The sequence below is a fragment of the Chenopodium quinoa genome, unplaced genomic scaffold (genome assembly GCF_001683475.1).
Source record: "Chenopodium quinoa cultivar QQ74 unplaced genomic scaffold, ASM168347v1, whole genome shotgun sequence".
In the NCBI taxonomy this organism is placed as follows: Eukaryota; Viridiplantae; Streptophyta; class Magnoliopsida; order Caryophyllales; family Amaranthaceae; genus Chenopodium; species Chenopodium quinoa.
The window spans coordinates 771,797-843,885 of NW_018742953.1; the positions used below are offsets into that span (position 1 = coordinate 771,797).

A 72,089-nucleotide genomic window follows, 5' to 3' on the forward strand; every position below is an offset into this window, starting at 1 on the left:
ATAAAATGACATTTCTCCCAATTTAAAACCAAACTCGTCTCTTGACACCTTTTCAAAACTTTTTCAAGATTTAAAGACTAGTGTCAAAAGACGAGCTACCAACACTAAAATCATCCATGAAAACTTCAATCTCATTTTCAAGCATCTCGGAAAAAATGGAAGTCATGCATCGTTGGAATGTTGAAGGAGCATTGCATAATCCGAATGGAATTCTTTGGTATGCAAATGTTTCATATGGACATGTGAAAGTAGTTTTCTCTTGGTCATTTGGGTGGATAGGGATTTGGAAAAATCCGGAATACCCATCCAAAAAACAAAAGAAAGCATGGTGAGAAAATATATCTAACATTTGGTCCATGTAGGGGAGAGGAAAATGGTCTTTCATTGTATTTTTGTTCAACCTTCTATAGTCAATACACATTCTCCACCCGGTCACCGTTTGGGTGGAGATTTCCTCTCCTCCTTCTCCCTTAACGATGGTCATTCCACCTTTCTTTTAAACCACGTGAACCGGGCTAACCCACTTGCTATCGGAGATAGCATAAATTATGTCCGCTTCAAGCAATTTCAAAATTTCTTTCTTGACAACCTCTTGGAGGTTGGGGTTCAACCTCTTTTGAGGTTCAATTGAGGTGGATTGATCATCCTCAAGATGAATACGATGCGTGCACAAAGAGGGGCTAATACCCTTGATATCGTCAATGCTATACCCTATCACATATCTATAATTTCTTAACACAAGAAGCAATTTTTCCAAATCAAGACCATCAAGGGTAGCATTGACAATAATAGGGTATTCCCCTTCATTTCCAAGATAAGCATATTTCAAAGAGGGGGGAAGGGGTTTGAGTTCTACCTTGGGAGGAGTCTTGGAACTCTCCTCCAATTTCTCCTCCTTTAGTTCAAGCTCTTATTCTTGTTGTTCACCCTCTTCTTCCTTTTGAGCTTCTTCCATGGCCATGACAAATTCTTTTGCCTCTTGAGAGTGGTACTTTTCCTTGCATGTAAGAGCTTCAACCATTGGATCTTGAGGCTTCATCATGACCCTTCCCAAGCGATCTAACTCCTCATCCATAACATCAACTCTATAGCATTTTTCAACCATGGGGGTCTTGAGTAACTTAGAGAACTCAAAAACAATCTTTTCATCGACTACCTCACATGTAATGGTGTTGTTCTTGCAATTAATCACCGCCCCCAAAGTCTTAAGAGCTCCACGACCAAAAATCAAAGGTGTATCGACATCTTCTTCCATATCCATCACTACAAAATCACAAGGCACGTAAATATGCCCAACTTGAATAGGAACATATTCAAGCTCACCACAAGGTAACTTCACCAAACGGTCGGTCAATTGGATAGTCTTCCTTGTAGAGATCATTTCAAAGTTAAGCTTTTGAGCAATGGATAGAGGAATCAAACTAACACTTGCTCCAAGATCGGCTAAGGCGCCTCTAGATTCCATATTCCTAATCTTTACCGACAAAGTGAAACTTCCCGGATCTTTTTGCTTCTTGGGCATCTTATGTTGGACAAGTGCACTCACTTGATGGGGAAGAGTGATGAGCTCATCATTGAGCTTCCTCTTGTTGTGAGAATATCTTTGAGGAACTTGGAGTATGAAGGCATTTGTGTGACAACTTCAATGAAAGGGAGGTTGATGTGCAAATTCTTCATCACACTAAGGAACTTTGCAAACTTATCATTCAATTTCCTCTCCACAAGTCGAGCGAAAAATGGAACCGGCCCATCAAGATTCCTAGCCTCACTAGGAGTTGAAGTTGTATTCTCATCTTTAAGCTTCTTTTTCTCCACACTTCCTTCTTTCTCAACAACCTTCTCTTCCTCAACTTTCTTGTCTTCACCCACACTCTCTCCTCCTTCCTTCTTTTCCTCACTAACCCCCTCCTTAGGACCTTCATAGAATGTACCTGATCTCAATGTGATTGTTTTATGTTGTTGGATGGGTTAGTTTGTGATTGTCCGGGTAGAGTAGAAGGTGAATTGAAAGGGACTCTCTCGGCCAATTGAGCTAATTATGAATCAACCATATTGTTATGAGCCTTTAACTCTTGCATTTGTTGATTCATGGCTTGAAGTTATTGAAGAATTTGGGTTTGTGTAGAATCGGGTTGAGATGCTTGCTCTTGGCTCCTTTGAGACACTTGATTTTGATTGTTGTATTGGTTTTGGTTATTGTATTGGTTGTTTCTTGGGTAGTTTCCTCTTGGGTTTTGGTTTTGAAATGGAGGTGGGTTTTGGTATTGAGGGTTGGAGTTATATGATTGTTGAGCTTATTGACTCCATTGTTGAGGTTGATGCGCAAATCCAGATGGTGGATGCCTCCAAGCTACTCCACCGCCACTTCCCCTATATCCATCTTGCCTTGTGTTGTACGCTGCCACATGCTCGGGGCTCAAATTAAACCTCCACAATAAGATGTATCGTGGTTTGTACCACCACAATTTCGGCAAGAGAAAGAATTGACTTGAGAGGAGCTTGCCCCACTATTAACGCTCGTATTCAACTTTGCAAGCCCTTTTGTCAAAAGCTCAATTTGATGTTGCAATTGATCAACCTTTTCCAATTCATGCATCCCACCTTTCTTTGGTGCATTCCTCCTTCTACCACCCCAAGAGTAGTTCTTCTCTACCTCTTCAATTGTTGCTTCAACTTGAATTTGGGGAATCTTAATCAATTGTCCACCCGCCCCTGCATCCATGTTAGCTCTAGACATAGGTTCCAATCCATCATAGAAGAATCGCATGAGCAAGCTTTGGTTGTATTCATGGTGAGGACATGCATGTACCAACTCTTTGAACCTTTCCCAAGCTTCACTAAGACTCTCATCCGCTTCTTGTTCGAATGATGCAATCTTCCTTCTCATTACGACGGTCTTTTCTTCTAAAATTAACCTTTTCAAGAATGCCTTGGCTATCTCTCTCCATGTTGTGAGAGAATTTGGCTTAACTTGTTTGAGCCACTTCTTTGCTCTACCTAAAAGAGATTGTCGAAATAAGTGCATACGGATGTATTCTTGTGAAACTTGATTGGTTTGAATCATGGCACAAAGCTCAAGGAATCTATCATGGTGCTTAATAGGATCTTCACTTGGAGAACCCGAAAAATGTTCCGCTTGTACCATTCTAGTGTATTGAGGATGAATGGTAAAATTGGTTTCCGTGACGGGTAGTAAAATCCCTCCTGTGAGCTCATAATCCTCCGGATTTCCAAACTCACGAAATAAAACATCATCTTCTTGTCCCGCCATTACCTCACTTTGAGAAATCGAAGACCAAGAATCACTCCCACTCTCAACAATAGCACCAAGACCTCGCCCCTCTTCTTGATAAAGCCTACGGACTTGTCTCAAAGTGCGGTCGATCTCGTGGTCAATGTAATGTGTAGGTGGTCCTTGAGATCTCCTTAACATCCACCAAAACTAAGCAAAAAATTAGCAATGACTATCAAGAGAGTAAAGGAACAAAATGTAAAGCAACAAATCCAATAACAACACAATAAGAGTGCAAAACCAGCCGTTTCCCCGGCAACAGCGCCAAAATTTTGATCGGCGGATAATAGGTCGTGTCTACTATCCTAAATCAAATCAACAATTTATATTCCTAACCCAACTCTATCAAGTTTACACTAGATAGCGGCAAGCTAGGGTCAAACCCACAAGGAAATGGGGTATTGCACAATCAAAGTGGAATTAAGAATCTATTGCAAGTAACAATGGGTATTCTGGTTTGTTTTTGTGAATTTCTAAGATTAAATTATCTACCAAAAAGACTAAAACAAGCACAACAAAGAAGTTCAAACTAGAAACAATAAAATAAAGAGGGAAAACAAGATTTTAAGGGGAATATGATCAAAAACACTAGGGAGAGGGGGTTCCAATCATGATCAACTAAGAAAACTATGATAATCGTCATGGATTCATGCCAAGGAGTACAAACTCTACTCAAAATAATTCATTCTCATGCTATCACTCAAGCAAGTTGATGAAATAGATCAAACCTAAACTAAATCATTCTCATGCATCTAATTTAGAACTCAAATATTGGAACTAAAGGTGCACAACAATAGCTCCAAGCATTCTAAGCACAAAATCATCAACTCAAGGAAAAACCCAATCAATCATCAATATAAACTAAACCAATCATGATTTTCACCCCCTTCCCTAGCTAGAAATCTAAGCTAGAGAAGAGATGGTAGTCATAATAACTACACTAAACATGGATTCAATCCTAACAAAACTAAATATGATTCAAAACCAAAGAAAATGCAATGAAACAAGTAAAAGCAAAGAATTTGATGGAAATAAACACTATCAAGAGCAATAAAGCAAACAAATGATAAGGGTAAAGAGATTATTACTATTAAGCTTGATGGATTAAGCAAACATGAACAAGTTGCATTGAAAAGATGAAAATTTGAAGAAAGCTTGAAAAGATCTTGATTACAATAATGAAAGCTTGAGGATTAATCTACTTTCTCTCTCTAAAATGCTGATGTTTCTCTCACTACAAATGTTCTAGATGATATTGGAATAGAGAATGTCATGAAATTTCAATCCAATGACTATTTATAGTCATTGAATAAAACAAGGGGGGGAGCCCTCTCCGGGAGCTGCCGCGCCCTCTCCGCCGTGGGTACGATCTTGGGAAGACCCAGCTCGCTGCGCCCTCTCCATCAACTACTGCGCCCGCGGCCATTAGCTGTCGTGCCGCGGCTACCTGGGAGAGGCATCTCCCAGCCTTCTCCCAGCCATCTCCAGAAACTGAGAAGTTCAGCTCAAAACTCGACCCGCGTCCGCGGCCTTGGTTCCCGCGCCCGCGACCTTGCTGTGTGCTACGCGCCCTCTCTCATGAGCATCTTCTCCTCTTTTTTAGCCTCAATAGCTCCTTTAGCTTCATCCTAAGGTTGCCAAAAACCTTCAAAATCAACAAAGAAAAGATATAAAACAAAAGAAAAGATAAAAGAAGAGGAAAAACACAAGAAAGAACAAAAGTAACCAAAACAATGGTAAAAACCGCTAGAGAAGGCACAAATAAGTGACAAATAAGGGAAAATCATTAGTGAAAAAGGGTGAAATAGTGGCATAAATGCCACTCATCATTAACCCACTCTAGGATGCTAATTATTTTGAGATTAAACTCTTAGCCTACTCCTAGACACTAAATATTTAGTGTTCTAATCTTCAACCAACTCCTTGAGTAGAAAACTCGCAAAAAACGTTTAAGCAAAAGCTATATAATGAACTTTTATTAAGCTGAATTTTTGTGTATTTGTTATTTATATTACAAAGCCAAGAAATTCCCCTATTCATGGACAAAAACTCACTAATTCTAAGCCTAATAGGATTAGGACAAGCCCCTAGCCTTTAGCTCCAAATAACCTAAATAGAATAGGAAAACTACTTCTACTTAGATTAAGAAACTAGTAGTAAGCGTAGTTTGACTTAGTTTATAATTCCTAAAAAAATCCTAATAAACTAAGAAAACTTATTAAACTAAAATAACATAAAATAAAAGTAATCCTAAGTGCTTAAACCAAGAAAAACCCTTTCAAGTGGAAGGTAAAAAACTTGCAAGCAAAAACTCTAGAAGAAACTCAGTAAAACAAGATATGATCCTTTTCTTATCGCCACCGTCAAATGACCTCACGCGCCACCCCATAGGACACAGTACACGCATAATCGGCGTGTTGCTGGGCTCGTGCCGAAGTCGGTGAACCGGCGCGTGGCACCCAGTTCGGCGCGTCGCCACCGCTATCTTCGTTGGAGGAAATTGCTCCAATTCTTCGTCCTTGGTAAACAAGCATGTAACCTATCCTTGATTCCTCCCTCCAAGTTTGAACCCTATTAGACTCAAAATAAACGTAATTGGCTCTTCAAAAGAATTTCCCTCTTGATTCACATCAGTGTCTTTTTAGTGGTTGCTTATCACTTTTTTGTAGTAGTGTTATCCTCTAAGACAAATGGTATATAGATTGCTTAATCTTTTCATTAATCAAACGTTTGTTTCAAGGGATGCGAAATTTTATGAGCATATTTATCCATAAATTCTTACAAGAAATGATCAAATTTCAAAACTTATTACTATTAATAAATCCATAATGCTATGAGTTGCGATTCAAATGAAATCAGAGTAGATCCTCTTATTTATGCATAATATGATGAAGTGAATGATCAGATCAAGTTGATGAAAGGGGCATTAATGATGAAACTGATTAAGTTCATCATACAGAATAACCTGGTCCAAGAAAGACATCTAGAACTACAAAGAAACAAGCATGGATGATCAACTATGAGACTACTTGAGTAGTTACGTAATTACTCCCATAACTAAGGTGATTCATAATCCTTCAACCACGGTGTTCTCTTTCTTCATTGCCAAGGTTGGAAAACATAATGATCCATCCGAGTTTATAGTAAGCTGTTTATAGTGGCCAGATAGCATCAGATAGATGCTATGACTCAAGAACTGTAAGCCTTAGAAGAAAATAAGGATTGGGTTGTAAATAACTTACCTCCTGGAAAAAGCGCAATGTGCAGAAAGTTGATACATAGAAGCAAGTTTCATGCAGATGGTTGACTTAAAACAAGATTGGTGTTTTTTAGGAATCTGCAGATATATGGTCTTGATTATGAGCAAACCTTTGCTCCTATTGCCAAGTAGACAACAGTAAGAGCTCTTCTTGATGTTGTAGCTATGTAATGACGGGTAACACGTCAAACGGATGTCAAATTTTTGCATGGAAAATTAACTGAAATAAATAAAATTTCCTCAAGGATATATAGCTGAAGGAAAAGGTCTTGATCCAAATGAGGGGGAAAAAGCTTCGCATGGTTCAAACAAGGTGCTTAAATTGGTGAAGTCCTTGTATGGCCTAAAAGAGCTGTACAAACGGTCCAAAATCGGACCGATATCGAAATCACTTAGATCGGACCTGAATCGTCCTTCCAGTCCAGTCCGATTTTGGACCTGATTTGTTGTTTTTTATAAAAAAATAAATAAATAAATAAAATTCCAGCTAGATGATATGAAAAAAAAAAAATCTGGAAATTATATAAAATATATGAATTTAGATATTTTACCTTCTAGCGTTCTACATAAACAATATGAAAATTATGTAGTCACAAATATACTAAAACACAAATGAAATTCGCAAAAAAAAAAAAAAAAAAAAAAAAAAAAAAAAAAATTACAAAAACTTCACATAAGAAATTGGAAATATCATATGAATCTAAAACAATAAAATACAAAGAAACACAATCCCAAATTGGTAATACTACGTAAAAAGGCAAACTTTACGAGGAAAAAAAAGGATGGATCTTCTTATACTTCCTCCGGTTTTTTATTAGCCTTATTATTATTGCACCATATAAGCTGGACACAATAATTTTCGTAGTGGGAAAAAGGAAGAGAAAGAAAGGTAAATGCAAAAGTGTCCATGCAATGTAAACATAGACTAAATAATAAGGGTGAAAAAGTAAGGGTATGTTAGGTATTTGCAGTGTGAACATAGATATTTTTTGTCTAAAAATGAAAATGGTGCAATATTTGTGAAACTTCCATAAAAGGCAAGTGGTGCAATATCAAAAGAATGGAGGAAGTATTAAAATGTTTGAAGCCCATTAGAGTTCTGTTAAAAAAGAAGTATACTCTTGATTTGTTTAAAGAATACTATGTTACTTATGCTAGACCATAAAAGTTCATTAAAGTTACCTATAGATCCTAATGTGAACGGTGATTTGCTTCCAAATCCTGCTACTTATCAAAGGTTGGTGGGTAAACTAATCTATTTAACTCTCACCAGGCCATATAACGCCTATATTGTGCAAACCCTTGGTTTATGCATTCAGAAACCAATGTTCATTTCCAAGCTGCAAAGAAGGTCCTTAGATATCTGCTACTTTCTCCTAATCAAGGTCTATTGCTAGCTTCTCACAACACTGTTGTTCTTAATGCTTACTGTGACAATGATTGGGTAGGCTACCCTTTCACTAGAAGATCCATTACTGGTTTCTATGTTCTTCTTGGAAAGTCTCCCATTTCATAAAATTCCAAGGTGCAAAATGTAGTGGCTAGGTCCTCAGCTAAAGATGAATACGGGTTTATGCCCTTAACTATTTGTGAAGTTTTGTGGATCACTCAACTACTTAAAGAATTGGGACTTAAGTCAATTTCCTCAATTGTGATAACTAAGTAGCTTTTGCAATTACTGCAAATCATATTTTTCATGAAAGAACAAAGCATGTTGAAATTGATTATCACTTCATTAGAAAACAAACAGACTAAAGGGAAAATCAAACTCACATTCACAAGATCAACTTGCTAATGTTCTGACTAAGTCTACCCATTCATCAGCAAAATGCTTTTCTTCACAAAATTAAAGTTCACTCTAATCTTCCACGCCAAATTTGAGGGGGAGTGTTGAAGAATATTGCTCGCTCTCAAGCACTGTTAAGGAGCTTATTAAGTTTTATTTCTCGTGTTTTAACTTTTGCTTTTCCATTTATGTTGTTTTGGCAGTTGGCTTTTATTCTCTTTTTTATTTGTTTTTGTTAGCTGTCCTAGGGTGTGGTCACTTGTGCTCATCACAGGAGAATAAGGGTTAGGTCCTTGCATTTTAGAGCTGGGTATCGTGCCGCGCTGGGCTGCCACGTGTCGTGCCTCGCCGTGCCTGGTGGTGGGTCGTGCCATGCCGTGCCGTGTCGGGCCACCTATTGGCACACCCTAGCCATGGCACGACACGGCCCACGTGTCTGGCGTGCCGTGCTGTGTCGGGCACCGGGCATCCCAATTTTTTTTTTTAAATCAATATATTATTTAAATTTTTTTTATTAATTTATGTTTATCTTTTTTTATTATTAAATTATTATAGTTCTTTTTATTATTCTTATTTTTATTATTGTAGTTCTTTATTATTATTTATGTTATTTTTATTATTCTTATTTTTATTATTGTAGTTCTTTATTATTATTTATGTTATTTTTATTATTATAATTAATTTTATTTTTTATTATTATTTAGCAAAAAGTAACAATGCATATAATAAGGGAATAAGAGAATAGATGAGTTGATGAATGAATAATGGAAAAAATTAGATGATGAAGTGATGTATTTATAGGGAATTAGATTAAGTAGCCGTTAGGAATAGAAACTAGCTGGTAGAAATGAAAAAACTAGCCGTTTTATAGTTGTTGGCGCATAATAACGTAGGAAAGTAGCCATTTTAACCGTGCCATGTCGTGCCTGCAGGCCGTACTGGTGGGTTGTGCCACGGGCCGAATTGGCGTGCCGCTCGCGGGCTTGTGCCATGCTCGTTCACGGCACGGCCCGCAGCCCACTCTTTTGTCATCGTGCCGTGTCGTGCCGCTGGCGGACTCATGCAGGGTTGGGCCAATGTCATGTTGTGCCTGTGCCGTCCGCGGGCCAGCACGGTCCATGCCAGCTCTATTGCATTTAGTGCAGCCGTCTTATAAAAGGAGCTTTTGTATTGCTTGTAATTTTTAGATTGAATGAAATCAATGAAACAGTAACAAGCATTATCTGTGCCTCGATCTAATTTCTCGTTCTCATTTACTTCGATTAAGTTTTCATTAAATTTACTTAATATGCAGTTCATATGAATTGTTATCCCCACATGCACTTCGCAAAGGTATTTTAGTTCAATTAACTATTAAAACCATACTATTAATAGTATTTATCAAGTATTAAGTCATTTTTATTTTCAAAAAGCTTAGTGTGTTTATTGAAATGAAGTATAAATGCTAAGGACACTAGTTTGACAGCGGATCATTGGTACTATAAGTGGTTTTGGAGTTTCTTGTCCCGTTGCTCCTAACATTGTGGAAGCAAATAGACTACAATTCAATAGCATACTACTACATGTTTTAGAAAATGACCACATTAATGTTATATAAACCATTACAAAAATGTAGCGCTATATTGGACATTCACATAACAATCTAATTAATCAAATTAAATGGGCACTGAAATTTACATACACATCTCCCTACTCAATTCCTAGATTTATAAAATATATATAAGTTACAACAGACATTTATGGTACACGTTCTAGAGTGATTAAAACCCCAGAGGAGTCATTGTTCACTCAAGAATAATTGAAGAACCAACCTCTTCACTTAACTGAATAAAAATACTGCATAAGCTTACAAATCTCACAAAAGCTCAGTTTCTTCCTGGTCCCCTTCAACATCATCAACCTCATTGTCTTCATCTTCCTCAGGTGCATCCGGATCAACTCCCTACGATATTATAGGATCACCATGTTAAATTTTAGTTAATCTACCAACAAGATTGAGAAAATGATGAAGCATGGAAAACTCCTAAACGAATTGAATGATTGGCAAACCTTCATCAGCTTCTCCAAACGGTCCAACCCTTTTTTCGCAGCTTCACTTTGGGAGTTTATTCTGATATTTGTAATGAATTAATTTAAGAACCATATAAGTCGCCAACTAATTGTCAAAGAATAAATGATTTCACACTACCATTTGATCATTCAGAATACAACAGTTAGATAAGCAACAAGAACTGTCCTCTAAAACAAAGAATTAAAAAAAAGTTGGCAGACATTTTTACCTCAATGCAGCTTGATAATGAGACAGTGCCTCTTGCAACATGTTCGTGGCAGCAAATACTTGTGCAAGCTTCACATGGAGAGAGTCATCCGCCCAATCTTTAAGATACCTTTCAAGAAGAGACACAGCCTCGCCATTTCGGCCCTCAACAACATGAAGTTCAGCGAGTGCTAATGCAGCCCCAAGATAACCAGGTTCCAATCTTAGAGCAGACTCATAAAACTTTTTTGCCTAGAAAGTATGGCAATGCAAAAGGTAAAGCACAGCAAAACAGGATATAGATATTTGATGTAGCCATTAATTTCCTCAAAAGCACTTAAGTAGCCTGCTTAGCCTTGATATGATTTACAGTCAAATCAGTAGAAACTGTAACTGTGTTTATGTGAATAAAACAACGTGAAGAGTAAACCTTAAATGATAGCTTCGTCCTAATAACTAGTCACCAAATTGAAACTAAAAAGCTAGATTAAAGGAACTCTAAAGACTAAGGCATCAGGTCAATTTATCAGTTACAACAAGCCAAAAATGTTAGATTCAAAGATGAATCCTAGGAGCCTTTTGTGCACAAAAAAAATGTGATTTATTAGAGGGGAATAACAAAATTCCATAATTAACTATCAACAGCATTTCAAGGATAGAGGAATGAATATGGAAGGTAGTTAATAATATTTATATGGAAGTTCGGATATGGATAGCGGAATGAATATGTAAGTTTGAGAAAGACTTAATTGTATATGGAAGGCAGAAGGAATATTAATACTCCGTAATATAGTAAATAATATTTCCATTTCAGGAAGTATAGCAATTTTAAAAAAAAGGTCATTTATAGGAAGTGTTGCAATATATTAAAAAAAAATAAAAAATGGAGGGAGTATTTATTTTCCTAATACGGAAGAAATAATAATAATAATAATAATAATAATAATAATAATAATAATAATAATAATAATAATAAAAAAAAAAAAAAAAAAAAAAAAAAAAAAAAAAAAAAAAAAAAAAAAAAAAAAAAAAAAAAAAAAAAAAAAATAATAATAATAATAATAATAATAATAATAAATAATAATAATAATAATAATAATAATAATAATAATAATAATAATAATAATAATAATAATAATAATAATAATAATAATAATAATAATAATAATAATAATAATAATAATAATAATAATAATAATAATAATAATAATAATAAATAATAATAATAATAATAATAATAATAATAATAAAAAAAAAAAAAATAATAATAATAATAATAATAATAATAATAATAATAATAATAATAATAATAATAATAATAATAATAGTCAAATGGGATCGGGTTTGATTCAACTCAATTTTTACTTTATTGTAATCTAGTTTTTATAATTTTTTTACCAAAACGCCGAAGATATTAGTAGTTTAAAATCTTAAATTGTGCATTGGCAAGCATGAAACTCTTAGTCAAAAAAGAATATATGAGAGCAAATTCAGAGTGATTAACCCATAAAGATCAAAGTCAAAATCAATAGAAACAATAATCACACCTTCTCCCTCCCACTAGAACTTTTAGCATGCACATCTCCAACTAATTTTAAGGCTTTTGCAGATTGAGGCATTGTCTTCATTGCCTCTCTTGCTATATACAAAGCCTCTTTAACCTTAGATATGGCCAAATAAGAATGCACCAACCCTAAAAAAAAAAAAACATTCGTTAGTTTAGAAGAGCACATTGTAACCACTCAAAATGTGTCCAATTTAAGACTTCGGTAATAGCTTTCTTCTTTTTTTTTTTTTTCCTCTCCTAATATGTATATAAACCTTGATATGACCGCAAATCGGGTTTTAGCTCCTGCGCATTTCTGAATGCAACAGCTGCTGCATCAGGTCGATTCAATGACAAAAGCAAGTTCCCCTGCATTAATACTTAGCCAAATATTACCAGCCAATACAATAGCAGAACGGTAGTGTATAGATGCATTATGGGTGATATGTTCAAACAAACCAGAATCCAATCAGAATTCTTAAAGTATGTCATGTGATTTTGGGGCATACCTTCATGATATATCCTGATACATGCCTTTCATCAATTTGAATACTCTTGTTGCCAAAATGAGGTACATAGTTAGCGAATGCATAAAACAGCTTCAGTAGGTTTCATAAACCAGGAAAAAGGAAGAGCAACAACAATTATAAACCAGAAAATCAAATTACCTTCTCTGCATAAGACAGTGCTCCCCTCTCATCTTTCCTTTCCCAGAACACTGACAAAGCAACAAACACTTCTGGTTTGGTAGCATCAATGTTCAACAAATCATGCACTAACTTGTTTAGCTTTGGATATTCAGACTTCTTCTTAAGAAGCATTGCATACTCATCCATGTAAGTAACTACATAGGGATCCAGAGAACGAGCCTGTCAAGATCATCAGAATATCAAAAGGTGGATAAGATTATTTGTAACTTCACATCCATTACAGGTCTGCAACCACCTTTTCAAAATTCATTAAGGCTTCGTCATTCTTCCCAACTATGGCTTCAACCTTCACCCAGAGTACGAAAAAAAAAAAAATGTAAGTTAGATGCTGATACCAAGGCTAAAGTGGCAGCTTTTAGTTGTCAATCAAACTCAATTAAGATAGACTCAAAAAGATTTTTTTTTTTTTTTTTTTTTTTGGGTTAGAGTTGAGGGAGGGATGCTGATATATGTCAAATTGTCAATTGAATCAACATTGCAAATGGTATCATCAAATATTTTTTATTAGCTAGAATTGTGAGGACAAATTTGTGACGCATGGTCAAGTGCTTCTCACCCAAGGAAACAAAGGTTTTATTTTAGCATCTTCATTAATTTGCCCTCACAAAGCTAAAATTAAACAGTCAATAGACGAAATTCAAATAAGGTGCTCCCAACCATCTCCTCCCCCCTCCCCCCCCCCCCCCCCCCCCCAACCAAAAAAATTAAAAAAAAAGGAAAGATTCCTCATCATACAAGAACCTTGACAATTGACTCAGGCACTGCATCATAGGTAAGTCAGCAAACCTACCGTGTCATCATATTATTATCATGTGCATTGAGTGATAACATAAGGTACAATTTGACAGCATGAAAATCAATTAACTGATACCATAACAAGGAAAAAAACCAGCCTCAGCATTATGAACACGGATAAGGGTACCGGTATGAGCTACACCTCAGCAAGTCTTAGAATGTTAGAATATATAACTTGACGAAACAAAATTACATAAGATGCTATCTCACAAAAAGTGTCAAAAGGTGTTATCTTACAAAAAAAATTCTTAATCCAAATTATCACATGTGCTATTTTCACTTTCTCCTCTCCATTTTACTTGCAACACTAATAGTTTCATGCTTGTCAATGCACAATTTAAACCATTAATATCTTTTGTTGCATTTTGGTAAAAAATATAAAATTAGATTTTAAAATCCTACAAAATGAGACAAATCCAACAAGACCCCATGACTTATTTTTTCTACTGTATAAATTACAATATGAAAAAAAGGAGAGAATGTGAAAATTGCCAAAATCCTAATGTTGCAACTAAAATGGAGTAGAGGAAGTACATTACAAAGTTATGCATAAACATTTGAAGTTAAATTGTTTCAAGTTCTTGTTAAAATTACGTTGTTTTTTTAGCGTATACTTCCCTCAATCTTTTTTTAGTTGTTACTTTTATTGTATCACGTTTGCCAACACACATATTCAATGATTAATATCACTAGCTATAAATAATTAAAAATTACAAAAGTTGATTTTATTTTTGAAAAATACAATGACACGATTCTAACAAGATCCCACATGATTGTTTTATGATAACTATATGTCACAAAAGCTAGTCAAATTGGACTTTGTGATAAGTGTCAAAAGTCAAAACTTGTCAACTAAAAAAAATTGTTTTCTTTTTCTCTCATTTTGATTCCCTTGCTATTACTTTTCTCCATATATAGGCATCAAAATATTTAGTGATGGGACGAAAATTGAACTAGGAGGTAAGAATTTCATTCTTATGTCCAAGTGTCAGGTATCCAAGAAGGGTATGTTAAATAACATGAAGAGTTGGAGTAACATAGGTTTTAAGGATTCACGAAGTGGATTAAAATGAAACCTATCATTTTACATTCCCTGCTCTCCCTTATATTAATGAAAGCTGGGGTAGGGGTTTAACATATTGTTCAAGATGCCGCAAATTTGTATTAACCACCATCAAATAACACAACCATGAATTTACTACAAGGGAACAAAAGAAGACTCACACAAGTATGACATCTACACAAGTGTTGTGAAGAGGGAAAAGAAAGCAGAGGCCTGCTGTATGACTGTAAGCATAGAAGTAATTGCACATTAAGGATGCAATTACAGGAATCACTACCGAAGTGATAGGGATAAACACGAACATAATAGAAATACTCATATGTTTGGTTCATTTGTTAATGAGCCGTGCTCGAACTTATATCATTAGTTCAAATATTAAAATAAATAAACTCAAACTCCATGGTATTTGGCTCATAAGCTTGTGAGCTCATTAATTAAGGAAAAAAGAAATACATATATGTTTCCGATATAGATTCTTTTATTTGAAGAGAGAAAGTTTTGACCATAAGTATTCATCAGTTTATCTTAGAAAAAATATACTCATGTAAAATCTTTCGCTAGTTTTATCTTGATGTGTAGTTTCAATGTATAAACTTTTTAGAATTTTTTTATAATACGAATTAAAGGTATTTGGGTTCAAACGTGTGCTTTGAAAACTGTGTAAAAAGGCAAACGCACAAAAAATATTAAATGGAGGGAGTATACGTATATCTTTTATCCCAAAACCTAAATTATCAATTACTACCCCCGTTTTCTTAAGTCTTACTCACTTCATGTGTTCATCCGTTTTTCGAAGTTTTACTCACTTTTACTATATTTCTTTTACAACAACTTTTTATTCATTTTTTATCATCCATAACCCCACTTTGTGCAGCCCAATTTTACTTAATAGATCTCTTACTCTCTATCTCTCTCCTCTTTAATATAAAAGTACCCACATGTATGGTTCATATCTTTACTTTTCCTTGGTTTGCGTTGCTACGGTAACTAAAGACTAAGAAAAACGGAGGTAGTAAATCAGAAAGATGAATTGTTTTTTTAGCACGAAATACCCATAAGGTCATGACAAATAATATTATGGAGGCGAAAAAACAATTTTAGTTTTTATTTAGATATATTTTTTGAACAAGGTTGTTCAAGCTAAAATCAGAATCAGTCTGAATCAAACTCAAATTAATTTTATCAAGCCAAGCTCCAACATGATTCTTAAGTTCGAAGCGACTTATTTAATCAAACCAAGCAAAACAATGTAGCCCTAGCAAGAGATTGACATAAACTAAAATATTAATTAATTAATGACCAGAAGATTGCAGCTTTACTAACCTTTGCAACTTCAAGTAGTATATGCACATTATTTTGGAATCGTTGCAGAATATCTGAAAATATTTCCAAGCCACCTGCAGATCAATAAAGACTTTAAAGCTTATTACAAAAAAAAAAAAAAAAAAAAAAAAAAAAAAAAAAAAAAAAAGTGGGGACAAGGGGGTAGAAGGATAGGGACCACAACAAAATTCGGTGGAAGAAAGATAAACAAACTTTCAATTGCTTATTCAGGACAGTTTCATCAAGTACTTTAAGGATAATATTAATTATTCTCATTATCTTACTAATTCAAACACAATCTTCTCTAAGAATGCCTTTTGAATGCTATGTTACTCAGTTGTGCAAATCGGACACGATTATAAATTTTTACCCCAAACGAAGTATTTGACAAGCTATTTTGTACAAAAATCCTTCATCAAATATCATCTAAGTGTCCATACCCATATCAAGTGTCAAAGATTTGACATGGACACTTGATGTGAAATGAAGAGTCCTAGTAACATAGCTGCCCCTTAATATAATGTGCATTTTAATTGTTTTTATAGTTTTTTTATAAAGCGACGACAGTTGAAAACGGGGTTCAAACTAACAATATAAAGTAGGTTGGAATTAGGAAAATATGAAATAGATAGTGATGTACTCCATCCTACAAAATAAAATATTCATTATTGAACTCCTAATTATAATTATAATGTTATCCTACCTTCCTAAAAAACTTACTTTGTGCCACTTAATTATTGTACTAATTACTTATAATTGAAATTGTACTTATAATCTAGGTTGCACGGAAATGGATACGGGTACAAAAACGGGTACGGGTACGGGTACGGCAAAAAAAAAAATAGCAAAAGATAAATCCATAAAATGTTTCAAAAAAAAATCCATATAACACAAATTAAAAGAAAAACTACTTAATTTAATGTCTTAAACAACACAAATAAGAGAGGTCGATTCAGTCTTTAACGATCAAATTTCTTATCAAATCCGCTTAGGTCGCAAACTCCAAATAAATAAGAGCAAGAAATCAAGATATAAAAGAAAAAATAAAAAACCAAAACCACCTACTAACCTTTGGATACCCCGAATCGAAATAAAAAGAAAAACCATTAACTTAACAGGAAAAAAAAAAAAAAAAAAAACTTAAATCAGAATAAAATCGAAGAAAAGAAAAAAAAGAAGAGATAGAGAGAGGCTGAGAAGAGTGAGAACAAAACTTCGTTGCTGGTCTCCGGTTGCTAGTGTCAGCTGAGGTGGTCGCGGTCGCTGGTGGTCATGCCTCCAATGAATCGTAAACAGCCTTCTTCAATTTTAGGGTTCTACTTCCAGACTAATCAAATAAGGTAAGTAAAAGAGGATTTTTGTTAAATGGGTTGGGCTTGATTTTTGGGTTGGGGACGTCAAAACCTTGGCAAAACGTCCCCGAAACGTCCCAGCTGCTCCAACCCGTTCCAAATAGCATTCCCGTACCCAAAATCAAGGGGACACCATGGGGACGTATTCGGGCCGTGCCCGTATCGTACACGTCCCCGGTACGGGAGATGGCTACGTACTCGTGCATCACTGCTTAAAATTCAAATTAATTGGGCAATTTGGATAAATGATAACTTTTAAAATAAATATAATAACAATTATAAGCACGATAAAAAGTGAAAGTAGATATCATTTGTGGAAAAGAAGAAAGAGTTTAATGTTAATCCTTAGAATCATACCTTTATAATCATTTGAAGCAATGCAACACTGGGCCTCAACATAGCGCTGCTTAAAGTTGACAAATAAGGAGTTAATATTTTTGGAGCGAAGGAAGTAGTTTAAAATGTACAACATTCATTTATAATATATCAAAATCGATTGAAATAAAATACTTCACAATCTAATATGATTTTATTATTGTATGTAGACATGTCAATCAGGTCGGGTGACGGACTCATAGGTGGAATTGACATGCAATGTAAACTAGCTACGTTGACATTACTTACACATAGGGCTGAGCAAAACTATCTGATAATCCGAAAACCGAAATTCCGATCCGCATCTGATCCGAAAATTTAGGATAACCGATCCGAAAATTTCGGATATCAGATATCGAAAATTTCGATTTCGGATATCCGAAATCCGAAAAAAAAAACACTTTTTTTACAAAAAAAAAAAAAAAAAAAAAAAAAAAAAAAAAAAAAAAATTAATTTACAAAATTTCAGATAACATAACCCTAACTTATCTTTCTCCTCTGCCTCTTTCTCTCTTTCTCCTCTGCCTCTTTCTCTTTCTCCTCTATTTTCTCCCTCCTCTCTCATCTCAAATCTCCCTCCTCCCACAAATCCCACCATCCATGGCATCCAACCCCATCGAACTCCCTCTCAGTTACCCAATTCGAAAGAGAAAAGGAGGGGTAAGGGTGAGAAAGATGATTTCAGTGGCTGGCTGGTGCAGTGTTTCGTGAAATTGGGGCAGTGAAATTGTGAAATCATTGTGGTTCATGGTTGCTGGGTACGTGGGTGTGTCGGGCTGGGCGCGCGGTGACGTTTTGTGGTTGTTGATTGGGTGGGTGTGTTGGGCTGGTGGCTCTGTTTTGCGGCTGCCACGATGTGAGTTGAGGGTGTTGCAGTGCTTGGGTTTGTGAGGTGGTGCGTTGTTGAATGGCAGCGAGTGAGTGGTGGAGGTTTGTGGTGGCAAAATGGTGGCAAGGTGAGGTGGGATTGTGTGGTTGTGTGGGCTGGTGTATGAGAGTGGGGTCGCCGGCAGGTGGTGGGAGGCAGGTGTGGGTTGGGTTCGTTGTCGTTAAAGGGGCTGTGCTAGCTGGGAAGGAGAAGGGGAAGAGGAAACTGGAAAGGGTGGTTTCATTTATTTATTTTTTAATTTTTGGATAAAAACCCATATTTATTAGATGGGTCGGATATTGGATATCCGAACTATCCGATCCGAAAATTTCAGATATCCGAATATCCGAAAATTTCAGATCGGATACGGATATCCGATCCGAAATCCAATTTCGGATCGGAAATCCGATCCGTGCTCACCCCTACTTACACATATAGTGGTAATTTTAGCTTGCTCCCAAAAAATATAAAATTAAGTTACATTAAGTCATCGGTACTAACAATTAGACATTAAGTTTAAAAAAATTAAATTAAATTAAATTAAATTAAATTAAATTAAAAAAAAAAACCTATATAGGCAACTGGAGTCTTAACGATGCCTACTTTGTAGTTCAAAGATAATCTCAAATAGCCTTAATGCAGTAAATTTAATTACTTGTGACCAAAATTTTTTGTATACATCCTATTACAGTAATATTATTGTACATCGAGGTAACTTTTATTGAATTTAAGGTGACTTTTTTGGGAAACTTTTGTCAATAAAGCATAAATAACTTTTATTTATATCAGGGGTTTCATTCATTACAGGGTAACTTTTGATCATTTTAAGGTAACTTTATAGCGGATGTACACTATTTATTGTACATCCGATTTTTTTAAATGTTACTTGTGACGTACCTGTACATCAAAAACTACAGATTGGAACAAAATGTCATACTAAAAAAAAAGTTGTTGGCCCTCTCTCTCCCCCTCCCCTCCCCCCCCCCCCCCCCCCCCTCTCTCTCTCTCTCTGTCTCTCTCTCTTACACTTACATATACTCTTTATAGCCCAATAACAACGTCAGCCTACCAAAGTTTCATAATACAAGGGAATGCATGTAAGAATTCTTAATTAGTTAACCAAGCACAAGTTCTGCTTTTGTCAAATGCGGCTGTAAATTATAAATTCATTAAGTTACCCAAATCTCAACATTGGGTATGTCTCATCATCAGTCATATCATCTTCCATCTTGAACTGATAAGCGGGCATGAAGAAGATACCTTTAGTTTAAGGAGAAATCATATATTGTTTTTTAAAAGTTTTACCGATCGTTGAAACAAGCAAGGCTGAACATAACAAGGGTGGGAGAAACTATTCTAATATTGTCTGCCAATCAGAACAAAAAGTTCTTGAAAATTAATGAAGCGCTAGAATTGAACTCATGAGCACCAGATGACACAAGATAAAGACTAGCACGTGACAATCAGCACCACATTCAAGCCAACACAAGAAGAGCTAACAATAAATAGGTTCTCAAGCATAAGAACATCCGTTTTGGAAAAAGTCTACTTAGTGCAGCGAAACATTTGTTTTCAGTCTAAGAATTCATGTCCTTTTGTCATGACACAATTCCCTATGAATAAGACCCCTTTACACTTATAAATATCACTCCGTAAATGCCCAACAAATCTCTCAATTCTTTTTCATCCTTTTCCATACCTAATGCTATACAAAACAAATACAAACTCAAGCTCTGTTCTAATTATTGTATATGTAATGTTGCATTCCCTTTTCATTTTTTCTTCCCTTTACTTAGTTCTATAAAACAATTTAATTATAAAGGATTAAAAGGTTATAAAACTACGGTCAAACTGAACATGAATCATTCAATCAATATTTTAAAGGTATGGCCTACTTAGTACTTCTTCCGTTCCCCTAATATTGCAACATGGGAAGGGGACATGGATTTTAAGAAGAGGAGAGAGATAGAGAGGAATAATGATAGAGATTCATGTGATGAGGAGAGAGAAAGAGAGAAAACTTGTGTAAATAGGGAAATGTTGCAATATTTGTGAAACTTCCTAAAATGGTAATTGTTGCAATATTTGTGGAACGGAGGAAGTAACATATATGATCAGTAAAATATGACCCTAACCCAAAAAAAATTTACAGTGTTAACAAGATTATTTTATGGTTTATTTATACTATATTAATAAGTGAAACTATTAAGGGTTGTATTCCAACAATTTTGACAACGGTGCAGAATCATGCTTTTACACCTCTCCCTTTCATGGTTTATGTAATTATCTAAAACTCATTGATGACTCCTACTAGAATTGACCCTTTCAAGTCTATTCTCACCCTAAGAATTAATTCCTCCCTTCAATCCTAAGTTGGTGGGGATAAAACCAAGAGGAGATATTGCCCTTAAAATAAAAAGAATTCTTTATATTTCAATTAAGCTAGCAGACATACACATGAACCACATAGACATCATAGACCAAAACTCAAAACATGCTTATAGGTTGTAAGTTTTCTCTTGTATCATTACCGAACCACATGTAGAATACTCAAATTTAGCAAGTCCATAATTAATAAAACATAAATTATAAAAATCAAATCATAAAACATAATTCATGATCAATTTTTGGCATTTGTGTTGAAGATTTCACCCGCTCTATTAATTATGTTTCTTTTTAAGACATTTTATTCATAAGACAATGAATTGGAAAGAGCTGAATGTTCATTAAAATAGCATGCAACCAATAAATCTCATGGACATTAAGACGAAATATAGCATCATAGGGACCAGAAACTCATGATGTAACTTTACAGGACAACAGCCTCTGTCCTATCCAGATTAATCAGCCAGCCTACTAGTGCTTAGCATCTACATTTGACATGTAAAGCACCAACTAAGGCAATCTAGGATTGCTCAAAAGGTAAATTTGAGACACTTCTATATAACAAAAACAGATAAAAGTAACCTAGGTTTGTTGCCTACCTGCAGCCAGCGTCCAGATTCAAGATGATCAGAGAGAGCTCTCCCGCTTCTACTTGGTGTCTGAAATGATAGCAATAATAACGTAAAAAAATTGGGGACCACCTTTTAGATCAATCCAGGACATCAGTCAAAGATATAACACATGTATCTAGGTCAATCTACACATACAAGTCCATTGTGAAGCACATGATTGAATCTAAAACAATCTAGAACAAAAAAAATTGTAACTATCAATACATATACAAGAAATTCATATCACATGAATTCTCATGTTGAGGTTACAAGCACAACATTTGGCAAGATAAAAAGAAAGATTGATATAAAAGGGGAAAGAGAAAGAGAGAGTGGACATCAGGAATGGTCAGTCCATAAGACATGACATGAAATAAAAGTACCAGGGTAAACAAATTTAAGGCAAATAAGCTGCATGTACAACAACCACTATGAAAACTGCAATTAAAAAGTTCTTGAAATAGTTTAAGCATACACATAGCTGCAAAATAAACAGTGAATTCATAATGATTTCACCATAACTTCTTACCAACATTAACATGCACCATGCTTTGTCCAAAAACAGATTTTACAATCAATAAAAATGCTTTAAGTAATAACCTGAGGAAGCAAAGAAATAATCTCTTTAGCAGAAGATCCAAGCTCAGCCATAGCTGTTATGGCTTCAAGGGCATAAGGACAATGTCTGCAAATACAGAGGCCAAATTTAAGTAGGAAAAAAATAAAAATAAGTTACCACATAATACAATAAGAGTCAAACCAGGCAATAAAAAAAGGGTTCAAAATGAAGAACAGACATATAAAAATCTGTTAATTCTCCAAAGTCTGTCTGTGGGTCGTGGAACTCCTTTCATGAATGTTAAATAGTATAATTATGGAACTCCTTTTAGATGTTTGTAATATATATGCTCTGAACAATGTTTTAGTTATTTGCTTTCTATTATATATAAGTCTAGGCAAAATACTATTAGTACAACATTTTCCCCCGATGTTTGTACCAGCAAGTTGCTGTTCCCAGCTCTTGTAAGGGTTCATTTAGGCCATTGATATAAAATCCTTCATTGTATGTTAAAAAAAATTATAAAATAAAAAATAAAAAACATTGTCTGCAGGCCATAATAGATGATAAAATTGACATGTAATACTTTCATTTTGAATAATACCACACCAAATCTCAAAAAACAATACCAGCTCAAAGATTATCTTACAAGTAACAACTCTTTTGGTTTCTTACAGGACCAGATTTTACTCACCCAATCCCAATAAGTTGCCGCCGTTGCCGGTGACCATGTCATGATCTTTGATTATTGGTATAATCCTTATACCGTACAACAGCTGATCTAATTAATTCTGTCTCTCATATAGACAAATTGCCTACTCTTTTAAAGTTAGAAATTTAAAACCTGGAATTCCCCTTTTGTTATTTTGTTAATATTTCTATTGCTACTTGGTAGATTTGGTAAAGGGCTTCTATTCCATTTGCTCTTAGGATTCAAGTTTGGTTACCAGTTTAGATTGTACAGTGACTTTGAGGTTGATATCTTAACCTAAAATGAGGTGTTTGGGTCTGGATTATTAAGGTATGGTCTGATTTGGCCTGAATATTCTGGTCTAGTCAAATTTGATTTCATGTAACTAAATTTTGACCGGATTTTTACCCTAATATATTTAAATAAAAAATTATTAAAAAAAAAAGTAAAAGTAGGATCTTGTTAAATTTATTTCAATGTATAATGTGTAGTTTCCTGATATGTAATTTTCATAATTTTTACTGCTATGCAATAAAGCTATTAACTACTCCCTCCCTCCCAGAATATCTGGGACGTTGGACTTTTTTCACTATTCATGTTTTAGCTTTGACCATAATTTTTTACTAACATAATAAAAACATATTTTATCATATATGTTGTTAGATAGGTATTAATATAAAGCTTCATAATATAATTTTTAGAATAATTTTCATTAATATCTAATTATATAAAAATAAAGTCAAAGTAGTGCATTGGCATGTGTGAAATGTTGACCGTGTTAGATATTTTAGAATGGAGGAAGTAATAAGTAAACAAAAATTAATATTTCCAGCGAGGTTAGGTGTGCATAATACGGGTGATCAGATATTAACAAGAATAAATAATAAGTTTTAAAAATATTTGCAAGAACAAATTCTTAATCAATTTATCTATATTTAATTATTTATACATAAATTGTTGTAATGTTATGTGATATTTTGAGAAAATGGAACCAAGAGGTCACTCTAGTTTTAACACCCAATAAAGAAAAAGAACTAGTTCAAAAACAAATTAAAATTAAAATTAAAAAAAAAAAAAAAATTTGACCATGTACACCAAATATAACAATGTAGTTAAACTTTAGTCTTTTGCTATGCCCTTGAGTGAAGAAGAAAAGATACACTATTCTGAATTTGCGCTTTCATTAAATTCTAATTTAGCTACAAATATGATTAAGTTTCATAAGTTTATCTATCTAGGACCTTTGCTCCATATACCCTAAAGTTGATAGACATTTCATTGCAAAAGCTTTGACATCTTTAAATTCGACAACATTGAGGAGTCTCCACCAAGCTTGGCAAGTAGTTGTCTTACCATGGATGCAAGATTAGAGACGTAAACCTTAATCTAGGATAGTAGTTAATAATCTCTTCCCTAAAAAAAATTGTACTATTAACCCCAATGACAAAACATACTCTTTAAGTGAAGTGATATAAGCATAAAATCCATATTCAATTCTAAGGGGAAAGAGAAATTTATTTTCAACATTTAGTACCTTCATAACAAAATAGACAACAATATATTGTAAAACCCCCTTGTTCCTCCACTATTGACCAAAAGACATGCAATGCTCCTTAAATGATGGGAAAAAGGAGTAAAAGCCATAATCATTTCTAAGAGCTGCTTGTAGTAACACAAAAAAGCTAAAAAGAGAAATTAAATTCTACAACACTTCATACCTTCACAAAATCTAGATTATAACAAAAATTCCTTTAGAAAATTTAAAAAAAAATAAAAAAATAAAAAATAAAAAATAAAAAAATATTGCTAGTGGGGAAGAAATAAATTGTAACTTTACTAACTCACAACTAGTGAAGGATGATAGAAAAACCTCCAAGAGAACAAGAGTTTATAATTAGCAAACAAGCAACAATAGTGGATATTTGAATGATCACAGTAGCTCCTTAAGCTTGGAGATGTCAACATCAACTCCAAGTGCTTCAAGTTGATCATTACAAAATAAATAATTAAGCATTGTGCTAGAAATGAACAGCTCAAGGAACAAAAAACAAAATTAAAATAATAATTATAATAAAAAAGTATAACCCAACTAGAGAGCTAACGCCCTCTTACACTTCGGAATTGCGGAAAATCGTTGAAGAATTACATAAAATGATGAATTTTTTATTCAAAAAATCACTCATCATATATCATCCAAGCCTAATGTTTATAGAGATAATAGGATACAATTAGCTATCAATATGCCCCAAAACCTTAAAAATAGCTATGTACAAATGAGTCTTATAAGGTAGTTTAACACTCCATCCACTATCTTTTATTTCATAGAAGAGGGGAAAAAATGGAGTAGTTACCCTAATAAAAGTGAAGTCACATGAAATTAAGAATAAAAATGAAGAAACCCTAAAAAAAAAAACAAAAGTGAAGTCGTATGAAATTAAGAAGAAAAGAAATGAAGAAACCCTAAATTGATACCATTTGAATGTGTTTCAATAACCACCTTCAATTTCAATTCTTGTGGGTTAAAATGTATCAATAATGAATTTTATAACTATGATAATTAACCCTACGAATAGAGATTGTACCTTGTACTCCATACAATATATTGCATTTCATAAAAGAGAAAAAGCCAAGGTATTTAACATGACAAATGTGACGTTGTATGAAAATATAAAACAACACTAAATGTGTACTTTTTTTCCAATTACCACTAGGAATTTTAAACTCTAATAAATTAAAGTGTACCTCCAATAATTTTTACAGCTATGATCATTTTAGAACTATAAAAACCCAAAGCTACCTTTACAAGAAGCAACACGCATATATAGTCGGTTGGTCAAGGGAGTAGAATTACTTGCCACAATCACTAAAGCCATATCCTTATAACACATACATAGTTGGTAGGTCAAGGGAGTAGAATTACTTGCCACAATCACTAAAGCCATATCTTTAAGACATACCTTAAGCATTCTTTGTAACAATTTACAGCTGCACGAGTGTGTCTAGTATTTCGATATAGCTTTCCCATCAGTAGATGCATGGGCAAGTTTCTTGCCTTGCTAGGAATTCCTTCCATCTGGAAAGAAAAAAAAAAGGAATATATTTTACATTTGATCATGGGCCTAAATCCATAAAAGTGGGTAATAGGTACTTTCTCAGACCCAAAGTATTTGTCACACTTTCATCATGTCGTAGAGTATTGCTTAAGAGTGAAATTTATTCCATTTTGTATCAGTATATAATGGGAAGTGAAAACTAATGGGAACTTGGGAAGAGTATGCATGTATATTCATCAAAGGGCGCAATAAATTGGTACAAACACTTTGGATAGACAAATATAATTTATCCACAACCACAAGCTGCTTGAAGCACTAATTCAAGGATGTGGCATAAGAGGAAAAGTGAAAGGCCATTTAGATAGTTATCTTGTTAAAAAGGTTGACAATTACAAGATAGATACCATTTCCAACCCATCACGAACAGCTTATTACAGTGTAATAGTTTGCATTAAAAAAAGAGGAGAGTGCTACAAACATATTCTTTTTAATGAAAACTGCACTTCATAGTAATATTATAGAGTGTTGACTTTCAATTCTAGGTCATATTCTTGGTTTACCATCCCATTTTTCACAATGAACTCTGGCACAACCTTAAGGTCTACCCAGAGGCCAGAGTAAACTCAAATTCAGGCTTATGCAAATTTTTCTTGCTGAATTAGAAAACAATAACTTAAATAATATAAGTTGAGCATTATCATCTTCTGCTTTGGTAGCTGGGCTTGAAAGGCTTTTCAATCAATTGAATAGAATATGTTATCATACTATGAAAGAATCATATCTCCATTAATTCCATCTTTTTCATATTAAACTAATTAAAAGAAAAAAGTCTCCCTTTCTATTCCATCATTTAAGGCAGTGTCAGCAACTCAAGATTATGCTACTTAAGAAAAGAAAATATAATATACAAGCATAGAGCAAGACCTCCAGGAGTGCAACTTTATTCTCATTCAATGCAGCGTGACAAGATGCTATTTTGAACTTGACCTGTCACAAAAAAAAAATAAAAAATAAAAAAAATAAAAGGAAAGAAATTAGGAAGAAAATAAGATGCATACTATAAGTAAATTGTAAATATATTTTGTAATAATATTTTGAAATTTGGAGTAGGCTAGAAAAGAAAAGATGGGGAAGAGAATAATAGTTTCTACCTCATTTTCATTAAATGTTGAAATATTAAGTAGACTTGGAGAAGAAGACCTGTTTGGTGCGGATAACGAACTTCTTAGAGTGTAAGCATTTTGCTTGGGGGTGATCTTGTAATGTTGCAATGCTTGCTTATATGTATTCTGTCCCACAGTAAAATAAATAAATTAACAATAATAAGAGGACCTTATGTTGTAAACAAAGTATGATCAACATATTTACATTCATGAGCACATAATATATACTAGAGAAAGCAACAATATAAACCATTTTTTTCTTTTTTTTTTTTTTTTTTTTTTTATCTCAATATAATTTTTCTCTGTCACAGAGAAAAAACAGCATACATTAAACAAAAGGCCATTAAAGTTAGTATGAGATGAGCACAATAGAATTGATGTTGAAAGGCTAGTCAGGACAATAGAATTAAAACTAAGAGTGAATCAGCTTCTATGTCCTGAAAAGTGGTTATTAATGGAGTTTTCAGAATTGAACAACTAATTCTTGATGCTGGAAGGCTTACCCAACACCATAAATCTGCTTATGACTGAGCATTATTAAAATAACTTCAAAACCATATAAAGCATCAGGAAGGGTCGATTTGTGGATAGAAATGATCCTTAGATATTTATTGGCAATAAGGCTGAAGTAATGAATCATAAACATTATTAGTCTTTCAAAACCGGGATGATTGCTTTTTGCTCAAATAAACTAAAAGAACTCTCTTCATTAGAGGTAGGCCAACAATAATCCAAACTGAGATATAATAATAAACTCATTTGTTCTTCATCAGTTGATCTACATCATAATTGTTCATGAGTCTTATAAATATATAGAAGATAAGAAAAGGCCCCTTTTACATCTAACGGCAAGTTTCAAAACTTGATGTGGATTAAACCACAATAAGGGATACTAGCAATTAGGGTAAACCTAATTCAATAAAGTTTTGATCTTTTCGACTTTAACAAGAAGAAAAGCAACGTAAATTTTGATCTTTTTGAAAGAAAATCAACGTTTTGAAATCAATTCGATTCACTCGAATTAACTCACAATTTTCATGTTTTCATAAATTCAAAGACATTCTTTCATTAATGAAAATAATCCTATTTATAAGCATACAGTCCTATGCCCAATAGGATAACCAAAACTAACAGATAAAATAAAATCCTAACAAACTCTCTAATAATATCTTATAAAAAGATAGTTTTTCCTAATCTTTATCCTAAATAAATCATATGAATACGACAAAATAAATCCTAAAGAAAAAAAATCTAGACTCTAAATTCGTGATGCTTGATCCGCATCAAAACTTCTTACTAAATTACTATTGGGGAAATCAGGTAAGAGTACAAGTTTCTAGTTTTCCACCATAATATTCACACACCTGTCCCCAATACAACTACATTTTAAAAGCTTCATTTGTTAGGAGGTAAAAATAGAGCTCATTGTAGAGCAAGACACCAAAACGGCTATAAATTGAATAAAACAGCATTAATGCAAGTTTTTGGTTCAAAATCTGTTAAAACTAACATTAATAAACCATGTTTAAAGCACTAACTCTCCTCATCCCCTTCTCCTTCCACTAGGATTCCAGCCATTGTATACCGAAACTTTCCTCTTGCTCCTCACCCTTGTCACTGCACCACCGCAGCACCTCCATCTCCGGCTCCGACAACTGTTGCCATCCTACCCACTTTCTTCAACCACAAGTCCGTCGCATCTCTCTTGTTTTCTCTCTCTTGGCCTCACACACCCCTCATGAGCCAGTGAGCCACCACTACAAACCCCACCCCCTTCTACCAACCTTCCAACCACCTAAGCAACATTGCCCACCTACAGCCAAACCCTAGACAATTGCAGCAATGTCTTCAATTTTTTCCACCATTTCTTCACACTTGAAAACTGCCTCAAATTTATGGATTCATTCATGATTCCCACCCTACAATTTCTCTCTCCTCGCAATCTTTCCTTTTATTCGGTGGTTGCTGCTCCTTAGCTCACCATTAATGTCTAAATCCTTTTAACAAGACAACTGTAAAAGAGAATAATGGGGATGGAGAGGAGAGAGAAAAAATAATAGGTGGATTTTTCTCTTATCAAACTGATAAAGTTAACCTTTGATACAAAAGGTTAGATTCAACTAAAATATTAACAAAATAAACTAACACTAATGTCAAGCTTGATAAATTAGAAGTTCAAGGCTACCATTGATAATCGGAAAAAAGTTTGACAACCATTGATAAAAGTCAATAGTATAGGCTACTATTGAGAATTTCCCAAGAATCAACCATTAGCATTACTTGCTGAAATCAGCAAATAATAATTAACAATAATAAAAACAATTAAGTATACACTATTAAGTAAACAATATCTCAAGTCTTTTACTTAGGCAGTTTCAAAAACACCAACAATTACATACTTTTAAGCAATACAACCTTACACAATATGCGCTTTTAACCTTTGAAACAATAATTTTACAGGAAAGTACACATATAAATACAGATAGGGGTAAAAGGTTTAGGCTTTGGTTTGACATAATTTACGCGGCATAGGTGCCCATTTTATAATCAAGATTTCTCACTAACCAAATGTGATCTACACAATATTACAGATAACAGATAATAAGTTGAATTAAGTGAATAAGAACAACTTCCCTCAAAAAAAAAAAAAAAAAAAAAATATATATATATATATATATATATATATATATATATATATATATATATATATATATATATATATATATATATAAGTGAATAAGAACAACAACAAAAAATTAGAAATTTATTTTGCAATAGCTTACAATTGCTCTTCGATATTCCCTTTCACGATAAAATGAATCACCAAGAAAAAGCTAAAACAAAAAAAAATTAGGGTAATTAGTGAATCAACTTACTAAAAAAAATAAAGTACAGAAATCCAAATTAAAAGTAAAATCAATACCAAATTCTCAGCCTTAACATTTGAATTAGTTTCAGTATTTCCAGATGGCGAAGAAACAAGGAATTGCCCCTGAAATTAAAAACAACAAAATCAAAAACAAAAAATCAGTAAACATTGGGATGAAATTACGAACAGAAACATCTGATTATGAAGCAAATTATAGAAATAAATATTAATTAGAGAGTGAAAGAAAAGATATACAAGAAGTTGAGCAGAGTTGTAGAGGCCATGATCAAGAAGGCAGGCCATATAATCCTTTGGAGCATCCATGGGAGAGATGAGAGAGTGGCTAAAGGGGGGAAAAAGGGAAACTCAAGACTGAGGAGGGAGGGGGTTGTGGACTCAAGTTTGAATTATGCTGGACTATTGCGCATCTATCTACCTATCTTCTATAACTAATACTTTATCCGCTCTATTAATATTGCAACAATGGACTTTTTGCATTATTCATCGCTTTTTTTTACTATATAATATGATTTATACGTTAAGCAATATATATTCACGTGAGATCTTGTTGGATTCGTCTCATAAAATACTTTCACAATATCAACTTTTTAGAGTGTTTTCCCTAAATAATGTTGAGAATTTCTCTAATTCCCAAAATACAGCCACTTTTTTTTTTATTCCAACTATACCGTCCACGTCACTGGTTCAGTGGGAAATTTTTTTAAACCGGTTTTTTTTTACAAACCGCTACTTTTTTACAAACCGCTACTTCAAGTAGCGGTTTTCTTTTTAGAAACGGCTACTTCAAGTAGTGGTTTTATATTTACTAAGTTTTTTGCATTCAACTAAACATGGGAGGTAATGGTTGATCATTACATTCAACTAATCAATTCTCTCTACGCCTCACCTCTTTCTCTCTCCTCTCCTCTCCTCTCCTCTTCTCTCTCTACGCCTCACCTCTTTCTCTCTCCTCTCCTCTCCTCTCCTCTTTCCTCTTTCCTCTTCTCTCTGAACTGCTCTCCTCTTTCCTTCTCTCTCCTCCCTCCTTCTCACTTCTCCTCTCTTCTCCTTCTCCTTCTTAAACCAACAACAAAACCCATGCGCAACCAACACCATCGCCACTACGCAACCTATGTGTTTCGGGGTTTTCTGATGTCCTGCGGGAGAGTTACAATTCCGAGACTGGAACCGGACGCCTGTACCTGCAAAACAACGGAGACTCCTGGTGGTGGGAGCTCCGCCTCCAACGGTCAAATTAGTACTTGATTAAGGAGTAATTAATGCGGAAATTAAGTGATTGGGTCTCACTAGGTGAGAGTGTTTAATGTATGTAATCTGCTTTTTTTAGCGTGATCAACATGTAATCCCCCTTAATGAGGATTAAGGGAGGTATTTATAACCTCGGGAAACGTGTCAATCTAGGTTTAGGTTAACCTTGGGCTGATTGGGCTTCCCTCGGAAGTTGGGCCTAGGTGACCGGTTATCCCAGGTGTTATGGGAAGGACACGTGTCGTGTCGTAATTGGTCCAAGGTGGACGGATCATTGCTTGACACGTGGCAGGCTCCTATTGGCCCATGTGGCGGACACATGGCGGAACCTGATTGGTCCACTTGTCAGATGGTGATTGGTGGGAGCAAAATCCCCTAATCATTTGCCCCTCACAGGTGCCACGTGACTGGTCACGTGTTACCTGTGACAGGTGTCGCACTGTAACAGGCGACGGCCTGCTACAGGTGTCACTCGGCGAAAGGCCGAGAGATTCTCCCGCCCAAATTATGAATTCTGCAAGTGACCCTTCGCCTTCTCACTTTGCCTATATAAAGGAGTGTTGACTTCGGTCATTTTCACACTTGAGAACTTTGTGAGAGAACATTCGGACCCCTGAACTTGCTCTGACATTTTGGACCCTCTCTGCCTACCGCCTGCTCTGACAAGCCGACTGCAAAGGATTTTCAGAACTTCATCAATCGTCACTCGTTCAGGTAACCGTCGGTTCTCTTACTCTTAATTTTCTCTTTACTTTATTCTTTTTTGAAATGGCACCACGGAAGCACACGACCTAGGTTAGTGATCAGCCGGTCACCGGGGACGGCTGAATCTAGGACTAGGAGTGCCGCCTGCCCTTTTCTGGACCCATCTTTTCCCTTTATACAAAGTCCGACTGTATCAGTGTCTATGCAGAGCATGATGGCCAGGACAAAAAAGACTGCCAGGATCTCAAACTCAGACGGCTCCTCCCACAGGGTGCCGATTAGTGAAACATCTGACCAGGCGCCAGATGTGGAAGTGAAACAAAGCGGCTTGAAAGCCGGCAGTTCTAAGGGAGGAGTCAAGGTGACCCCTTCCCATTATACAGTTGACAATTCTTCATTCTCTCCTGCTCCTTTTAAAGGAGAGGAGGCGGGCCCCTCTGAAGATAGAGTAAAATACTCAATGGAGAGTAGCCGACTGTAAAGGTACAAACGGCATGCCCCTCTGAAGATAGAGTAAAATACTCAATGGAGAGTAGCCGACTGTAAAGGTACAGGCGGCATGCCCTTCTGAAGATAGAGTAAAATGCTCAATGGAGAGTAGCCGACTGTAAAGGTACAGGCGGCATGCCTCTCTGAAGATAGAGTAAAATACTCAATGGAGAGTAGCCGACTGTAAAGGTACAGACGGCATGCCCCTCTAAAGATAAGAGTAAAATATTCAATGGAGAGTAGCCGACTGTAAAGGTACAGACGGCATGCCCCTCTGAAGATAGAGTAAAATACTCAATGGAGAGTAGGCGACTGTAAATGTATAGGCGGCCTGCCCCTCTTAAGTAAGAATAAAAATTAAACATGGAGAGTAGCCGACTGTTTTTCAGCAGGCATGCCCCTCTTAGTACAAAATTGAATATTAAGTATGCAAACTTTTATTAAGTAGCCCTTGACTATTTACATCATTCAAAAGAAATATTTCTTAAGATTATCTACATTCCAAGTTCGAGGCAACGGTTGTCCGTCTGGTGTTCCCAAACGGTAGGTACCGTCCCTGACCTCTTCACAGATTCGGTAGGGTCCTTCCCAGTTGGGAGTTAGTTTGCCAGACTCATTAGCCCTACCAACTGCTTCCATTTTTCTAAGTACAAAGTCCCCCACTTTGAGTGGACGCCTGTGTACTTTTTTGTTGTATGATCTAGTCATTCTCAGGCGGTAAATTTCATGGCGCAAGACAGCATTGCCCCTCCTTTCAGGAAGTGAGTCTAATGCCAGGCGCATGGCTTCCCAGTTTGCCTCTTCGTCATATAGCATTACTCGTAGAGTCGGCTCGTAGTGTTCTATTGGAAGAACAGCTTCCGCACCATAAGTTAGGAGGAATGGAGTTTCTCCAGTCGCCCCTTTTTCAGTCGTCCTAATGGCCCAGAGAACATGTGGTAGTTCATCCGCCCATAGGCCGCCTGCTCGTTCAATCTTTTTCTTGAGACCGTCTGAGATGATTTTATTAAAGGCTTCTACCTGGCCGTTTGCTTGTGGACGGCCGACAGATGCAAAGTAGTGTGCAATTCCTTGGTCACCCAACCAGCTTTTGAGAACAGGCGTCTCAAATTGGGGACCATTATCAAAAACCATAGACATGGGAACCCCGAACCGAGTGATGACATTTTTCCAAATGAATGAAATTACATCCTTTGTCTTGATTCCCTTTACAGCCTCCGCCTCTACCCATTTAGTGAAGTAGTCGACGGCAACAAGTATGTACCTCCTTCCGCCTGTAGCAGGCGTATATGGACCCAGAATATCCATGCCCCACTTAGCAAACGGTAGTGGGCTATGAATGGTAGTGAGGCCAGTAGCCGGGCGGTGAATTAGTTTGCCAAACCATTGGCACTTGTCACATTTTTTCACCATCACCATCGCATCTGCTTCTAAAGTAGGCCAAAAGTAGCCCTGCCGCCTTGCCCGTTGAGCAAGCGTCCTACCGCCTATATGGGAAGCACAGTAACCAGAGTGAAGATCGTCTAGTATCTCTCGTCCCTTTTCTGGAGTAACACACTTTAAGAAGGGTTGAAGGTACCCCCTTTTGTGAAGTTCTCCCTTTATTATTTCAAAACTGGTTGCTCGTTTTTTCAGTGCTGCCGCCTGTTGATGATCATCCGGCAGGGTACCATTTGTCAGATATGCCCTGATTGGATCCATCCAGGTTGAGCTTCTGTCTAAGATTCCAATAGGTTCTTCCTCAATGCTTCTCCTCTCCATTACTTCCCAAAAAACAGTTCGAGGAGTATCACAGGAGGCGGATGATGCTAATTTTGAAAGTGCATCCGCCTGGTTGTTTTCTGATCTCGGCACTTGGGTCAGATGGAAATCCTCAAGGGAGCCGACTGCTTGTCGGACCGCCTGTAAATACTTGATCATGGCCGGATTTTGCTTCGTATTCGCCATTGTACTGACTCACTATCAATTGTGAATCGAAACAGGCGTCTATTTTTCTTGCCCCTGCCGCCTTGCACATGCGGATTCCGGCTAGTAAAGCTTCATATTCTGCCTCATTGTTTGAGGCCTGAAAACTGAAGCGTAGAGCATACTCGTACCTGTCACCCTCTGGCGACTAACATATGACGCCTGCTCCACAACCATTTGAAGTAGAGCTTCCGTCCACATATACCTTCCAGACATGGTCTGTAACTTGAGAGTCAGGAGGACGAGTCATCTCAACAATAAAGTCAGCAAAGTCTTGCCCCTTCACTGCTTTTCTAGGCTCGAAAGTAACTTCGAGGCTCTGTATTTCTATGGCCCATTTGATCATTCGGCCTGACGACTCCATGATGGTCAGTGGCCGCTTGATAGGTTGGTCTGTATACACGACGACTGCATGTGCCAAAAAGTAGGGCTTCAATTTTTTAACAGCCATGAAGAGTGCAAGACCAAATTTCTCCACTAAGGGATACCTCAACTTGGCATTTTTCAGTATATGACTGACAAAGTAGACCGGGAGCTGACAGCCGTCTCTTTCAGCAAGGAGAACAGCGCTTAACGCATGATCAGAGACAGCCAGGTACATGTAGAGTACTTCTTTGGGCAAAGGGCTGACCAGCCTCGGCAAGGAATGCAAGTGAACTTTCAATTTCTGGAAGGCCGTCTCAGCATCCGGCCCCCATTCAAACCTTGCCTTTTTCTTAATTGCCTGGAAAAAGTATAGGCATTTGTCGCCTGATCGGCTTAGAAATCTTCCCAAGGCCGCCAGACAACCTGTTAACTTCTGAAACCTCTCGGATGGTACGAGGCGACTGCATGTCAATGACCGCCTGCACCTTCTCAGGGTTCGCCTCTATTCCTCTCTGATTGATAAGGAATCCGAGAAATTTCCCAGACTCAACTCCAAAGACACATTTCTTGGGATTGAGCATGACATGGTGCCGCCTGAGTGTGGCGAAAGTTTCTCGGAGGTCCGACAGATGATCTTTCTGAAGTTTTGACTTGACAATCATATCATCAATATATGCCTCGACATTTCTCCCAATTTGATCAAAGAACACAGTGTTTATCATTCGCTGGAAGGTAGTCGGGGCATTCTTAAGACCAAACGGCATGACCGTGTAACAGTATAACCCCTGATCAGTGACGAAGGCCGTCTTCTCCTGATCTTTCTTCCATAAAGGAATTTGATGCAAACCAGAGTAGGCGTCCATAAAGCTCATCAAAGCATGGCCGGCTGTTGAGTCGACCAGGTTATCAATTTTAGGCAGAGGGTAACTGTCTTTGGGGCACGCCTTGTTTAAGTCTGTGTAGTCTACACACATTCGCCAGGTGCCATTCGGCTTTTTAACAAGCACCACATTTGCAACCCAGTCTGGGAAGTAACATTGCCGAATGAACCCTGCATCAAGTAATTTTTTAACTTCGGCGGCTGCCGCCTGACTTCTTTCTTCGCCATGGTTCCGCTTCTTCTGCCTTACCGGCTTCTTTTTTGGATCCACGGCCAGTTTATGTACCTCCAGATCAGGACTAATGCCTGGAATTTCATGGACTTCGAATGCAAAGATGTCCTTGTATTCTTTCAATAGTTTGTGAAAGTCGTCACCCAGGACTCTCAGAGCAGCCGTCCCAACTTTGACTATTTGGTCAGGACGCGAGTCGTCTAAGATCAGGTCGGTATGCTCACCAGCCGGCTGAGGGCGGAATTCATCCGACCGCTCCTCTGCCAATGATTGATATTTTCTGTCTTTTCTTGCGGCCCCTGTCTGGGATGCCTTTCTCTTCTTGCCGCCTGCTTCTTGAACAGGCGCACTCTCCTTGACATTGTCAAGGTCTATTTTTCTACCACTCGACCCAGTGGCCATAACAATGGGCTTGACATCCGAGAGATAGCACTCTCGGGCCATCCTCTGATCTCCCATTAGGGACCCGACTGTTCCATTATCCCTCTCAAACTTGAGCAACATAAGAGATGGGATTATAATAGCCTTGGAATTATTCAGGGTTGGTCGTCCCAGAATCATGTTGTAGGCCGAGAGTTCTTTTACTACCAGGAACCGGACTACCATGTGTCGTCCTTCCCCTTTTTCGCCCAGGCGGATGGGTAAATCCACTCGTCCCACTGGGTGGACGACTCCTCCTCCAAACCCTACTAAAGGGTTGGATGCCGGATGTATGCAATCAGTCTGATATTTTAGTTTCGACAGACATTTTCTACTGATGAGATCTGAGGAGCTTTCGGTATCTATGAGGATTCGGCCAACTCTCTGGTTGGCCACTTTACATTCAATAACGATAGGGTCGTCATGCGGCCCTCTTACCCCTCCTAGATCTTCTTCAGTGATGACAATCTCAGGAAATGAATATTTGGAGGGCCGTTCTTGGTGAACGGAATTTACATCTAACCGCCTGATAGTGTCTTTGTTGCCCCTAATAGTGGGGCCGCCTCCTGAGAAGCCGCCTGCAATGGTGTAGACGACTGCATCATCTGTATCGGAGCTGTCGGCCTGTTGATTCTTTTTGGCCGACTGCTTTTTCGAGGAAGTGTTCCCCGTAGATTTCTTGACATAAGTGTCAAGATCACCTTGCTCAGCCAGGCGGTCCAGATACCGCATGAGACTGATGCATTCATTGGTGTGATGACCAACATCTTCATGATAAGCACAGAACTTTTCTTGGTTCCGGTTGTTTGCAGAACCCTTCATGGGGACCAGCTTCTCAATTGAGATCCGTCCCTTGATTTCCTTTAGGATAAACTGGCTATCCTTGTTAAACGCATACTTTGGGGAGTATGGTTTGAATTCTTTTTTCTTTTTCTGGGCCGGCTGTTTAGAGGAATCAGCCGCCCAGACCTCTTTTCTCTTCTCGTCTTTGTTGGACGACTGCTTCTGTCGTCCTTCTCTTTTGTCGGACCTTTTCCCGTCCGACTGTTTTACCGTACTACAAAGATCAGTCGCCTGTATATAGGCTTCCGCTTCAATCAAGGCCTCTTGAAGAGTCGCCACCCTCTTTCGGACCAAATCAAATTTGAAGGTCGACCCGTCTTTGAGACCTCTGAAAAAGTCAGTATAGGCTACTTCATCCGGTAACCCTTGAATCTGTATTCTCATCAGGTTAAACCGCCTGATGTAAGAACGAAGACCCTCCTTCTCGCCCTGCTGAATTGTTCCTAAATCAAGGGTCGTCTTCTTCGCAGGGATGTTCATGGCGAAGTTGGAGGTGAATAAGTAAGCAAGCGTCCTGAAGTTATTTACACAACCACTCGGCAGGTTGCCGAACCATTGTTGTGCGATTCCTTTGAGAGTCGCTGGGAAACACTTGCACCAAGTGGGATCATCCAACCCTTGAAGGTACATCAGGTTGGTGAATGCCATCAGATGGTCTTCTGGGTTAGTAGTGCCGTCATAGGCGCCTATTAATACATTTTTCACTTTGGCCGGCTGAGCGGCTTCAGTAATTTCCTTGGAAAAGGCCGACGGCTGTTCACCAAGTCTAAGCAACCGTAGCTGCTAGTCCATAGGTTGGACATTTTTTGCTGCATGTCCACCAAACGGAGGTGGCTGTAAAAAATACTGTTGTTGCGGTACAAACGGTAAGTTTGGTACCGCCTGGTAGCTATGAAAGCCGGACTGACGGGAGGTGCCGCCTGACTGACTCTCATGATACGACTGAGTATGCCTCATCGAGGTATTTCGCAGACTGTCTTGGAAGTTTGAAGTAGAGGCCGACTCTGACAATCGGTCACTCTTCTTCTGCTCTAGCAGTAGCCGAGCGTCTGTGTATGATTTCCTCGACCCGTCCGCCTGAATATGACGAACAGGTTTCCTATTTCCTGGAGTAGGAAAACGGTATTTTGTGAAATCAAGGGCAGTCGGCTCCCGCTTCCTAGATTTAGGATGAGGAGTCGCCTCTCGCCCTTGAACTGGCTTCCTCTTCTGTGAAGTGGAGGGTTTCTTAGCCGACTGCTCCTTGTCCAGAGCAGGCGGCTTCTTGTTGATCAACTCTTGAATTTCTCCCTTGAAGTCCCTCATGAAGGTCATGAGTTCGTTCCTTGTGATGGGAGCAGACCCATCAGTCGGCTGCTGCCGAACAGGCGGTGCGCCTACTGGCTCGCTTCCTGTATGAAGATGTTCCCGTTCCCTCCTTTCGGTATGACGGGTACGTCGGGCCCTTAGGGTCCCGTCTGAAGCTGTGTGAGCTTCAACTTCAAATTCATTCTCAGTATCGTGGTCCGACTGAACTTGAGGGTCATCTAGGGGACGCCTGTCTTCAGGAGTCGGTACAAACGTGGATGCCATCTCAGAAGTACTCTCCCCACAGACGGCGCCAAATGTTTCGGGGTTTTCTGATGTCCTGCGGGAGAGTTACAATTCCGAGACTGGAACCGGACGCCTGTACCTGCAAAACAACGGAGACTCCTGGTGGTGGGAGCTCCGCCTCCAACGGTCAAGTTAGTACTTGATTAAGGAGTAATTAATGAGGAAATTAAGTGATTGGGTCTCTCTAGGTGAGAGTGTTTAATGTATGTAATCTGCTTTTTTTAGCGTGATCAGCATGTAATCCCCCTTAATGAGGATTAAGGGAGGTATTTATAACCTCGGGAAACGTGCCAATCTAGGTTTAGGTTAACCTTGGGCTGATTGGGCTTCCCTCGGAAGTTGGGCCTAGGTGACCGGTTATCCCAGGTGTTATGGGAAGGACACGTGTCGTGTCGTAATTGGTCCAAGGTGGACGGATCATTGCTTGACACGTGGCAGGCTCCTATTGGCCCATGTGGCGGACACATGGCGGAACCTGATTGGTCCACTTGTCAGATGGTGATTGGTGGGAGCAAAATCCCCTAATCACTATGCATGATTATTCAGGTCAAATTCGACCATGAAACCTCTAGATCTAGAGGTTTCATGATTGAATTTGGTCGTATTCAACCATATTCGATGAGAAATTAACATCCAATTTCGTTGTTAAGGTATTTTTTTTTTTTTTTGGTTAATTTTTGGGTGGTTGTTTGGTTAGGGTTGTAGATCTTGGTTTGGTTTGGGTGTGTTTGGGTGGGTTAAGGTGGGGTTACTGGGTTGTGGTGGTGGTGGTGTCAAGGTAGACAGTTTGTGAGCAAAATCGAAAAATATCGCACTTGATTTCGAACCAATTTTATGGTTTTTCATGCAATAATTCAAGCGACAGCAAATTCAAACAATTTCGAACCAAAAATCAGAAATTTGAGGTTAGCTGGGGTTTTTGGGTTATTTAACTTTGCTTTATTTTTTGGCCTTTTGGTCTAATTTTTCATGTTAAATGCTTTGATTACTTGGGTTTAATTAATTTGATTTTATTTCAATTTACTTCCACTGTTGGCGATTGAACTTGCAATTCTTTTGGGTTTTTTAAGGTACTTGCTCAATTCGTTTCTTCTGGATTAATTTATACAATTCTAAGTTTTTTTTTATCAATTTTGTGATTTTTTTTTTTGGGTATCAAATTATCTATGTTTCCAGATTTTGGAGTACATGAACAATTGGTGGTAGAGAGCTAGAAATCGATGAATGCACATTTTTTTTATTTTATATTGTGGGTGGTGGTCAAAAATCATTTTCCCTTCTCCTTATATTTTACTGATAGGTTTTTTTTAAAAAAATTACAACAACAAACCGCTACTTCAAGTAGCGGTTTCTATTTTATAAACCGCTACTTGAAGTAGCGGTGTATGAAATTAAAACCGCTACTTGAAGTAGCGGTTTGTTGCTGGACCGATAAAAAAAAACCGGTTTTTTTCCCTTAGCTGACGTGGACGGTAGATTGGGAATTAAAAAAAGATTGGCTGTATTTTGGGAATTAAATAACTTCCCAACATTATTTAGGGAAAGGACTCAATTTTTTATAATTTTTATGCTTACACAATTATAGATATTTAGCATATAAAATATGCTTTGCGATGCGTAATTTCATCCTTGTTGTAATATTAATAGAACGGAGGAAGTACTAAATAACTACCGCTGACATCACTACTGTCTATGTGTCATCTTCTTATAAAAAAATTTCCCTCTTAAACTATTTGTGACATCATTCTTTTGTTTCCTTTTCTTTTCCTTTCATGGTAAAGCTAATGTTTGAAAATAATTGATTAATTATACAGCTTTCTAAAATCTTGTATGACTAAATTGACTAATTACACAATTTTCTATGGAGTAAAAATAATTGACGGTTGGTCTCTCTCACATTCTTTTTTTCCACTTACATAGAATTTTGTAAAAAAAACTATCTCATGCATTTTATTAGTGGTAGTAGTGTTTAGATTTTCCCCTCTTTATTAATTATTCAAATTTTCTATAATGAATCAAAAACGAATGGTAACATTTTAAAAAAAAAATTATAACTATGTAGTTAATTAGAATATTTTTTTTAGCATAATTAATCTACCGAGAGGGATCGATCACGATTTATTATGTTTTGTTTGAAATATTTATATTACACACATACAAGTAAATTTTTTTTTATTATTATAACCGTGCATTGCACGGGATTAACCTAGTATACATCAAATCAAATCCCGCTTTCGGACTTCGCGTAAGAGTAGATGTACATTTCAAACTGTCTCTAGGGGGATCAGACTCAAATCAATTTAACTTGTAGAAGTGTAGTCCCATATAGAACTAGAAAGTAGTTGTTAGCTGTCGAGGAACGGTTAGATGTGGAGATAGATAACTAAAATATGAGTGTTCAATATAGTAGTTGATTGGCGGTTAATATATAGAAATTAATATATTTTTTTTCTTAAGAATATATAATAATTTTTCAAAAGCTACCTCCACCACTAAAAGCTACCCCAACCAATTGCCAAATACTCTTTTTTTTTTTTTATTATTATGTACTGATTTGACTTGGTTAAACCATTAAAAGTTATCTAAACACTACTCAAAAATTAGTGTTGAACACGCTTGTAATGTGTTTCAAAAACTTTGTGTATACCATAATTTTGGCTGTCTTGCTTGCCCCTTTTTAATGCCACCTCACTCATGCCACCCCAAGCTCCGACCGCTAGACGTTGACCACCAGCCAGCCTTACCGCCAACCAGTCATCGCGGTGGTTCTCTCTCTCTCTCCTCCTTGTTTTAAATCGTTATTTATATAATTATATAGTTTGGATTTTTTATTATTAAAATATGATTAGTACAATTTGTATTTATGTTTTGGTGATTAGAGTATAAATTTGTGATTATAAAGTGTTTTAATTTAAGATTTTATAAGTTTTAAAGTTAGGGTTTGAATATTATTAAATATGTGTAAAATGGTACGCCAGCCATCGAAGAAGGCATCTCAAAGAATATTCCGTCCATATTCATTATAATACTATTCTTATTATAATTTTTGTATTAAATATTTTTTTTCAAAATACATTTTACGTTTATAATTTCCTCCTACCCATATTAATAATGCTCCGCCCTTTTATTAGGCTAGTAAATTAATTTCTGTAAAGAAAAAAAAATTCTACTATCAAACAAAAGTAAATACGGTATTTAAATGCATTGCTATATTGATATAATTAGTTTCAAAAAATGTTTTTAAAACCAAAATTTACATAATAGTTTCTTTGTTTTTTATACTTACAGCACACCCTTTTTTCGAAATGCTAAGTTATTTGGAAAAGTGATCTGATTTAGACTATGTAAGCGGACAAATTATGCTATAAATTTAAATTATAGCAACTTAACACTTTTTTTTTATTTTAAAAACATAACACTTTCTTCTTATTGGTGGTAAAATTTATTAATCAATTTGTCCGTTTATCTGGTTTAATATCTCTCTTAAAGTGTGTGTCATGTCAAAGTAGTGTGTTATTGTAAATAAAAATGGAGGAATTACGTGCTTTGAAAAAATTAATAATTAATATAAAAATAATATAATAATGAATATGGATGAAATATTCTTCGAGATACCTTCTCTAATGACTGTTATACCATTTTGCATATATACTACAAAAGGTGGTATTGTAGAAAGCAAATAACTGAGGTCGTATTATTTTGCACCCACTGCTAATAGTTGGGATTATTTTAAGCCAATTTTCCTACAAATTATATCTTTATGAAATTTTAAAGGGTTTTTATTGAAATTATATTGCTGGAAATTCATTTATGTACTACTTTTGAGTTTTATTAAGAAAAAAAGGGGGTTGGTTACCCATGAAAAGAGAAGTATTTATATGGTTTTGATGGAAGTTTCATATTTATTTGAAAGGGTTTAAACCTTAAAAGGATGCTGGATTTTTTATATAACACCATAGTTAAATTTTTTTTTACTTTAGGGGTTTTAATTATCAACTTAATAAAAACTCCTTTCTCTCTTTAAAAATCGAGAGCATCTCTCACTAAAAGTGAGTTCCTCTTAGCTCAGCTAGGGTTTATGAAAAGGTTTAATCCTTGAATATATGCATGCATTAAAATCTCTCTGAGTATCTGCTTTAGGGTCTGTGGGTGGGGATTTATTATAGCTCCTCCTAGGTAGAGTTTGAAAGGGATGGTATCCTTCAAACAAGTGTATTATTCCGATAGAGGGTTCAGAATCAATTACGGAGTTAATTATTCAGTGAAGTCAAGTGATCGGAAAGTCGGGCTAGAGGCCATCTCTGATTAGTGAAATTAATTATATTAATCTCACAGCTTTCCTTCGACTAAACCTAACAGGTCACACCCAAGCGTGCAACCAAAATAAGGCAACGAATTAAGCCAAAGGCCTTAATACGTCAAACAAGAGGATATGTACTCCGACGTCGGATGCCGAGCTTAGAGCGTCGAAGCCGAACGTCGAATGTCGAGTTAAATTCTAACAATTAACAAGACGTACAAATTAGTCAAACAACAATTATAAGGTCAAAGTGCATATCCCTAGCCTCGTATTGGCCTAGCCATACGAGGGCTAGGCTAGCACATGCTGCCACAAAGCAAGCATTGGCTGCAAGCCTAGCTTGGTGCGCGCACGCACTAGCTAGGTAGGTTTGCCGAGTGCATGGTGCGCATGCATCGCTAGCAAGGGCCAGTAGCTAGCATAGCTAGCTAGGCCTTGCTAGCATGCGATGCGGCTAGCAAGCACAAGCAGCCCACAAGGGCGTGCGGGCTTGCGAGAGTAGCAGCAATAAGAAGCAACGCAGCAGCTAGCAAATGCTAGCGTGCTTGCGCGCTGGCCCAGCCCACTAAGCCAGCAGGGAGCGTATGCCCGCGTTGAAAGGAATGGTGTCCTTCCAACAAGTGTATTATTCTGATAGAGGGTTCAGAATTATTACAGAGCTAATTCTACAGTAAGGTCAAGTGATCGGAATGCCTAGGTGGAGGCCGCTTCCGATCAGTAATATTAAGGTATAATTAATATTACAGCTTAATCTTAACTGAACCCTTCGGGTTGAACCCAATCGAACAACCGATCCGAGACGACGCCGAGGATTTAATGAGTCGACGAAGTTTTACGAATATAGACGTCGGATATCGAGCCTAGGGCGTCGAGACCGAGCGTCGCAAAATCATAAGCAACAAGTGCGAGCATAGCCGTAGCTAGGCTAGGCTAGATCATTGCAAGCCTAGGCGCACCATGGTGTGCTAGGCGCGTCATGCGTGCTAGGTGCATAAGGCAGCCCATCGCAGCCTTCGCATGGCATGGCAGCATCATCGCAGGCCACACGCACCATGCACAGCATTATCTCATGGCTAGGCCTATGCTTGTGTGCGTGTGCATGTGCCTAGGGGCCATCGCAGGCCACACGCACCAAGCACAACCATCGCAGTGCTGGGCACTTGCGTATGTGCGTGTGCGTGTGTGCCTTGCACCATCGCAGCAGCACGAGCCTCGCTCTGTGCGTGTGCGTGTGCACCATCGCCCAGATCCAAGCCCAGCATGCGTGGATCGCTAGCAGCACGCATGCCAGGCCATGCGTGCGTGAGGGGCTAGCTGACCTTGGTGTGCTAGCTGTGCGAGAGGGCCTGTGCATGTGCGTGGGACTGGGAGTGCGAGGGGCTATGAGTGCGATTTTCTTACGTGTGCGTGTGCGATGGGGAGAGAGGCAAGGGCCAGCGCTGGCAGCTAGCAGCACCTAGCACTAGCACTAGCACGCAGCAGCAGCACAAGCATCGCCCAGCACAGCACGCATATGCTGGCTGGGGTGATGCGGGGCTTGCTGGCTGGTGCTAGCTGGCAGCACTAGCTGGCGTGCCTAGCTGGCTGCCAGCCCAACATCCCTCCTATGGCGATTTTGGATGAGGGGACCATTGCTTGGAGCAATGGCTTGGGGATCAAGGCAATGGTCCCCCCAAGCCTTTGGTCCTCACCTAACTCTCTCTCTCTCTCCTTGACACTTGTTGCATTGTGATTGATTTGATTATTAATTTATTTTGGAATTAAATTAATTATCAAAATTATTCATTCTCCCACATTGGTTGGGAAATGAAGTTCAAGAGTTCATTTCCGTATAAATACCAAAGTTTGGGTATTTGGGAAAGAACAACCTTGAGTGGAATTAAAAGGAAACTCTTGATTTGAGTAAACCTTGATTCGTAAAACTCATAGTTTTATTTAGGACGCTCGGGTCGGGTTCGAGGGTACGATCCCGTTGGAGACCTCGTATATTCGGGGTTCAAGTAAGAGCTCATTGTTGAGTGAAGCACGTGTCAAAGGTATAATCTTTTATCCTTTCTTGTGTTTAATTATGTTTTGCTTGTTAATTGCATTTATTATGGGGGAGGGTCTTGGCGGGTTTCTTTCCGCGTAGTGTGGGTCACTACGAAACCCTACACGCGTGGGCTTGGTGCGGCTGGCAGGCCCATGCCGAATCCACAAGGCCTTGACCGGCAATTCCTTGTTGCCCAAGGATGTTGATTGGTCTTGCCTTGTTGTGATTGGTGGGTTTGGTGGCTTGGGGAACAAGGAGGCCATGTGGCTCTCCTTGTGGCCTCACCTAACCACTCCTTGTGATTGTCATTTGTTGTTTGATTATTTGTTATTTGCATTTTAATTTATTTTAGAATTAAAATAAAATCATTTATTTCTCAACTTTGCAAAGTCCCACATTGATTGGAAATCAAGGGGATGGAGATGCTTCTACTATAAATACCCAAGGCCTTCCTTGGGAATTGTTGCAAGAGTTGAACTATATACAAGGCATCTCCATTGAGAAAACCTTATAAAGAGATCCTCTTGTTAGTAGTGTTAATATTACCCTAGCCGGTAATATTAGCCAAGTTTGGACACGTGGGTGGACCGTGTTGGAGGGGTAGCTTTTGAGGCTCTTTCTCCGTTCATGAGTTCGTTCGTGTTTGTGCTAAGTGGGAAATACGCATTCAAGGGTATGATCGTCTTTTCTTCTTTCTCTTTCTCTATTATTATGTGTTTATTGTTTATTTGAGTATATGCATGTTTAGTTGCTTTAATTTATGCATGAATCTTTTGGGCGGGTTTTGTTTTCACGCGGTGTTGGACACCGCAAACCCAACAACGGTATCCGAGCCTCGTGCATTTAATTATTGTGGCTAATAATTAATTAAGGTGATTTAAATGAATTTAAATTTCTGGATTAACAACCTAATTAGATTAGGACCCCGTTTTTAATTAGATTAAAATCGTATTTTTGCTATTTTTGGCCTACGAACCCAGATTTTGACCCAAAATAGTGTTTTTTTTGGGTGAAATCGATGTTTTAAATTATTCTTTACCCACAAAGTGTTTAAAAATGACCTTTTAGAAACCAAAATCTTTAAACCTTGATTAATAATGGCATGCAATTGTTGGATTATGTGTTTAATTATACCATTAATCTTTTGCAATTTTTACTCCTTATTAAGCATGTTTATGATGTAAATTGGTTGCTTAATTTGGTTAGCTCTTGATTTTACATAAACTTGAAATTTCACATTCTTGCAAATAAATTGCTTATAGTGTGAAAGTTTATGGTGAATATGATTTTTGAAGCCCTTAAAAACGTTAAAGATTCAATCTTTAATGGTTTAAATGGTTGAATCTTAACTTGCTAAAATCCATAATGAACAAATTTTGGTTTTATTTATTTTGGAAGTTGATTAAAATCTTAAATGTTCATACTTGTGCTTGAATATTATTGTTCTTCATTTTGGAAGGTTATAATATTCAAATGTGCATAATTAAGTGTTGGATAAATTATTTCATTGAATGATTGTTCATTTATTCAACTATTTTTTTTTATCAAATCTCATTATTAATTTATGTTGGTTAAATTAATTGTTAGAGTAGCCCTCAATTTTTTTTGCATCAAGTTGAGCCAAAAATTAATTAAAAGAATGGTTCTTGAATTAATTTTGGTTTGTGCACAAAATTTGAATTTAATTAAGTTAGACTTGTTTTAATTTCAAAATTGCTCAAATATTAGTTCTAAAATCAAATTTAGAATTAATTTTAAAGTCACACACAAAATCGAAAAGAAATTCCGAAGCACGAGCACAAAAATTGAAGCCTTGAGTTTCGAGCAACAAGCTCGGCTAGCACAGCCCGACATGTTGCTGCCTAGGCTTGGTGCGTGTGTGCGTGCGAGCTGATGCGAGGAGGGCTAGCACAAGCCGTGCGCGTGCACGCTGGTGGTGGGCAGCACCTAGCCTACGCGCAAACGCAGCTAGGCAATGCCATGACAGGCCCGGCTACGCGGCACGCATGAGCTACTACCCGCCCAGCACTATGCGCTAGACCAGGGCTGCATAGAAGAACCATGGTGTCAGCGCCTAGCAAGCGCCAATGGCTCGGCAGCCGCAAGGCCAGCACCTACTAGAAGGGTTGTGCGGTAATGCTAGCCATGGTGCCTAGCAGCCCCTAAGCTTAGCCTTGGATGCTAGGCACTTGACTCTTTTTTTGGTATTTTGCGTTTTTATTAAAACGAAGCTAGGCCTCGGTTTTTCCATGTAATTGCAAAATTACTTTGACAAAAATTTTGTTTAACTGGCTTAATTAATTTTAATTGGATTAATTTTAATTAAGTTGGGTGTGGAATTTAGTGGGAGCTTCATTAATCGTTTTGAGCTTAATTTAGCCTTAATTGTGCTTTTATTATTGCGTTAATTCACATAATCGGATAAACACTTGACTAGTTTTAATTAGGCGTGTTAATCGGATCAACCACCTAAGTTAGTAACTAGTATGCGCTCGTTTTGATACAATGTTTTGTATTGTTGCTTGAATTAATTGTAAAATGCATGGGCCATTCACTTCTAAAGTGAATGGATGAATAGAATACTGTAGATGTTCTAATGCAAGTTTTACAAAGTGGCAACTAGTATGGCCCGACTAGGATAGTAAATACGGACTGCGTTCGGTTTTGTATTTTTGTAAATCTAAATATGGACTGGGTGTTGTTAAGTAATTTTGTACTTAAATTATTTAGATTAGTCCTTGTTTTTCTAGTAGTTGCAAAATTGATAGCAAAGTCTCAAGACGGCGATTCTAAGAAGACGAAGCCAAGAAAATGCAACCTTGGCCTTGAAGATTAGATGCTTCAAGGGGTCATGCTAGTTTGCCAATGCATCTTTAATTGAAAGGAATGGTGTCCTTCCAACAAGTGTATTATTCTGATAGAGGGTTCAAAATTATCAGGAAGCTAATTCTTCAGTGAGATCAAGTGATCGGAATGCCTGGGTGGAGGCCGCTTCTGATCTGTAATATTAGTGAACAATTAATATTACAGCTTTGTCTTGACTGAACCCTTCGGGTTGAACCCAAACGAACTGTCGATCCGAACCGACGATTCAATCCGAATGATTTGATGAGTCACTAGAGTATTACGAACACAGACGTCGGATATCGAGCCTAGGACGTCAAGACCGAGCGTCGCAAAATCAACAAGCAACAAGTTCGAGCAAAGCCGTAGCATCACATTGGCCTCACCATGTGGTTGCTAGGCTAGCTCGAGCTAGCACAACACCATCGCATCACCATGCGTGTGCGTGTGTGCATGCTTCGCTAGCACAACACCATCGCAGCACCAGCACAGCACCATCGCAGCACCATGTGTGTGCGTGTGTGCATGCATCGCTAGCACAGCACCATCGCAGCACCATGGGTGTGCGTGTGTGCGTGCTTCGCTAGCACAGCACCATCGCAGCACCATGCGTGTGCGTGTGTGCGTGCATCGCTAGCACATCACCATGCGTGTGCGTGTGTGTGCATCGCTAGCACAGCACCATCGCGGCACCATGGGTGTGCGTGTGTGCGTGCTTCGCTAGCACAACACCATCGCAGCACCATGGGTGTACGTGTGTGCGTGCTTCGCTAGCACAACACTACCGCAGCACCATGGGTGTGCGTGTGTGCGTGCATCGCTAGCACAACACCATCATAGCAGCACACTATGCGTGCTTGTGTGTGTGCGTGCCTTCGCATGGCAGCACCAAGCACAGCGCCTAGGCCTCGCCTAGCAGCAGCAGCATGCGTGGCTCGCTAGCAGCACGCATGCGCTGGCTGGGCTGTGCATGCTGGCTATGTTGGCTGGCTGCCCAGCCTTGGTGCCAGGCTCCAGCTGGCAGCCTTGGCAGCCAAGGCAGGCTGCCAGCTAGCCTATGCATTGATGCCGGTTTGGAGGAGTGGGGACCAAAGCTTGGAGGCTTCCCTTGGGGAGCAAGGCAATGGTCCCCCCTTTGGTTATGGTCCTAACCTAACCTCTCCTCTCCTCTCCTCTCCTCATGCCACTTGTTGATTGTTGATTGCATTGTTTTATAATTTATTTTGATTTAAATAAATTAGTACAAAATGCACAAGATCCCACATTGATCATGAATGGGGATGCAAGTTGCCATTCTCTATAAATACCCCTTGATTGGGCATTTGGAGAACAACTTGAGTGGAACTCAAAAAGGCATCTCTTATTATTGAGAAAACCTTTAAGTTCGTAAAACTCTTGTTTTATATTTGGTCAAGTCTCGACTAACCCTCGAGAAGAAGATCATTCGGGTCGGGTCGTGGGTACGAGCCGTTGGAGGCCGTCACGCTTGTGAGGCTTTAAGCTTCAAAGTAAGAGCTCGGTTTACGAGCGAAGCACGCTTCAAGGGTATTACTTCTCTATCCCTTCTCTTAATTATTGTTTAATTATGTTTATGCATGCTTTATTGCTTTAATTATTGGGGCGGGTCTTAGGCGGGTTTCTCTTCCGCGTAGCGTTGGACGCTACGAAACCCAACAGCGGTATGGGAGCCGCGCTCCTTTTAATTATTGCAATTTGTAATTAATTAAGGTGATTTAAAATGGAGTTAAATTTCTGGTTGTGCTTTCTAATTGGATTAGAAGCTCGTTTTATTAAGTTTAAACTCGTATTTTTTAATTTTGGCTGATGAACCCAGATTTCGACTTAAAATAGTGAATTTTGGGTGAAATCGATGTTCTAAATCGTTTCTGATCCTTATAGGGTTGTCCAGAAGCCAAAACCCACCCAGATATATGTTTTTCGAGGGGTTTTTTGTTTTTTGACGAAATTTTTTAAATCTTTTAACCTTGATTAATTATTGCATGATAAAGGTAGATTAAATGTATGGTTGCATCCCTAATCTTCTACAATTATAAACCTCATTAAGCATGTTTATGAAGTCATAATTAGTGCTGAATTTGGTGTGTTCACTTTTCACATTATTGCAAATAAATTGCTTTGAGTGTGAATGTTTATGGTGAACTTGCAATTTTGAAGCCCCTAAAATTTCAAAGATTCAATCTTTAAATGTTTATTTGATTGGAACTTTAATTGCTACATTCCATGTTGAACTAATTTTGGATTTAATCATTTTTGTGTTGATTAAAGTCCTTAAAGTTCAAAACTTGTGATTGAATTTTGATTAATCTTCATATTGGAAGATGTAAATTTTTTCAATTTTACACAAGTTATTGTTGGGAAAATTTTCATTGGATGAAAGGGTTTATTTTTCCAACTCCCTATTTTGTCAAAACTCATCATTAATTTACATTTTGATTAAATTAATTATGGGTGTAGGCCTTCAATTTTAAAGCATCAAGAAAGACCTAAATTATTTCAAAAGGTAATTTTGGATGATTTAGGCTTGTGCACCATTAAATTGAATTTAATTAAGTTGAACTTATTTTAATTTCATTTTGCCCTAAATTGATTCTAAAATAAATTTAGGATTAATTTTATGTCACACGTAAATCGGGATTAAAATCCCAAGAAATGGCACACAAATCAAGGCAACAACAATCTATCGCCACCAAGGCTAGCCGGGCTGCCCAAGCAGCCCACATGTGGCTGCCTATGGTGCGCACAAGGGGGTTGTGCCTTGAGGTGCTGCTACTGTGTAGTGAAGGGCTGCTGTTGCGGGCTGATGGCTGGATGCGTGGCCTTAGGCTGCTGGAGTGCTTGTGCGTGTGGCTGGGCAGCGAGGCAACAAGCCCCAGCCAGCCAGCCAAATTGCTGCCAACGCCAGCGAGCAGCTAGCATGCGTAGCATGTGTAGCGTGCTGCTGGTGCTAGCTAGCATGGTGTGCTGCGCTAGGCGAGCATGCTAGCACCCAGCACCAGACGCAACACATGGGCTGCCTAGCAGCCATTGTGCGCAACCCTCGTGTTTTGAGGGTAGGCTATTTTGCTTAGATTTTGGACTATCGTTTTTGCAAAGTTTTTCCGTTTTAATTTATTTAATTATTTTAACGAGGTTAGACCTCGATTTTTCCAGCTCTTGCAAAATATTTTGACAAAATTATGGGTTAAACCGGCTTAATTAATTAGATTGATTAAGTTGGATGCGGAATTTAGTGGGAGCTTAGGAATTTTTCGTGAACGAATTGCACCTTAAATACATAATATGTTAAACCACTTTGACTATTTTTAATTAGACATGTTAATCGAATTAACCACCTAAGTTAGTTACTAGTTTTCGCATGTTGTGCATTATTACTTGTTTTTTCGTCGTAAAATGCATGGGCCATTCACATATAGTGAATGGATGACTGGAAAATATATTGTTTCACAGGTTTCGTGAAAATGACAACTAGGGTACGATTAGGATAGAAAATACGGATTGCGTTCCGTTACGTATTTTTGTAAATCTAAATACGGTCTGCGTACCGTTGAGTATTTTTGTACCTTAATATTTAGATTAATCCTAGTTGTAGTAGCTAGTAATTTTATTTTGGCGAAAATGTCTCAAGACGACGTTTCGATGAAGACGAGCCAAGATGAAGACCCTTGAAGATTTGAAGATTTCAAGGGGTCATGCTAGTTGCCAAGTGCATCTATTTTATGCTTTATATTTAATTATGCTTATATATATATATATATATATATATATATATATATATATATATATATATATATATATATATATTTGAATGCTAGATGCATGTCTAGGATTTCAAAATGTTACGATGATTAGTTAAGTTCACTTAAATAAACCAACAAAGAAGCCCTAGGTCCCTAAAATATTGAGCTAAAATTTGTCGTTCCAAGAACAACACTTATCGAACTAATGCGCGTACGTGATGGGCTACGCCAAAGCGAGGCATCACTACCTCCCTAGGAACGTAAGGTATACTAGGTATACGAGTTGATCTTGGTTAAGCTCAACGATATCAGTAAGGAGTCCTTAGATGTCGTGGCAAAAGAGATAAGATGTCAAGAATGCATTAGATGCGACGTTTTATCAAACCGAGAGTAGCTTAGAGCTATTAGAAATTGGATTGCTTACCCTAAGATATTAAATGTTAAGACAAGCCAAAGCATGCTTAATCATTTCTTAATCTTTAGGATCTCGGAATCATTTTATTCTCGACAAAAGGGACAAATTATTAATGCGTGGATAAAATGCTCAATAAGATTGAATGTTTGCATATGCGTTTAAAAATTCAAACTTATTGATTATATGAATGGTTTTTCATTTCAAATTCTTTCAATTGTAGAACCATGTCTGCAAGTAACTCAAACAACAACTCTATGTGCCCGGAACTCCCCGATAAGTTGGCTTTTAGCCTCAACTTGGTCAACTTCAAGGAGTGGGAGGAGGAACTGAAGAAAACTCTTCGGAATTGTTCCTTGGAGTACACTCTTGATACTCCCATTCCAAGCTTCTTCTCTAAGGGGATCATGAGTGATGAGGCTCATGAAGAATGGTCTTCCAATTGCAAGAAAGTCTCATGACTTATGGTTAATTCCATCCCGGAAGATTGGAAGGAAATGCTTTCCTCCTACCTTCTGGACATGTTCCTCGAAGCCCTTGAGGACGTTGTCAATGTGAGAGTCACGAAGAGTCTCAATGGCAACTATGATGGACTCGTGTTTGATTTGACTAGGTCTCTCTCAAACATGAGGATAAAGCCCCCTATAAAGGGTTGTCTTGGTAAGGAAAGATGCCAACTTTGGTCAAGGGTCTATAATACCAAGCTGAGACCCGGTATGCCCCTCCGACCTCATGTGTTCAGAATGACTAGGCTCTTCAAACACATGGATCTTCCAGGGATCCCAGTGGAATCTATGATGGCTGGTGACATTTTTCTTACTTCACTCCACTCCGGCTATGATGCACTTAGAGTGCATATAGCTGCGGGTAAGGAGACACGCTCCTTTAGAGAGGTGGTGCAACTTCTTAACCGAGCTACTTCCTATGGAGCAACCGAAAGGCCCCTAAGACCAAGAAGGAGGGAGTTCAAGAAAAAGGCAAAGATTCGATGCTTCTATTGTGGTGGGGAAGGCCACTACAAACGAGAATGCAAGATCTTTCGCAAGGATGAGGAGGAGAGGAATGTTCCGACTACCTCAGGTATCTTCCTTAAACACTTGTACATTAAGCAAATCATAGGTATTAGATACCAAATATGACTCACTTTATGTTTCCTTTTCAGGGACCAAGTGAGAAGCTTATCAAGTGTACGTGCAAAACGAGCAAACGACGAAGATGGTTTTTCGGTCGTGCTTGCATGCACCATTTTGTCTATGACTTGTAATTAAACTAATCTTAGTTTCATCATGCTTTTGAACATACTATGATCTATGGTGTTGGACACCAAATGTTTTTAATCGTAAGACTTTGACAATAGTTGTTTCAAAATGTCTTGTTTATATATGTTCAATGGAAATTGCATGTTTTTACATATGATTAGACAAATGTTGATACCACTAACAAAACTAAGACAAATCAATATTTCATCACCTTCACCATCGACTATAGTAGATATGGTTATGTCTACCTTATGTCGAACAAATCTGAATCTTTTGAGAAATTCAAAGAGTTTCAGAAAGAAGTTGAGAATCAACTTGGCAAGAAGATTAAAGCACTTTGATCGGATCGAGGTGGCGAATATTTGAGCCATGAATTCGATGATCACTTGAAAGAAAATGGTATTCTTTCAGAGCTGACAGCTCCTGGAACTCCTCAATGGAATGGAGTATCCGAAAGGAGAAATCGAACCTTGTTAGACATGGTTCGATCAATGATGGGTCTTAGTGAACTTCCTATCTCTTTCTGGGGACACGCACTTCTAACTACAGCACTAACACTGAACCGTGCTCCCTTAAAAGCTGTCGAAAAGACTCCATATGAATTATGGACTAAGAAACCTCCAAGGTTGTCTTTTCTCAAGATTTAAGGTTGCGAAGCATATGTCAAGCGATTAATTTCTAACAAGCTTCACCCAAAATCAGACAAGTGTTTCTTTGTGGGCTACCCAAAAGAAACAAAGGGGTATTACTTCTATAATAAATCCGAGAACAAAGTGTTTGTTGCTCGTGATGCTGTCTTTTTAGAGAAGGAACACCTTCCAAAATGACAAGTTCGAGAGGACGAGCAACAGTGTCAACCTGATAAAACTGACAATCAAAATGCTTTAGAAGCAGTTGATAAGATTGGTCAGAATCAAACAGACAATGTAAATGCTCAACTTATTACCCTTCGTAGGTCGCAACGACCAAGATCTCAACCAGACAGATACCTTGGTATTGTCTTAACCAAAGATCAGGACATCCTTGTCATGGATGGAGATGAGTCAGCGACATACAAACAAGCTATGACGATCCCCGACTCTGCTAAATGGCAAGAGGCCATGAAATTTGAGATGGACTCCATGTCTGAAAATCAAGTCTGGGACTTGGTAAATTTGCCCGAAGGTTACACACCCATCGGTTGCAAATGGATTTTTAAATTGAAAACAGACAAAGATGGAAATGTATCAATATACAAAGCTAGACTTGTGGCAAAAGGTTACAGGCAAATCCATGGGATTGATTATGATGAAACCTTTTCGCAAGTCGCAATGCTTAAGTCCGTCCGGATCATTCTAGCGATTGCTGCATATTACGATTACGAAATATGGCAAATGGACGTCAAAACTGCCTTCCTTAATTGGATTTTGGAAGAAACTGTGTATATGACACAGCCGGAAGGTTTTGATGATCCAAGCAACTCTGGAAAGGTATGCAAGCTTAAGAAGTCCATTTATGGACTGAAGCAGGCAAGCAAAAGTTGGAATCTGCGATTTAATGAAGCCATCAGTAAATTTGGTTTTATCAAGAATCCAGATGAGTCTTGTGTTTACAAGAAGGTCAGTGGGAGTGATATCGCATTCCTAGTCCTATATGTCGATGACATATTGCTCATTGGAAACAACACAAAAATATTAGATTCCGTAAAGGGCTGGCCGGGAAAGTGCTTTTCAATGAAGGACTTAGGAGAGGCACAATACATATTGTGCATAAAGATCTATAGGGATAGATCTAAGAGGATGACTAGATTGAGCCAGAGTACTTACATTGATAAAGTACTATCACGATTCAGCATGGAGAATGCCAAGAGTGGGCACCTACCCATGTCCCATGGCGTAAATCTCAGCAAGAAACAGTGTCCACAGACACCTGTTGAGCAGGAGAGAATGAATCAGATTCCATATGCTTCGCTAATTGGATCGATCATGTATGCCATGATATGTACTAGGCCTGATGTATCGTATGCCTTAAGTGCTACGAGCCGATACCAATTAGACCCAGGAGAGTCGCATTCGACTGCAGCAAAGAATATCCTAAAGTACCTGAAAAGGAACAAGGATAGATTCCTGGTCTGTGGTGGCCATGAAGATCAGACTTGATTGTTGAAGGTTACACCGATGCTAGCTTCCAGACTGACAAAGACGACTTCAAGTCACAGTCAGGGTACATATTTTTCCTAAATGGAGGAGTGTTTAGTTGGAAGAGTGCCAAGCAAAGCACCACTGCAGATTCTACAAGTGAAGCCAAATACTTAGCAGCTTCGGAAGCAGCTAAGGAGGCAGTTTGGATTCGTAAGTTCGTTAGTGAACTTGGTGTTGTACCCTCAATCAAGGGTCTAATAGATCTCTATTGTGACAACAATGGAGCTATTGCTCAGGCTAGAGAGCCAAGAGAGCACCATAAGGTCAAACATGTCCAAAGGCGATTTCACATAATAAGGGAATAGAAATCCGAAGGTGAAATCAGAATTTGTAAGATCGGGACGGATGACAATGTGGCTGATCCTTTGACTAAACCTCTACCTCAAGTGAAGCACAACAAACACGTCGAGGCAATAGGAATCAAGCACGTTGGAGATTGGCTTTGAATTCCCTATATATGTGTTTTAATTAAACTAGATGTCTTAATGTAAAACACTATGTAGAAACCATTCATTTTTGGAGTAATCAATTTTTATGAATTACTATTCACTCCATTGCTATTTAATTGTGGTTTAGAATTAAATAATGAGTCCATTCGATTTATGAGAATATTCAAAACAGGGTATCAAGACCATGTCTTGGATAAAGAAACACCTGTTAAGTGAACATTGAATATCTAAATCGAAAATTATCCCTAATTGAGGTCATTTAACTAATGAACGATCAATGACCACTGGAGATTAGTGTGTAGTATGATTTACGACACCATTTCTTGTGCTGCAAGGACATAGTAGTCATAAATCATTTGCACAGGTGCTAGTTTGGAACTTCACCGGATTGACCTATGAGAGTACTTTAAGAGATTTAAAAACGTCATAAGTACATTTCTCATTATAGCTATTGGAACTTGTTTCCTCAACCATGAGTATTGTGAAGTTCTCTTGTTTGAGTACTAGTCTCTTTGATGTTGTCAAACGTCCGCCATAATTGGGGATTATAACGGGAACACTTGGGAGATTAGGTCCTCTTAGTAAGGGAGGCTTACAGTACAAGACTGGGAATTTCCCCCTATTAACAATAGGAAATATGTCTTTGTTGTTTACAAGGCCGCTCGAAGAGCGAGACTGTGAAAATGCATGGCCGTGCTCAGATGGATTATAGAAATCATCTGCTTATTGACAGTCGAACCCGGAGATTGAGAAACACTTCTTGACGTAATAAGGATGACGAAGATTCTTACCTTATACTTCATGAAGAGACATTAAGCGGCATAGGAAATGGGCTATACACTGTATGCACACTTGTCCGAAAGGACAAGTGGGAGATCGAAAGGAATGGTGTCCTTCAAACTAGTGTATTATTCTGATAGAGGGTTCAAAATTATTAGGAAGCTAATTCTTCAGTGAGATCAAGTGATCGGAATGCCTGGGTGGAGGCCGCTTCTGATCCGTAATATTAGTGAACAATTAATGTTACAACTTTTTCTTGACTGAACCCTTCGGGTCTAACCCAAAGGAACTGCCGATCCGAACCGACGAATCAATCCGAAGGATTTGATGAGTCACTAGAGTATTACAAACACAAACGTTGGATATCGAGCCTAGGGCGTCGAGACCGAGCGTCGCAAAATCAACAAGCAACAAGTTCGAGCAAAGCCGTAGCATCACATTGGCCTAGCCATGTGTTTGCTAGGCTAGCTCGAGCTAGCATAGCACCATCGCAGCACCATGCGTATGCGTGTGTGCGTGCTTCGCTAACACATCACCATCGCAGCACCATGCGTGTGCGTGTGTGCGTGCATCGCTAACACAACACTATCGCAACACCATGGGAGTGCGTGTGTGCGTGCTTCGCTAGCACAACACCATCGCAGCACCATGCGTGTGCGTGCATCGCTTGCACAACACCATCGCAGCACCATGGGTGTGCGTGCGTGTGTGCATCGCTAGCACAACACCATCGTAGCATCACGCTGTACGTGCTTGCGTGTGTGCATGCCTTCGCATAGCAGCACGCTGTGCGTGCTTGCGTGTGTGGGTGCCTTCGCATGGCAGGACCAAGCATAGCGCCTAGGCCTCGCCTAGTAGCGGCAGCATGCGTGGCTCGCTAGCAGCACGCATGCGCTGGCTGGGCTGTGCGTGATGGCTGGCATGGCTGGCTGCCTAGCCTTGGTGCCAAGCGCCAGCTGGCAGCCTTGTCAGCCAAGGCAGGCTGCCAGCTAGCCTATGCATTGATGCCGGTTTGGAGGAATGGGGACCAAAGCTTGGAGGCTTCCCTTGGGGAGCAAGGCAATGGTCCCCCCCTTAGGTTATGGTCCTCACCTAACCTCTCCTCTCCTCATGCCACTTGTTGATCGTTGATTGCATTGTTTTATAACTTATTTTGATTTAAATAAATTAGTACAAAATGCACAAGATCCCACATTGATCATGAATGGGGATGCAAGTTGCCATTCTCTATAAATACCCCATGATTGGGCATTTGGAGAACAACTTGAGTGGAACTGAAAAAGACATCTCTTATTATTGAGAAAACCTTTAAGTTTGTAAAACTCTTGTTTTGTATTTGGTCAAGTCTCGACTAACTCTCGAGACGAAGATCGTTCGGATCGGGTCGTGGGTACGAGCAGTTGGAGGCCGTCACGCTTGTGAGGCTTTAAGCTTCAAAGTAAGAGCTCGGTTTACGAGCGAAGCACGCTTCAAGGATATTACTTCTCTATCCCTTCTCTTAATTATCGTTTAATTATGTTTATGGATGCTTTATTGCTTTAATTATTGGGGCGGGTCTTAGGCGAGTTTCTCTTCCGCGTAGCGTTGGACGCTACGAAACCCAACATTAATTTCTCTTATATATTTTTTCTTATGTATAATTGCGATATTAGATGCATGTTTAGGATTTTGCATGTTCAATGATTAATTTAGTTCACTTAAATCAACCAATATAAAAACCCTAAGTCCCAAAGAATATTAAGTTAAATTTGCAATTCCAAAATAACACTTATCGAAACTTGAAAGTAGGTAATGGGCTATGCCAAAGAAAGACATTACCACTTTCCTAGGGAAGTAAGGTATGTTGGTGGGCTTGCTAAAGCAAGGCATCATATACACGTTAGTTTTGATTAAACTCAACGATATCAGTAAGGAATCCTTAAATGTCGTGGCAAAGGATATAATCGTCAAGGAAGCATTGGATGCAATGATTTATTGAACCAAGAATAGCTTAAAACTATTAGCAATTAGATTGCTTACCTTAAAATATTAATTGTTAAGACAAGCCAAAGCATGCTTAATCACTTATTGATTTTTGGGATCTTGGAATCGTTTTATTCTCGCGTAATTAGGACTAATTTATAAATGTGTGAATAGAACGTTAATAAGTTAATTGAAATTGCTAGTTTTCATGTATTTCAAAGCTTATTAATTTATCTTGATAAATGGTTATACTTTGCACTTATATCTGTAGAATTCTAATATTTCCAACGATTGGTAAAAGAAGTCTTTTGAGAATGGTTCTCAAAGATAGAAAAGGCATTCTAAAATACAACTTCTCATAAATGACTTTTATGGCTAAGTCCGAAAGGACGGTTGGACATCATGTATTCAAAATACTAATTAGTTTTTAAACATGAAGTATTGAGTTGAAAAACTCAAATTGTCAATAGTTGACAACCAACATATCTTTTCGCTTCATACACTAATGAGCAGGACTCAATGATGTAGTAATTCAAGTACGAGTTAAAGGAAAGGATGGAACTTTTTTTTATGGAGCATTAGATGCTTAATTATGCCTAACAAAGTATAAAAGTCAAAACACTTAAAATAAATGGTTCTTAAAGTTATGAGACGAGTATGATAAGAAATATAGGAGACAAGGAACAAAGAAGAGGAACCGAGATTCCAAATCTACCTATGAGTGCATGTTATCGTAGTTAACTTAGCAACTCACCTTCACAAGTATCAAATACTACTTGAGTGTTCTACTTTGAAGTGACCTCAAACCATTAAAGTTAAGCTAAGTTATTGACTTACGAGCTTGGCATGAAGCAAGTGGCGCTACAATGAGCTATAAAGTCATCTGGTTTGTTTAAAGACCTTTTAAAGCTAAGGCTAGAACAAATATGGTTATTGTGTTCCATAATCTACAATCATTCTATTTACACACTAAAGACTCACATTTAAAGTAAAAGAACAATAGTTGTTGGATTTATTTGAATGGCATGGTTGTTTAAGCCATGAGTCAAGGATTCTTGATTATAAACACACGTTTCTTTAACATGAAAACTCACATGGTTCAAGTCATGGACATGATTTATGTTCCGTCTATCTTTAGCAATGTCACAACAACAAGAACATACTCTAGGCTCTATTAGATAGACTCTTGAAATTTGATCGATTCGGAATTGTTCTAAGGCAAGGAAGTCCTACTTGGAAACCGACAAAGAAAGGAGCTATTGTGCTTGGTGATTAGGGGATTTTTATCCACCAATCACCGTCTGACAAGTGGACCAACCAGGTTCCGCCACGTGTCCTTCACGTGGGCCAATAGGAGCCTACCACGTGTCAATCACAGATACGTCCTCTACGGACCAATCGAGGCACGCCGCGTGTCCACCCATGCCAAATGGGAAAACCGGCCAACAAGGCCCAATCCTGTCTAGAGGCCCGGTCAGCCCTAGGTTTACCCTAAACCTAGAGAGTGGCACGCTTCTCAAGACTATAAATACTTAATTAATCCTCATTAATTAAGCAATCAAGCAAACATCAAGCAATTAATCTCACCTGAAGAACAGAGAAGAACAGAAACATTACGGAATATTAATAACCGGCTAATCTCGCTAACAACGCAGATTACCAACATTAAACACTCTCACCTAGAGAGATCTTATTACTTTAAATTCCGTATTAATTACTCCTTAATCAGGTACTAACTTGACCGTTGGAGGCGGAGCTCTCAGGAGTCTCCGTTATTTTGCAGGTACAGGCGTCCGGTTCCAGTCTCGGAATTGTAACTCTCCCGCAGGACATCAGAAAACCCCGAAACATTTGGCGCCGTCTGTGGGGAGAGTACTTCAGAGATGGCATCCAAGTCTGTACCGACTCCTGAAGAGAGGCGTCCCCTAAACGACCCTCAAGTTCAGTCGGACCATGACACCGAAAGTGAATTTGAAGTTGAAACTCATACAGCTCCAGACGGGACCCTAAGGGCCCAACGTACCCGTCATACCGAAAGGAGGGAACAGGAGCATCTTCAAACAGGAAGTGAGCCAGCAGGCGCACCGCCTGCTCGGCAACAGCCGACTGATGGGTCTGCTCCCATCACAAGGAACGAACTCATGACCTTCATGAGGGACTTCAAGGGAGAGATCCAAGAGTTGATCAACAAGAAGCCGCCTGCTTCAGTCAAGGAGCAGTCGGCCAAGAAGCCTTCCACTTCACAGAAGAGGAAGCCAGTTCAAGGGCGAGAGGCGACTCCTCATCCTAAATCTAGGAAGCGGGAGCCACTTGCCCTTGATTTCACAAAATTCCGTTATCCTACAGGAAATAGGAAACCGGTTCGTCATATTCAGGCGGACGGGTCAAAGCAAACGTTCACAGATGCTCGGCTACTGCTAGAGCAGAAGAAGAGTGACCGATTGTCAGAGTCGGCTTCTACTTCAAATTTTCAAGACAGTTTGCGAAATGCCTCGATGAGGCATACTCAGTCGTACCATGAGAGTCAGTCAGGCGGCACCTCCCGTCAGTCCGGCTTTCATAGTGCCCAGGCAGTACCAAACTTACCATTTGTGCCGCAACAACAGTATTTTATGCAGCCACCTCCATTTGGTGGACCTGCAGCAAAAAACGTCCAACCTATGGACTGGCAGCTACGGTTGCTTAGACTTGGTGAACAGCCGTCGGCCTTCTCCAAGGAAATTACTGAAGCCGCTCAGCCGGCCAAAGTAAAAAATGTACTAGTAGGCGCCTATGACGGCACTACTAACCCAGAAGACCATCTGATGGCATTCACCAACCTGATGTACCTTCAAGGGTTGGATGATCCCACTTGGTGCAAGTGTTTCCCAGCGACTCTCAAGGGAATCGCACAGCAATGGTTCGGCAACCTGCCGACTGGTTGTGTAAACAGCTTCAGGACGCTTGCTTACTTATTTGCCTCCAACTTCGCCATGAACATCCCTGCGAAGAAAACGACCCTTGATTTGGGAACAATTCAGCAGGGCGAGAAGGAGGGGCTTCGTTCTTACATCAGGCGGTTCAACCTGATGAGAATACAGATTTAAGGGTTACCGGATGAGGTAGCTTATACTGACTTTTTTAGAGGTCTCAAAGACGGGTCTACCTTCAAATTTGATTTAGTTCGAAAAAGGGTGGCGACTCTTCAAGAGGCCTTGATTGAAGCAGAAGCCTATATACAGGCGACTGATCTGTGTACAATAAAACAGTCGGATGGGAAAAGGTTCGACAAAAGAGAAGGACGACAGAAACAGTCGTCTAACAAAGATGAGAAAAGAAAAGAGGTCTGGGCGGATGATTCCTCTAAACAGCCGGCCCAGAAAAAGAAAAAAGAATTCAAACCATACTCCCCAAAGTATGTGTTTAACAAGGATAACCAGTTTATCCTAAAAGAAATAAAGGGACGGTTCTCAATTGAGAAGCCGGTCCCCATGAAGGGTTCTGCAAACAACCGGAACCAAGATAAAATATGTGCTTATCATGATGACGTTGGTCATCACACCAATGACTGCATCAGTCTCATGCGGTACGTAGACCGCTTGGCTGAGCAAGGTGATCTTGACACTTATGTCAAGAAATCTACGAGGAACACTTCCTCAAAAAAGCTGTCGGCCAAAAAGAATCAACAGGCCGACAGTTCCGATACAGATGATGCAGTCGTCTTCACCATTGCAGGCGGCTTCTCAGGAGGCGGCCCCACTATTAGGGGCAACAAAGATAATATAAGGCGGTTAGATGTAAATTCCGTTCACCAAGAACGGCCGTCCAAATATACATTTCCTGAGATTGTCATCACTGAAGAGGATCTAGGAGGGGTAAGGGGGCCGCATGACGACCCTCTCGTTATTGAATGTAAAGTGGCCAACCAGAGAGTTGGCCGAATCCTCATAGATACCGGGAGCTCCTCAGATCTCATCAGCAGCAAATGTCAGTCGAAACTGAAATATCAGACGGACTGCATACATCCGGCCTCCCACCCTTTAATAGGGTTTGGAGGAGGAGTCGTCCACCCACTGGGACGAGTAGATTTACCCATTCGCCTGGGCGAAAAAAGGGAAGGACGACACATGGTAGTCCGGTTCCTAGTAGTAGAGGAACTCTCGGCCTACAACATGATTCTGGGTCGACCAACCCTGAATAATTCCAAGGCTGTTATAATCCCGTCTCTTATGCTGCTTAAGTTTGAGAGGGATAATGGAACAGTCGGCTCCCTAAGGGGAGATCAGAGGATGGCCCGAGAGTGCTATCTCTCGGATGTCAAGCCCACTGTTATGGCCACTGGGTCAAGTGGAGAAAAAACAGACCTTGACAATGTCAAGGAGAGTGCGCCTGTTCAAGAAACAGGCGACAAAAAGAGAAAGGCGTCCCAGACAGAGTCCGCAAGAAAAGCAAGAAAATAGCAATCATTGGCAGAGGAGCGGCCGGATGAGTTCCACCCTCAGCCGGCTGGTGAGCATGCAGACCTGATCTTAGACGACTCACGTCCTGACCGAACAGTCAAAGTTGGGACGACTGCTCTGAGAAACCTTGGTGACGACTTTCACAACTTATTGAAAGAATACAAGGACATCTTTGCATTTGAAGTCCATGAAATGCCAGGCATTAGTCCTGATCTGGCAGTACATAAACTCGCTGTGGATCCGAAAAAGAAGCCGGTACGGCAAAAGAAGCGGAACCATGGCGAAGAAAGAAGTCAGGCGGCAGCCGCCGAAGTTAAAAAATTACTTGATGCAGGGTTCATTCGGCAATGTTACTTCCCAGACTGGGTTGCAAATGTGGTGCTTGTTAAAAAGCCGAATGGCACCTGGCGAATGTGTGTAGACTACACAGACTTAAACAAGGCGTGCCCCAAAGACAGTTACCCTCTGCCTAAAATTGATAACCTGGTCGACTCAACAGCGGGTCATGCCTTGATGAGTTTTATGGACGCCTATTCTGGTTTCCATCAAATTCCCTTATGGAAGAAAGATCAGGAGAAGACGGCCTTCGTCACTGATCAGGGGTTATACTGTTACACGGTCATGCCGTTTGGTCTTAAGAATGCCCCGGCTACCTTCCAACGAATGATAAACACTGTGTTCTTTGATCAGATTGGGAGAAACGTCGAGGCATATATCGATGATATGATTGTCAAGACTAAACTTCAGAAAGATCATCTGACGGACCTCCGAGAAACTTTCGCCACACTCAGGCGGCACCATGTCATGCTCAATCCCAAGAAATGTGTATTTGGAGTTAAGTCTGGGAAATTTCTCGGATTCCTTATCAATCAGAGAGGAATAGAGGCGAACCCTGAGAAGGTGCAGGCGGTCATTGACATGCAGTCGCCTCGTACCATCCGAGAGGTTCAGAAGTTAACAGGTTGTCTGGCGGCCTTGGGGAGATTCCTAAGCCGATTAGGCGACAAATGCCTATACTTTTTCCAGGCAATTAAGAAAAAGGCAAGGTTTGAATGGGGGCCGGATGCTGAGGCCGCCTTCCAGAAATTAAAAGTTCACTTGCATTCCTTGCCGAGGCTGGTCAGCCCTTTGCCCAAAGAGGATCTCTACATGTACTTGGCCGTCTCTGATCATGCGTTAAGCGCTGTTCTCCTTGCTGAAAGGGACGGCTGTCAGCACCCGGTCTACTTTGTCAGTCACGTACTGAAAAATGCCGAGTTGAGGTATCCCCTAGTGGAGAAATTTGGTCTTGCACTCTTCATGGCTGTTAAAAAATTGAAGCCCTACTTTTTGGCACATGCAGTCGTCGTGTATACAGACCAACCTATCAAGAGGCCACTTACCATCATGGAGTCGTCAGGACGAATGATCAAATGGGCCATAGAAATACAGATCCTCGAAGTTACTTTCGAGCCTAGAAAAGCAGTGAAGGGGCAAGCCTTTGCTTACTGTATTGTAGAGATGACTCGTCCTTTTGACTCTCAAGTTCCAGACCAAGTCTGGAAGGTATATGTGGACGGAAGCTCTACTTCAAATGGTTGTGGAGCAGGCGTCGTATGTCAATCTCCAGAGGGCGACAGGTTCGAGTATGCTCTACGCTTCAGTTTTCAGGCTTCAAACAATGAGGCAGAATATGAAGCTTTACTAGCCGGGATCCGCATGTGCAAGGCGGCAGGGGCAAGAAAAATAGACGCCTGTTCTGATTCACAATTGATAGTGAGTCAGTACAATGGCGAATACGAAGCAACCCATCCGGCCATGATCAAGTATTTACAGGCGGTCCGACAAGCAGTCGGCTCCCTTGAGGATTTCCATCTGATCCAAGTGCCGAGATCAGAAAACAACCAGGCGGATGCACTGTCAAAATTAGCATCATCCGCCTCCTCCGATACTCCTCGAACAGTTTTTTGGGAAGTAATGGAGAAGAGAAGCATCGAGGAAAACCCTATTGGAATCCTAGACAGAAGCTCAACCTGGATGGATTCAATCAGGGCATATCTGACAAACGGTACACTGCCGGATGATCCTCAACAGGCGGCAGCACTGAAAAAACGAGCCTCCTGTTTTGAAATGATACAGGGAGAACTTCACAAGAGGGGGTACCTTCAACCCTTCTTAAAGTGTGTTACTCCTGAAAAGGGACGAGAGATACTAGATGATCTTCACTCTGGTTACTGTGCTTCTCATATAGGTGGTAGGATGCTTGCTCAAAGGGCAAGGCGGCAGGGCTACTTTTGGCCTACTTTGGAAGCAGATGCAATGGAGATGGTGAAAAAATGTGACAAGTGCCAAAGGTTTGGCAAATTAATTCACCGTCCGGCTACTGACCTCACTACCATTCACAGCCCACTACCGTTTGCTAAGTGGGGCATGGACATTCTGGGTCCATATACGCCTGCTACAGGCGGCAGAAGGTATATACTTGTTGCCGTTGACTACTTCACTAAATGGGTAGAGGCGGAGGCGGTAAAGGGAATCAAGACGAAAGATGTAATTTCATTCATTTGGAAAAACGTCATCACCCGGTTCGGGGTTCCCATGTCTATGGTTTTTGATAATGGTCCCCAATTTGAGACGCCTGTTCTCAAAAGTTGGTTGGGAGACCAAGGAATTGCACACTACTTTGCATCTGTCGGCCGTCCACAAGCAAACGGCCAGGTAGAAGCCTTTAATAAAATCATCTCAGATGGTCTCAAGAAAAAGATTGAACGAGCAGGCGGCCTATGGGCGGATGAACTACCACATGTTCTCTGGGCCATTAGGACGACTGAAAAAGGGGCGACTGGAGAAACTCCATTCCTCCTAACTTACGGTGCGGAAGCTGTTCTTCACTCTATCTTCAGAGGGGCATGCCGTCTGTACCTTTACAGTTGGCTACTCTCCAATGAGTATTTTACTCACAATACTTGGCTAAAAAGATTAGGGCCTGGCCGACCCTGTGCCTAACAGGCGGCTACCCTTCTTTTACTTAGCACTTACGTTCACCAAGAACTTACCAAGGCTCCGGCCGAATGATCAGACCAGGCGCCAAGCCACCTGATCAAATCTACAGAACTAATACGACCTGTCCCAACATCATAGCAGGCGTCCGACGGCATCCCTCCGGATGAAATTCGTCGCAGAGAGCAGCTCCCTTTTGGGTGGAACATTGTTCTATAAACTAATTACACGGCACCTATACGACTGTCCCCAAGGGCAACCACGTAGCCGTTTTTGAGACAAGGATAACTCTATCACTAACCAAACCAGTGGTAGCAGTTGACATCTGAGTCAGATGACCGCCTGTATTACTTGGGATAAATGCAGGGGGTACCTATTGAGTTAATAGCCAACAAACATTGGCGAATCAAGGGGTCTAGCCGGCCTACGCCGCCTGGTATCTCTACTTCTCAAACAAAAGTGACGGCGACTGAGTAGCTCCAACGTTAACTCATAGTCACTCCTTCAAATTTGGTATGGAACCTAAAAGGTTTGAGTCGTCCGCCTGTTTTTAACAAACAAAGGCACTCAAACCCCTATTCCTACTAGGTAACCTATTGAGTTAATAGCCAACAAACATTGGCAAATCAAGAGGATCAGCCGGCCTCCGCCGCCTGGTACCTCTACTACTCAATCTAGAGTGTGACGAAGACTAAGTAACTCCTATGTTAACTTAATAGTCACTCAAACTTAGTATAGAGCCTAAAAGGTATGAGTCGTCCGCCTGTTTTTAACAAACAGGGACTCTCAACCACTACTCTTGCTAGGTTAACAAATTACGAGTTAAAAGCCAACATTGGCAATAAAGGGAAACAACCGGTACCCGCCGCTTGTTATCCTACTTACTTAATTCCTTGGCGACTAGGTAATACTATTTACTTGGTCAGACCACTTTCCTACTTGGTTAAAATTACAAAAAGACAGGCACGTCTGCCTAAAAAGGATCCAGACAAAATAGTTCGAATACCGATTGAATAAATGGCCGACTGATCGTCTATCCTGGAAACAGACAACCAGTCGTCCAGGGGCATAGGCGGCGTACTTACTATTTGTACCTGTCTGCAACGTTCGGCCATGTACAACAGTCGGTCTAGTGAACAATGGGATATTAGATATGGAATACTTTGACAAATTTGAAGCAAAACAAAAATTTGATTAAAAATAAGCCGGTCATTCAAGACCAGCAAAATATTCAAAGCCCCGGCCCCCTGGCCGGGTAAATACAAAGCAAACGGCACGCAAGCCGTGGAAAAAATACATTAAGCTTAAGAAGGGGGCAGTTCAGTATTAGCAGCTGCCGCCTGGTCATCACTCTTCTTGCTGGACTCGGCTTCAGCTGCATCCTCTTTTGATGCCTTACCCCCAAGTGGCACAAGTGGCACAAGCGCCACAACCGGCTCTTCCTCCTCCTCCAACGTATCTCCCAACGCCTCTTCTTCAGCAGCCACCAGGATCTCTTGATTATATGTTTCCGAACACTGGCGGTACGTTCTTTCCCATGAGGCAAAGTCGGCATTGGGGAACAGGCGGCCCCAGGTCATGCGCTGGATTTGAGCGGAGTCTTCCACCATCTCCCGGACGAGCTCTTTCTTCTCTTGCTCGGCCTTTTCCGAGAGCTCTTGGGTAAGACTCTTCTCTTGGCTCACCAGGCGTTCTTTTACGTTGGCCAAAGATTTCTCCATGGCTTCGTAAGAGTGCATTTTTTGGCGAAGAGGTTTCAGCTCGGCCTTAAGATTTGTGACGGTCGCCTCCAGCTCGGCATTCTTCTTCTAGGCCGCCTCTAACTGAGCCCGAACAGCGGCGGTAGCCTGCGCCTGATAATAAAGAATATCAATGGTCAGTACTTCATTTTGGGCAATTTGAAACATTGCCTTATCACAGTTGGAGGCGGCCATAGCTTTTGCGGCCTTTACCTCTTTGTTTTTCCGATCAATCGGCTTGCGAAGGCTGTTAACTCGGAGCAGGGCCTAAGTATAAAAAAAAAAAAAAAAAAAAAAAACAGGCGTCAGTTTCCAAACAAAAAAGATAACAGGCGTCCTGGAATTCAAATACTCAAAAAAGTATACCTCGGCAAGGACCCCTGCAATCCCATCAAGGTCAATGGTGCCGGCACCCCTGACCGCCTCCCTTTCAGATGGAGGAACTACTTTGATCATGGACTTGGCTACCTCAACCAAGTCAAGCCCCTGAGGGCCGGCTGCATCAAGCGTAAAAAAGCAAGTTAGACCTAGTCAAGAAGGAAGCAAGTGTGAAAGTTTTTACAAGTGATTGTCCATACTTCTAGGCGGCCCCGCCGGGGTTTTAGAAGAAGTGGCCGGCTGCTTCTCAGCCGCCACTGTTTTCCTGGAAGACCCAGGAGAGCTTGCAACAGTCGTCCTCCGGGCCTTGGGGTCCGGCTGTTGCGAGGAAGAAGCTCTTGGAGTGCCGAACTGAAAACAAAAAGAGTTAGTATATGCATAAGACAACTCCTAAAAGAGGAAGAGTTTTCGAAGCCTACCAAGGGTGCCCCCTTGTTGGGGGAGTCGGCACAAGACTGTTGCATGAGAGAGGCCCGCAACATGGCCGCCGCAGTCTTGGATGTTGTTATTTTACTCATGGCGTCAGCTGCAAAAAATAAACATCAAAGTTAGTAAAGATCCCAAGTAAACAAGGTGTGAAAAAAAAAACAGAGTATTTGTCAGGCCGGCTACCTCTAGAGCACCGACTGCTGAGGCCACAGGCGGCCAAAAAGTACTCGTCATAGAGCCACTTGAAGCTCGGGACGCAGTTTAGGGGTACTTGCTCTCGTACCCCTGAAGTAGAGTTCACCCTAGTCTCTACTTTGAAGAGTCCTTTGTCTAGGATCTCTCTTTTAGCCTTTGGGGGAACAGGCGGCATGCTGCGGCCGCCTGCGAGAAGAGGCGGATCCCTATTCCACTTGTTAAAACGTTGGTTCAGCTCCGTGTCTGAACCCTCAATGATAAGGAAGGTGTTCCGCCAATCCTTCCATTTGTTCGCCTTACCTCTCGTCATGAGGTAACCCCTATGGCTTGTTAATTGATACCAGCCGGTACCTCCCGACTTAGGGGTCCGGCTGAGATAGTTCATGTGGGCGAAAGCCTCAAAGCTTGGCTCCACCCCGTACATTTCGCACCCGGCCACGTAGCCGAGTACGTTTACCCAAGAGTTGGGGGCTAACTGCCATAACCCCAAATCATACCCATCTAAAATCCGCTGAACAGCCGGATGTAATGGGAAGCGCAGTCCAGCTTTGATGGCCGCCACATAGCAGCCAAAGCAGCCGTCGTCATAGCTGGTACCAGCCGGCCAGACGACAGTGTCTTCTGGATCCGGCACGAACAGTAAAAATTCCGGGCCCATTCTGTGGTTAGCAATAAAGCTCTCCACTTTGTCTTGCATGGTTGCGATCCGGCCCCGGGGTACCATGCAGTAGTAGGGGGCGTTTTCCTCTCTGTAAGAGGCGGACGGCTCCGCCCAATTGTCCCCCTTCTCAACTGCATGAGAAAGTCTCGCCTCTTGTAGGCGGCTATGTCTTTCTTCTGAGCCTGGAGAACTGTGGCCAGAAGAGCTGGACTCGGACTCGTCCTCTGACGAGTCCGAAGAGGACGACTCCTCCCCTCTCCCAGAGGGGCCCGCCTCCTCTCCCTTAGAAGGAGCAGGAGGAAAATTAGACATATCAACGGTAAAATGGGAAGGGACCACCTTGACCCCTCTCTCAGAACTGTCGGCTTGGAAGCCGTCTTGTTTCACCTCTACATCTGGCGCCTGGTCAGATGTTTCACTAATGAGCACCCTTTGGGAGGAGCCGTCCGAGTTTGAGATCATAGCAGTCTTTTTTGTTCTGGCCATCACGTTCTGCATAGACACAGATACAATCGGACTTTGTATAAAGGGCAAAGATGGGTCCAAAAAAGGGCAGGCGGCACTCCTAGTCCTAGATTCAGCCGTCCCCGGTGACCGGCTGATCACTAACTTAGGTCGTGTCGTGTGCTTCCGTGGTGCCATTTCAAAAAACAAAAAGAAAATTAAGAGTAAGAGAACTGAGTTACCTGAACGAGTGACGGTTGATGAAGTTTTGGAAATCCGGTGCAGTCGGCTTGTCAGAACAGGCGGTAGGCAGAAAAGGTCCGAAATGTCAGAGCAAGTTCAGGGGTCTGAATGTTCTCGCAAAGTTCTCAAATGTGAAAATGACCGAAGTCAGCACTTCCTTATATAGGCAAAGTGAGAAGGCGAAGGGTCGCTTCCAAATTCAAAATTTGGGCGGGAAAATCTCTCGGCCGTTTGCAAGGTGACACCTGTAGCGGGCCGTCGCCTGTCACCGTGCGACACCTGTCACAGGCGACACGTGACCAGTCACGTGCCACCTGTGAGGGGCAAATGATTAGGGGATTTTTATCCACCAATCACCGTCTGACAAGTGGACCAACCAGGTTCCGCCACGTGTCCTTCACGTAGGCCAATAGGAGCCTGCCACGTGTCAATCACAGATACGTCCTCTACGGACCAATCGAGGCACGCCGCGTGTCCACCCATGCCAAATGGGAAAACCGGCCAACAAGGCCCAATCCTGTCTAGAGGCCCGGTCAGCCCTAGGTTTACCCTAAACCTAGAGAGTGGCACGCTTCTCAAGACTATAAATACTTAATTAATCCTCATTAATTAAGCAATCAAGCAAACATCAAGCAATTAATCTCACCTGAAGAACAGAGAAGAACAGAAACATTACGGAATATTAATAACCGGCTAATCTCGCTAACAACGCAGATTACCAACATTAAACACTCTCACCTAGAGAGATCTTATTACTTTAAATTCCGTATTAATTACTCCTTAATCAGGTACTAACTTGACCGTTGGAGGCGGAGCTCTCAGGAATCTCCGTTATTTTGCAGGTACAGGCGTCCGGTTCCAGTCTCGGAATTGTAACTCTCCCGCAGGACATCAGAAAACCCCGAAACACTTGGTATAGACAATTGACTCCAAAAGCTAAAGAAAATTCTATTACTTCAACGTTTTCACAAGAATTTGAAAGAATATGGCTACATTCATCAAATGTAACAAACTGGATCTTGAATAGCTCAAAAGTTCAGTGAAGTATAGAATCGACTTGGTAAGATATCAAAACGTCTAGATTAGATTGAGCGATGTTTGCTTGAGCCAAGAGTGATCATCTCAAGGTTATGAAATTGGAATTTTATAATCAGCTCCATAAAGGATATAGTATATCTTGATGGAGACTTCGAAACCATTTGAAAATGACTCGAACAATGATGAATCACATCCCTTCCTATAACGTTCTTAGAGATATGCACAAATTACTAATGATACACTAAACAAAATTGTCAAAGCTTAGAAAAGACACCATATTCAGTTATGGATAGAAATAGTTTCTAGCGTCTTTTCAAGTATATGTCTAGGGTTCTTAGCCTCATTGGGAGCTCATTGGCTCACCGGTTCAAAAGGGGAGAGGTAGCTCAAGTGGGAGCTAACTGTTTGTTTCACAACAAACCTTTACCTAAAGACAATGTACAAGTCTCTTTGTAAGCATTCAAGTGAGACAAGGGGCATTACTTCCACAACCAAAATGAGAACATAGTACTTGTTGCTCTAAGTGGTGTCTTTCTGGAAAGTAACACATTTCCAAAATGACAAGTGGGAGGAAAATGAACTCGATGACCATTGAGACGAGCAACAAACTAGAATTGAAAATCTCAGAAGACTTTAGAAGGGCTTCATGAGAATGATTGGTCAAGAACACTAAAAGGACTTTTACAAAGTGCCTTAAGAGAATTCATTACTTCCAAAACTTTACAAGTGTTGGAGTAAGATCAAAATAATTAAAAGGCTTTAGAAGCGCCTTGAAACTCAATGTTTGATGCAATTACCCCATATAGGTATAAAATTCACCAAAGGCTTGGATTGAATCCTATAAATTTC

At 39.4% G+C, this 72,089-nt stretch overlaps 2 protein-coding genes across 3 annotated transcripts; both read right to left on the reverse strand.

Moving 5' to 3' along the window:
• Positions 1 to 910: 910 nt before the first annotated feature.
• LOC110728692 lies at positions 911 to 1,522 on the reverse strand. Its single transcript, XM_021908334.1, has one exon. It carries the CDS (start codon positions 1,520 to 1,522, stop codon positions 911 to 913), a length of 612 nt encoding a protein of 203 aa, XP_021764026.1.
• Positions 1,523 to 9,900: 8,378 nt separating this feature from the next.
• Positions 9,901 to 30,391, reverse strand: LOC110728701 (anaphase-promoting complex subunit 7-like). Of its 2 annotated transcripts, none has more exons than XM_021908343.1 (18): positions 30,213 to 30,391; positions 30,012 to 30,080; positions 29,872 to 29,922; positions 27,077 to 27,214; positions 26,850 to 26,912; positions 25,830 to 25,945; positions 22,223 to 22,307; positions 21,611 to 21,670; positions 17,741 to 17,789; positions 16,032 to 16,105; positions 13,086 to 13,136; positions 12,809 to 13,009; positions 12,650 to 12,694; positions 12,416 to 12,509; positions 12,142 to 12,287; positions 10,617 to 10,846; positions 10,387 to 10,447; positions 9,901 to 10,279 (listed from the first exon to the last, which is right to left on the reverse strand). In XM_021908343.1, exons 1-18 carry the CDS (start codon positions 30,279 to 30,281, stop codon positions 10,193 to 10,195), a joined length of 1,689 nt encoding a protein of 562 aa, XP_021764035.1. In that variant the 5' UTR covers positions 30,282 to 30,391; the 3' UTR covers positions 9,901 to 10,192. The 2 variants fall into 2 exon arrangements, with proteins under 2 accessions (XP_021764035.1, XP_021764036.1); XM_021908344.1 differs by having other exon boundaries at positions 17,741 to 17,786; positions 30,213 to 30,390.
• Between the last annotated feature and the right edge of the window lie 41,698 nt (positions 30,392 to 72,089).

Coding starts and splice junctions, on each gene's coding strand:
- LOC110728701 (XM_021908343.1), bottom strand. CDS start 30,281: ATGGATGCTCCAAAGGATTATATGGCCTGCCTTCTTGATCATGGCCTC. Junction 30,081..30,212: donor ACAACTCTGCTCAACTTCTT/GTATATCTTTTC, acceptor TTTTAATTTCAG/GGGCAATTCCTTGTTTCTTC. Junction 10,448..10,616: donor CATTATCAAGCTGCATTGAG/GTAAAAATGTCT, acceptor TACAAATATCAG/AATAAACTCCCAAAGTGAAG.
- LOC110728692 (XM_021908334.1), bottom strand. CDS start 1,522: ATGCCCAAGAAGCAAAAAGATCCGGGAAGTTTCACTTTGTCGGTAAAG.